The 72,089-nt window shown below is 33.7% G+C and overlaps 1 protein-coding gene, 1 non-coding gene and 1 pseudogene across 3 annotated transcripts; 1 reads left to right on the top strand and 2 right to left on the bottom strand.

Moving 5' to 3' along the window:
* The first annotated feature begins 23,914 nt into the window (after window positions 1-23,914).
* LOC107911131 (synaptotagmin-5) lies at window positions 23,915-36,716 on the top strand. 2 transcript variants are annotated; one of them, XM_016839083.2, is made up of 13 exons: window positions 23,953-24,323; window positions 24,410-24,565; window positions 24,641-24,761; window positions 25,145-25,266; window positions 25,776-25,877; window positions 26,491-26,565; window positions 28,040-28,119; window positions 28,564-28,714; window positions 28,837-29,067; window positions 30,204-30,500; window positions 30,624-30,737; window positions 35,711-35,872; window positions 36,530-36,716. In XM_016839083.2, exons 1-12 carry the CDS (start codon window positions 24,219-24,221, stop codon window positions 35,855-35,857), a joined length of 1,701 nt encoding a protein of 566 aa, XP_016694572.1. In that variant the 5' UTR covers window positions 23,953-24,218; the 3' UTR covers window positions 35,858-35,872; window positions 36,530-36,716. The 2 variants fall into 2 exon arrangements, with proteins under 2 accessions (XP_016694526.1, XP_016694572.1); XM_016839037.2 differs by lacking the exon at window positions 36,530-36,716 and having other exon boundaries at window positions 23,915-24,323; window positions 35,711-36,164.
* LOC107911263 (translocase of chloroplast 90, chloroplastic-like) lies at window positions 36,686-38,171 on the bottom strand (annotated as a pseudogene).
* Window positions 38,172-42,726: 4,555 nt separating this feature from the next.
* LOC121205933 (small nucleolar RNA R71) lies at window positions 42,727-42,833 on the bottom strand. The gene has a single exon (XR_005901006.1). It is a non-coding gene; the product is annotated as a small nucleolar RNA R71 (small nucleolar RNA).
* Window positions 42,834-72,089: the final 29,256 nt, after the last annotated feature.

Genomic DNA, 72,089 nt, shown 5'->3' with positions numbered 1-72,089 from the left:
GGAATTCTTTTATGATTCACTAGTATTATTTATATACAAACTAATCAACCTTACAAAAATGCTTAAGGACTTACCTTATATTGGATGAAAATGATTCCCAATCGACTACTCAATTGTCTTTGCTTTGCCCTTGTTTGATTCTCCCCCTTTGATTTCTTGATCTAGAATAAATACATTTAGTAGTTTAATTACCTTGCTGGGTACTTATATGTATAATTTAATGATTTTCACGTCATTTCACAACTATCATTGTTCAAAACATTAAAACCTTAACTAATGTTTGATTAATGCTTCAAGGCCGAATGTATTACCACTACTAAGATAACTTAATCTCAGGTAATTTAATTCTAATATACAAAATCATGAATCAACTCAACCTTATAAGCGAATATTACTCCTTTAATCGATTATAGAGAGTTAAAAATAATATCACAAACATATACACCTATATGGCCGAATATACCAAATTAAATTTAACATTACCTATGTAATTACCTATAAGTTCTCATACTTCAAATTTCATACATTTAACCTTTTAATGCCTATTAATCATTTTTTTTATCTTAACCTAAAATGGCAACTCCCATACTCGATATTTCAACCGAATTATCCATATCACTAAGACTAAAATTCGCACCTTAAACTTCATACATTCTAATTATGACCTTCATAATTCATTCGGCCCTATCAAAGAACCATTTAACATACAAGGAAAATAATCATAGAGAAAGAAATTAACATTCCAATTAGACTCAATATAACCGAATGTACAAGGTGCTACTAAACTACTTATTCAAAAATCTTCATTCCATACTATCATCCCCCTTTTATTCCGTACAACATGAAAATAACCTCTAATTCTAACACTTAGATTCACGGCATGATGCCTAAACCACCATAAAAGTTTCAACTTTCTTGACATTACCAAGAGTGCATCCAATTATTAACTTAACATATTATAAAACCAAATCAACAATTCAAAACTTACCTCTTACTAGCTAAAGAAAAATTCCAAATTGCTTTGGGGTAAATTTCCCCTTATTCCTTCATCTTTGTTTCGGCTTTGAGAGAAGAAGAAGAAGATGAACACCCTCTCTCTCTTCTCTTTCTTCTATTATTCATCCCTATCATTTCTTTTTTTTTAATTCATTTTATTAGAATTATTTAAATCATTTGTTAACTTAAAAATTATATTAAATTAGAATTTGTGGAGCATCATCATTTCTTGGCCGGCCACATATATATTATGGGTAAATTGACATGCAAAACCACTCTTTTTAATACATGCACTAATAGACCATTATAAAAATTAACCTATCATATTTCTAAAGTGTTTCATATAAGTCCATTTTAATAAATTCACTTAAAAATGACCAAATAATGCTTGAAACTTTCACACATGCATTTACTCACATCATGAACATAGAATATAACTTTTAATTATTTATAAAACTCGGTTTTTGTGGTCCCAAAACCACTTTCTGACTAGGGTCTAATTAGGACTGTCACAATTATGGTGAGCTTATCTATGTTGGTTTGAATACTTCATGATATGTATGACTAACTCATTTATTGATCGAATGTATTTAGGTAAATTGTCATAATTATTGATGGAATGAATGCGTATGTACGCTTATTTGAATAATTATGACCAGTAAGTTCTCTTTCTATTACGCGAACTTACTAAGCATGAAAATGCTTACCCCGTTTTACTTTTCCTTGTTTTATAGTGCTCGTAAAACTCGCAAAGGTTCGAGGAATCGGTCGGAGCAAGATCACACTATCCACAAATCTCCTTTTGGTATAGCTAAATGATTCATTTTGGTATAATGGCATGTATAAGCTATTTGGCATAGATGAAGACTTGTAAGTAATATTTTGTGACTTAGCCACTGGAATGGCTAAGGATGTTCAAGTGGTGCATGTATGATGTTAATGTATGTCTAAATTCTTAAGTGTCAAGTATGGTTGATGATACATTTTGTAAGTGGCTATTGAAATTAGCTAACATTGGTTTAAGTTTACATGCATATGATAATGTTTTTCATGGATGTGGAAATTGCATGGTAGGAGTTAATATGTATGTAAATGATGTGTGGATCCCTTGGTTGTGGCTGAATTGGTTATATGTTTATACTTGGAATGATATTACATGTTGTTGTGTACGTTGAGCATGGAAGAGTGGCAAAAAGGCTTGGTAAATAGCCTTATTTTTGTCCACACGAGGGTGTGTCTAGGTCGTGTGTGACACACGGTTTGCCCTGTGGGCTTGTGTTCCGGCCGTGAGTCCCCTGCACTTTAATAGTTGCAAAATAGATTGCTCAATATCGAGCACATGGGCAGAGACACGGGCTTGTGTCTCAGTCGTGTGGACGACACAGCCTTGAACACAGGTTTGTGCCCTGGCCGTGTGATGTCTGCACCTAGTTTATAAAATTATGAAAATTTATTCGACCACACGGCCTAAGCACACGGGCATGTGCCTTAGCCGTGTGACTTCAATTTGTTGATGACGTCATAAACAAAGAGTTACACAGTTTAGGGACACAGGCGTGTGTGACCACACAGCCTGCCCACAGGGGCGTGTCCCAAGCCACACGGGTGTCTTACCCCGTTTTTGGTGAAAACTTTTCTAAACGTTGCAAAATTCCTAAAGTTCTCATTTTAGTCCTGAACCTCTTTCAATGTATGTTTTGAGCCTCGTAGGCTCGTTTTAAGGACAAAATGAATGTTTATGAAAAGTTTAAATTTGAGTGGAAATTCGTATCTCGGTTTTAAATGTTTGTTTGAGTTTAACTTCGATAATGCCTCGTACCCTATTCCGGCGTCGAATACGGGTAAAGGGTGTTACATGTACATATATTCCAGCTTCCATACTTAATGTATCAACTCTCACTTCACTCCTTAGTTGATTCCAATTCCTACCAGTCAATATAGATTTTATTCCTTCTTAGAACAAAGGTATTTCTTAGAAGAATATCTATACAGAGCCTGCTTTCAACAGATTCTTATTCAAACAAACATTGAATACTTTTCCTTAGGATGGGTACTCACAGATACTATTCTTAGTGGATAATTAAACTAACTGATCTTTTACAATGAACTCCATACTGAATTTACATTTGGCGAATTCTCATACTAAGTTTGTAACAGCCCGTTTTTCAGTAGTTTCGGGGCCACAAATTCAACAAGAGAGTCTGTAAATATTAAATTAATATTTACGAGTCAAGTATAAAATTACATTTAAATTTGATTTAATGATTTATTGTTAATTGAATGAATAATTAGTTTTAAATGGTACGTCCTTAGAGTCAAGTGGTTTTAGAAAATAAGGTATTGGGACCTCATTTCTAAAAATCGAGGTCGTAAATATTTTATTAAATATTTACGGAGTGTTATTAAGGTCGTATTAAAATTTGGTTCAGAAATTTTGACATTTAAATAGTTAATTAATTTAAAAGGACTAAATCATAAAAGTCACAAAAGTTGACTTTTATTAGATAAAGGTGTTAAAGGCTAAATTAACAAGGTTTCAAGTGGAAATACCACCATTTTTTTAGTGGCATGCACGATTAGTATAGTTTATGGGTGAATAAATGTGTTGATATTAATAAAATATTATAATAAGTTAAGAAAAATAAAGAAACAATAAAATAAAAACAAACATATCACTTTTATTTTTTTATGGTTCATCTTCCTCCAACCAAAACTCCATTCTTGGAGACAAAGGAAGTTCGACCAACTCTTTTCCATGCATGCTTGTGCTTTGAGCTTTGTTTTTAGTGATTTTTATGTTTTGTAACCGTATTAGCTTAATTTAGTTAGCCCGGGGGTTAGTTTGTTAAATTGTTAAAATTTTATGGATTTGCCATGAATGAATTGGGAGTATTTGTGATCCTGGTTGATAAATTAGTAAGCTTGATTGTTAAATAGAAGTAATTTGTTAAGTGATTTTTTGTAATTTTAATGTTTAGGTATTTATTTGTGGAAATAGTAAAATTCAAGGTAAATATTGTGAAATGGTGGTAAAAATGGGCTGATTATAAACCCTATGTAAATCAGGTACCATGAATTTTAATTACAAGTGGTTAAATTGCAAGTTTTGGGTTTAGGGACTAAATTGCATAAAAGGTTAAATTCAAGTTTTGGGTTTAGGGACTAATTTTGTAAATTTCCCATTGTTAAGGGATATAAGTTGAATTAGTTTTTTTTTAAGTTTTTTAGTGGTTTAATTGAATAAAATTTATTATTTAGATAAAGAAACGAGCCAAACGGATATAAATTGAGGGAAAATTTAAAGTGTCAGATTAGTCGGTGACTTCGTTTTTACAACTGTTTTTGTCGAGGTAAATTTGTGTTTCATTTTAAAATATTACATTTGAATTTATAAGATTAATTGATAGCTTTATATATATGTATGTTTATGAAATTTTTTATATGATTGATTTGAAAAAAGAAGAAAAAAAGATCGTAATTGAAATATCACCATTGTTGAAAGCCACCATGACACTACATTCGGAATTTCTGAATACTTGAAAAGGAAGTTACCCGAAAGGGATAACATATGAAAAGGTTGAAAAGGATATCAACTGAAAAGGTTGAAAAAGACGTTATTCAAAAAGGATATCAAATAAAAAGGTTGAAAAGGACATTATCCAAATAGGATATCAATGAAAAGGTTGAAAAGGATAGCAATGAAAGGTAAGTATCTCATCCTTCAACCATCCGTTATTCAGGTAACATGTTTCTGGTGAGATATGTATCATAAGTATGAATATGAGATGAATGTTTTGATTAGTGTAGTTTGATAATGAATATTAGTGACTTGGTAATTATATGTTTCATATGTCTATAAATATGTTATCCAGTTATGTTTGTGGAGAGTTTCGAGAAATAAATGGTTATATGAGTATTCTTCTGAGTACTCGATGTTATTCTATTTGGTTCAATAGGCAATGTAATGGTTAAAAACGAAAACGTATGTAAATGAAATGAACTACAATTTTTAAGTAATGATATGGAATATGATTAAATGTGCAATTGAAAGGAAAAGTTGGTTTAATGTATGTGTATGAGAGATGAATTATGTAGATTTGACTTGAAAATTAGCCCTTCAGTTTCCTTGAAATTGCATTCAAACCTCTCCACTTATCAAGCTTTTGTAGATTTTCCCCTAGCTAATTTTAGTAAGTTTGAACGCTTCAAACTTGCCACATGTGTGGCCGGCCATGGAGAGAGTTAATTGTAACACCCCCTAAATCCGTAGCCAAAACAAGGTTACGGAGTGTTACCAAACTTTTTAGATCAAATACGAACATAATACAAAATAATTAGCATACACTTCATAAAATATTCATACCGTCCCTTTTATGGGCCCACGAGACTTTAAATATGTATTTGAAATAATTCGGGACTAATTTGGGTTCTCTGAAAATTTTTCGCGAGATTTCAAAATTTTTCCTAATTGCAGGGCACACACGCCTGTGTGACCCTATGACAAGCCCATACTTCAGGCTGTGTTCTACCCCGTGTAACTCCCTAACTTACCTCGTACGGCCAAGTCACACGCCCGTGTGCTAGGCCGTGTGGTAAATTTATTTTTCGAAAATTAAGTGCAGTTTTCACATGGCCAGGGCACATGCCTGTGTACTAGGTCGTGTTTCTCACACGGCTAAGACACACGCCCGTGTCTCTACCCATGTGGTAATTCTTGAGTATTCTATTTTGAAAATTTTAAATTGTAGGGGACACACGGCCAAACCACACGCCCATGTGATAGCCGTGTGTCTCACACGGTCTGGTCACATGCCCGTGTGCCAAGCCATGTGGACTCAAAATGAGACTTAAATATCAAGTTTACCAACCCTGCAATCTTAAATAACAAGCAACTCAAAAATCAATTATTCAAACAATCCAAAACACATTCAAATACACCTAAAACATGATAAAACTATCAATTTATGAACCTAATCAATTTATTAACATCCTAGGTACATGCCATTACCAAAAAGAAATGTACTTCACCACAATGAGTTCGGGATCGGCCTTGGATGTTGATTCAATAATCTGACTTTAACCTAACCTACGCACGGAAACAAATCGTACGCTGAGTATAAACTTAGTGGTATTTCTATAATCCGAATACTTTAAATATAAAATTAATGTTATTTACACATTCAATCATACAAATACTATAATTATACAATAAAAAATTCATAGCTAAATCATTTATAACTCATTCACTTCCGATCAATTGCTACCCCAGATAGCTTTTCACAATGTCAACACATATCACTTGAACCATAATATTGGCTATTCTCATTCAATTCACAAATTCTCAATTTATATATCTCTAACCATATTTCATTTCATTATTCAATATCATTCATATTGATCAAATTTTCCAATTCATTATATACCCCTATTAACATGACTCGGACTTTGGCGAATACACGAATCCAACCAAAACACACCAGTATGGCACCCAGTGCCTCATCAGATAATTCGAAGTAATAAATTGGCACCCAATGTCTCATCGGCCATGCCAAAGTAAGTTGGTAGCCAGTACCTCATCGACTTTATCCGAAGTAATAGTTTGACACCTAGTGTCTCATCGACTTGAAGTCGAAGTATCCCTGAACTCTTCCAATCCTATGGCACGCCAACTATATCCGACTCAGCCCGATATAGTTAATAGGGTTTAATTTCACATTTCAATAACAATCAATATTTTTATAAATCACAAATCATCATAATCTCAGTTCAATATCAATATAATAACAAATAACACTCAATTCAATTCCATTCAATACCTCATTACCAATACTCACCTCAATTCCACTTACCATACATGTCAAATAATAAATACAACAAATAATTATTAGATTCGGATTATAGAAATACAAACTATAATTTCCTGAGTTACTCCTCATCAGCTTTTTCCTTTCCCTTCTTAGTCGAAGTTTCCGGCACGACGTTAGCTACGGAAATTAAAATAATTTAAAATCATTAATATAACACAATTTCACATTGAATATTTCAATTTATACTCATCTTTTACATAAATTCCAATTTAGTCCCTAAACCGAGACTAGCTTTATTTTCCCAAAACTAATTCCATATCTCATTCAATTTCCACTTTAGACTAATTTCAACTCTCTAATGTCACCATAAAACCCTAATTTCAAAATCCTTTCAATTTAGTCTCTATTACTTAAAACTTATAGTTTATTTTATAATTCAATCATTTTCTCAATTCTAACTTGAAATTCTATCAATTTAACCCCTAACACTTCAATTTATTCAACATGAACAACTTTTAAAACTCCACTAACTTCTAAAATTTCAACATAAGAAAATCAAAGTTACAAGAAAATGGATTAAATTGACTTACCAATTAAACTTCAAACTTTAAAACCCTAATTTCTCCATTTCATTTTCTTTCTTTCTTTTTCTTTCATATATTGTTTGCTTCTCTGTTTTTGTTTCAAATTTGTTCTTCTTTTTCTTTATTTTATTTATTTTATTTGTTTAATGTTTTATTTTAATTATAATGGTAATATAATATAATAATAATAGAATAGAATAATATTTTCTTAAATAATAAGTAAGTATATATATATGTATTACAAATGTATGTATGTATTTATTACACCTGTATATTACCATTACCATACAATTGTCACAATTTGGTTTATATATTTATTTAGTCCCTTAATTTTTCTCTATTCTATAATTCAACTTTTACTCTATATGCAATCTAGTCCTTTCATCTAATTAACCTTAATTCAAGCTAATTAACCTAGCCAAAACTTAATTAACCACACAACTAACTTCGTAAATATTTTTAATAAATATTTACAAATTCGGTTTACGAAAACAGAGACCCAAAAATACACTTTTCAATAACCGTAAATTTTGGATCGTTACATTAATGGCTGCTGATTTTTGCTATTTTTAGTAGGCTATCCTACCTATAAATACCCCCCTTGGCTGCTCATTTCAAACACACCTCTCACATCCTTCATTCTTCATTTCTCTTTCATTTTCTTTCTTCCAAACTTTTCCCTTCCATTCCCTTACCGATTTACCCTCTTGGAAAAGAGCCCTTTAACCACCATTGGTAGCAGCATTCAAGTGCTTGTAGAAGCCTTAGTTCAACAAGAATGAGCGGAGAAGGAGGAGTGAAGCAAACTAGTCAGACTTTAGAGAAACATGGGATTTGATTCTAGTTTCCTATCCTTTAACTTTTATTGTTGTTGTTATGAACATGTCTATGAATACTTGTTATGTTGATATTCTTAATTTTATTAATATGGTTTAAATTTAATTCGTGTTAGGTTGATTGCATTTCATTCACTTAAGTTATTAAAATTATGTTTGTGTTGTTATAAGTCTTGGTAAATTGTTTAAGAAAAACCATGATTTTGTTATTCTTGCATTACAATTATAAGGTAATTAGTGAATTAATTATTAATCTAAAATTGTAATTGATTGACACAATACTTAATCAGTGCATGTTTAATCTTCTAAGGTAGCTAAGGGTTAAATTAGTGACGGTATTAAATGGTACATTAGCCTTGCATAACTTGCAAGGTTATTGCGATTAAACTGTTTCAATGTAGGTATATATTGTTACCTCACTTAATCTTTTACTTGCTTATTTAAATTGAGTAATTGTTTGAATTGGCATAGTGATATGTTCAGGAGACTAGTTAATTTGTGCTACAGTTAACAAATTACCAAGTTGCCGTGAATTTATTCGTAACAACGTGAATATTGTTTTAGTAATATTAAGTTAAGAAATGTGATTAATCTAACACAATTATGTCATCTTGATTAAAATCATCTTTTGAAATCGTGCATTGAAACTTTTATTTTTATTTTATTTTACTTAGTTAAATTTTAGTTTTTAATCACTTCCTCAAAATTATAAATTTTTAATCACCAAAGTGTTTGGATTTCATTTCATCAATGTTTGGATTTCATTTCATCAATAATTTTTTTAAACAATCCCTGTAGGTACAATAACTTGACATTTACTTTCACTTTATTACTTGTTGCGATTCTGTACACTTGCACATTTCCATCGTTCCAGCAAGCATCACCAATATACCACATAGACGTTATAGGATTCGCCATAAAGGCAATACAGAATACGCCACTAGGGCTTAGTAGATCACCCCACATAGACGTTACAAAGAGTTACGTGTTTCCTATCCTGGCGAACTTTGTCAGAAGGTGCCATGGGTTTCTCCCTTATGGTCTTATACATATCTTTATGTCATGATCTGTCAGTCCAGTTTACATCTCACTGAAGGCATCACCATGAATAATTTCATTGCTGTACTACGCCATGGGTCTCAGCCACATAGACTTACACATCATTATGTCGTGTTCTGCTAGCTCGATTTACATATCACTGAAGGCTACACCATTAGTATATTTGTAACACCCCGAACTTGAATCTGTCGACGGGTTAGGGTAAAAAGCATTGCCAAACAATCAGAATCATTTAAAACATAAATATCATACATTACCATAATCATATCATAAGCCAATCATACGGACACATTCCGTCCCTAAATCGAGCCCTCGAGGCCTTAAACATATTATAGAAACAAATCGGGACCAAATTGAAATTATTTGAAAAGCCTAGGAAAAATTTACAAAATTTCAGAAATAGGGGTCACACGGCCATGTGCCTGTAATATCCTGATTTTGGGCCTAGTCGGAATAGTGGTTTCGTGACCATAAAATTCGAGATAGAAATAATTATTTTATGATTATTTTGAGGTCTATGATATGATCGCATGATTGTGTGAAAATTTCATGAAGAAATTTTATGCATAAAGTGCTTAAATTGAAATTAGGGACTAAATCGAATAATTTACAAAACTTGCATTCTAGAAGTTTTTAGTATGAAATTGTTTTGGAAGATTAATGAGGAGGTCTTAAATATCAATTTGACCAATTTTAAGTTCATGGACAAAATTAGGACATGGAAGGAATTTTTGGAAAGTTTAGTAGTAAGGGTATTTTGGTCATTTAGTTATTAAAATGAATTAAAAACAAAATTAAAAGCCAATTTTTGTCCATCTTCTTCATTAGGCCGAAATTTCAAGGGTTCTCCATAGCTAGGGTTTGTTTCAAGCTTCCAAGCTCCATAGTAAGTGATTCCAAGTCCCGTTTTTAATGTTCTTTACGTTTTTTGGAGTCCCGGTAGCTCGATTAAGCTTATGCTAGCAATAATTCAACCTAGGGTTCATATTTGGAAAAATACCCATAGGTGAAATTTGTGTATTTTGGTGTTTTATGATAGAATATGAGGTTTTAAATTATGTTAGACAACTTGTGCTACTCGGTTTTGAGTGAAAACGAGTAAAAGGGCTTAATCGGCAAAAATACCTAATAGTCACAAGTATATGTTAGAGAGAGAATTTGATGTTGCCATAGAAGGGAAAAGTGATCAGCATGTTATAAAACATAAGAATAAGGAATAAAGTTTAAATCCCGAGCCTAGGGGCAAAAGTGTAATTATGCAAAAGTTTAGGGGCAAAAGTGTAATTTTTCCAAAGTTCGTATTAAATGCTGTTTTGATGAATGTATGTATTAAATAAGATTAATTTGGTATTATAGATCAAGAAAAACGAGATTCAAGTCGCGATCGAGGAAAAGAAAAGATTATGGACTAAATTGCAAAATCTTTATATTTTGGTACCAAGGTAAGTTCATGTGTAAATGTAGTAACATAATTGTCATTCTAAGCAATTTAATGTTGTTTATATGATATGATGCTGATTATTATCATGAAATATTATGCTTTGTGGTTATTGTTGAATAATATGTAATTATGTGAATTACTTGATGAGTATGAACTATCACCGAAGTACCGATTTCGATATTCCATAGAAGACGAAAAAGATGTGTGATCGAGGAAAATGCCCGTTTGAACCTTAGGAATAGATTAGGATACAAGTGACATGTCACTAGGATGGTTGAGCATCCAAACTCGTTGAGTTGAGTCCGAGTTCACTTATGGATGCGAATGTCCGAACTCGTTGAGTTGAGTCCGAGTTCACTTATGGATGCGAACGCCCGAGCTCGTTGAGTTGAGTCCGAGTTCACTTAGGGGCGGGTTACATTATTTCTTGATTACATATGAGGCACTTATGTGCAAATTATCCGTGTATCCGAGTTGTATTCCGATGTGTTCAACGGGTGAAATTTCTAGTGAAATGAAAGAACACTTAAGATGCAAGCGACGTTTTGGTAAGTGTTGTGAAATGGACACTTTGGACAGGTATGTTCTTAACCCTCGGGTTGATAATAGATACAACAACGATAAGGTAGTAAGATGATGAATGATGTTTAGAAATATGATATATGTATTGGTGATACCAAGCTAAAGTTGTTTGGTATATTTGTATTGTTATGTTACTTGTTATTTACATATGAACTTACTAAGCATTTATGCTTACTCCCTCCTCTTTATTTACTGTAGTTTTGAACAAGCCAGCTCGGGAATCAGGATGGGTCGAAGGTTCGATCACACTATCCAAAGGACTTTCATCTGGGTAAATGGCTTGTAAAACTTAAGTATGGCATGTATAGCAATATATTTATTTTGTGTAAATAATTTTATGATATGGCCATGATTGGTTGAGAAAATGTTTGATATTGATAAGTCATGGTGATGGTTAAATTTAGATCATGTTTGATATCTTGGAAGTTTAATATGTTATCTAGTTCATAACAACTCATGAAAAGATGAAATTTGCCTTAAAACAGAATATTGCTGCAGCAATGACATGAATTTGAAAAATCACTAAAAATAGTATAAATGGAATTAAATGATGAGCAAGTTATGAAATTGAAGCTTAATGAGTCTATTTTCATATGGATAAAAAAAACAGGCATATAAATTATAATTTATGAGATATTTGAAACATTGTGAAACAGGGCCAGAGTGATTTCTGGATCCTCTATTCTGACTTTAAAAATTTATAATAAATTGTAAAAAAATAATTAGAAGTCATTATTTATATGTCCAGATTCCTTATTTAGTCTAGTTTTAATAGAAACAAACCTCATAGTCATTTAAATTCTGTATAGAGAGATATCTGGTTTGTAATAAACAGATGTTAGAGCAGTCGAACCCTGAAACAGGGGAGACTTTAACTAATAAACTGTACTAATTGGCCCAACCAAAAATTCTAGAAAAAAATTATTAAATAGATATATGAGTCTAGATTTAGGGAAAATTTACGGATCTTAATTTCAAGTTTCGTAACTCAAGATATTATTTTTCTTGTAACTGTGACGCTAGTAGCTAGAAAGCTGTGAATGTAGAAACAAAAGATTTGAAGTTCTTAATTTGATAAATTATGTTCGGTAACTCCTCAAGCTCGACTCCGGCGACGGTTTCGGGCGTGGGGGCGTTACAGTGCCTCACACAGCTAAGACACGCGTCCGTGTCTCAGGCCATGTAACCTTCAAACTAGGGACACACGGCCATGTCCCAGCCTGTGTCCTTACCTATGTAACTCTCTGAGTATTGTCACATGACCATGTCACACGCCCGTGTGTTAGGCCATGTAACTCTCGAAATTGCCCTACACGCTCGTGTGTCAGGCCATGTGTTAAGTCATGTAACTCACTGACTTGCATACAAAGGAACCTTCAGGAGACACACAGCCATGTTGCTAAGCTATGTGTCACACACGGCTGAGTTACACGTCCATGTCTCAGGCCGTGTGGACCTAAAATTCACCCAAAACAAGCCATTCCCAACACCAACTCATGCATAATCACTTGAACAATTTGTGCACACCTACAAGGTGTCAAACCATACCTAAACATACATATGTATATGCCATTTCAAACCCTAATTCAATTAACCAATATGCCATTCAAGGCTCCTCAAATACATTCATCAAAACTTACCTAGACTTACATATATTACCACATTTCAAACATCAATTACCAATTCAATGCTTACCAAATCATACCATAACTAGGCCATAATCCTATTCATTCAAAACATACCATATGAGCCATTGAAAACATGCAACATAGATAGTCACAATGTCACAAACTAGCAAGGCATCAAATGTTCCAACAAATTTAACTTGTACCACATATAAACATACCAAAACATCAACTAAACATTCAATTAAATACCATTACAGTTCCACCTATACATGCCATTATAACCTTGGCCAAAATATCATAAACTACCGACATATATATGCTGGATAGTGTGATAGATCTCCAACGAGCTCCCAAACTGGTCGAGCTTCCGATAATCTATAAAACATAGGAAAGAAACTACGTAAGCACATAATGCTTAGCAAGTTAATAGAAAAATGAAACATAACTTACCATTTCATTCAATAACATTAAACATAAGAATAATATCACCCAAACCAAAAGGTTGGCACAAGCCTATACGTCATCATCAATACACAAGTTAGTGCATTTATACATAACTCATTTGGATTAACCTCATGATAAATTATTTTCATATGAAAATACATCATTTGATTCGTTCATCCTTTCCATGAGCATTTGCATCATTCCATTTGGAAGCTTACCATTTCAATCCCTTTTTCTTACTCGTTGAACCATCTAGAATATCATCGGATACTCAGGAAAGCTCACACGAAGTGTGCTTAAACATATAACTATAACCTTTCCTTTATATCATTGTTCACACGAACTTGAAATGGGCCCACTCACACGAGCTGTAGGTCGAAACATAAGCTACACGATGCTACTCACACAAGCTGTGGAGTATCTATAAAAAATACAGGACCTCAGCCATCGGTAGAACATTTAATACAAACATCGAAAACATGAAATCCCTAATGACATGTCATTTGTATCCTATGAATTCCTAAGGTTCAACCAGGACTCGATAACCACATAGCATTGATTTATTTATACATCGATCAATCAACATTATAAATAACATATTAACATACAATTAAATAGCATTAATACGATAATCGTTCATATGAACTTACCTCGACGACTATGGGGCATAAAAATGAAGTCAAACTAATTTGAGGCTTTAGCTTTTCCCTGATCTAGATCCGTATGTGGTCTATCTTGATCTAAATAGACAAATTCAATCCATTTAATACCCCTAGTATTCAATTTAGTCCATATTTCATATTTATGCAAAATTACCATTTTACCCCTAACATTTTAACTTTTCACAATTTAGTCCTTAAGCTTCTAAATTGAAATCTAAGTGTTTTAATCTCCCATTAAAGCTAATTGAATCTATTAGGGACTTATATCAACCCATACAAACCATCATTTCATAAATTTAACATGAACTTTTAGTATTTTTACAAATTAATCCCTATATGTAAATTTCGTTAAAAATCACTTGACAGAACTTGTTTATTTAGCAAAAAGGATTCATAATTTACCATTTAACATCAAGAATCATACAAAAAAATTCATGGCATAACCCTCAATCTTTAATAGTTTTATAAATCGACCTTCGGGCTAGCTAGATTAAGCTAAAATGACTTCAAAAACATAAAAAACATTAAAAACGAGGCTTGAACACTTACATGCAAGGAAATAAGCTTGATCGAACTAGCTATCTTCCCTAATGGTGGAAATGGCTGGGGTTTGAAGACAATGAAAAAGATGATAGTTTTTATCATCCTTTAGTTTATTAACATTTAACCAATTTATCAATTTACTTAATTAACCTTTAAAAACCATTAAAATTTTAATAAAACCATGTCATGTATATCCGCTAACTATTTAAATGGTATAAATACCATTTAAGTCATTTAATTTAAGATTACATAGCTATTTGGCTCCTTTAGCTATTAGAATTCTACTTTTACACTTTTTACGATTTAGTCATTTTCACTTAACTAATCATGCTAACATCAAAATTTCTTAACAAAATTTTAAATTGACTTTACTAACATCCCATATACATTAAAATAATAATAAAATAATAATTTACTCGTCATATTTGTGGTCCCGAAACTACTGTTCTTATTTTATTGAAAATGGACTGTTATAATATTTGTTGTCAATGTGATCTACCTGTCCAGTTAGCAGTGTACCTACCCTATCAGAGGCATAAAAATGGATAAATTCCTCACTTAACATCAATTTCACTTTCCCAGGTTCATTCACTCGCAGACTAATTCATACACTTCCATACCTGCTTTCACATGCGTATATACCATGCATCATCTTATTCATAAAACAACTCATATGATTCATTTGTAAACACGTAGAGCTTTTCACGATGCTTCACATATACATACCTTTACCATTTATCTATGCATTCATCTACATACGATTTTCAATTATAAAATATTACTAATAAGTCAAGTCAAATACTCACTTGAAACTCACCTTTACTACAACCCAAAGTTCTAAACCCAAACGTCCTTCACGAACCAACAGCAACAACTGCTTAAAAGAACATGGATTCACCATTAAAAACCCATTTATAGATAATTTGCTATCATACCATTTATAGACAACCCTCATGCAGGGTCTCTTATTCATATCTTACTATTTATGCTTTATAACATCTTTACTATTTCAAAATCCTAACATGCAAAGATACCAGGCTTACAAGGAGGTTGAAACATCCATCGATAACCCCATAAACCTTAGCTTCTAGTTTAAAAAAGAAAAAGAGAATATTTAATCTTAAGAAAAACTTAAGCGTAGAAAAAAGGAAGAAAAACCATCTAAATGTTCCCTTCTTACCATATATATACCCAGAACCTCTTAATGGATCTTGAAAAGTGTCAAATGGATACAAAAATTGTCCCTATAATGTCCTACAAAAACTAGAGAAAAATAAAAGAAAATCCAATGTTGGTGCTATTTGACCAGTCAATCTATTCAGTTGACTCCCAATCAATCGTGTTATAGAACCCATTTTGCACATCGTTCGAGCACACTTGGCGTATCACACTTATGGCGGTAACTCATATGGCGTGGCCTTAAAGAAACTTTAGCGCTTTATAGCTTTAACATATATATAGTAGGTGTTTCATGCTCAACCAAAACTCTGAGGTGTACTTTTTGCTTGTCATACTATTTCTTCAATTGGAGAATGTGAGAATAAATTCTGAGATACCTCTACGGCAGATCCGTTACGCCAATCTTTAGTTCTCCAGAAGCCTATAAATTAGTGAACTAACTACCATAGTGCTCTAAAATAGGTAGCCTTCGCATCTATACGCCCTTTTTTCTGATCTGCCACTTTTGAGGTGTGATAACATTTCCATAAAAAATAATTCTTATTTGATGTTTTATTTTTTTTACCTATTTACAAGTGGGAAAACATTGTAACACCCTATAACTGGCTTGGTCGCCAAGCCCGAATACTGGATCTACACCACCGTCTCATGTCATACGCAACAAGTAAAAGCTCATTCCAAATGAAGTGTCTTTCATAGTATCATTCGTATAGGTTCTTGACTGAACATATTCCTAATTATTGATTACACATGTTGAACATACATCAAAAGGTCTTAAAATAATAATTAAACATGCATAAGGTCCATTTAACAAAATCTCAAAACTATCACGTAGGTATCGATACTGACACTAAGGTATTAATATTTTCATTAAGTGGTATCGATACCACCTAGAAAAACAATATCAAACTTGCATTCTGTTTCTCGATTAAAAGCCCAAACTCTTGAAAATTATCAGTATTTATCATGAAAGATCGATACATTAACCCCGAGTATCGGTGCTCAAGAAAATGTATCGATACCAAATCTCTATTCTAACTTTCTGCATATTTCAAAACACAAAGGTATCAATTTTAAAACCCGATTATCAATACCTCTACTCCAGACCTAAAAAATGCAGCATACATAAGTAATTAATCCATTCCAATTCTGTTCCTAAATATCATGCATTAGTTACTTAGACAAATAATCATTCAACAGCCTAATTAATAGTTTAATATTGCAAAATCGTGTTCGAGCAAGTAGCGACAATCCATCATCATGTTCATGAACTCAAGCATAACAATAACATGTAATCCTTATAAACTGAACAAAAAACCAACAAAATGTCTAAAAGTTAACATGTCTATAAACAAGTCTACCATACTGCCTTATACCCCAAAACGTAAATATATATAGAACACCTACGAAATAACAAATAGACTTGCTTAAATCACTTCTTGGAAACCAAACCGCTTACACGGTACACTACTGATCTGCAATGGTTTAAAAGGAGTGGGTGAACTTAACAAGCTCAGTGAATGCCTAAAACGACTACCATGCAAACAATTTATCAAGCATTAATGAAACAATTATATAGTACAACCTTAACAGTTCCAACTTTAATGTCATAATATACTTACTCATACATTATTTTCTAGTTCTTTTACGTGGTAAACATATTCACTTTTAAGCATATATCATATTACACATATAATCGCCTAACATACAAGCATATATCAGAATATTCATATAATCACATAACATTTAAGAATATGTCACAATACTCGAAAAAATCTTTATAGATAAATTGCATAATGGTCACATTTTATATAAACACATATCACAGTACACACATATTCATAATTTAAGATAATTTGCATAGCAACCACATACTTATTTAGGCTTGCATCACATTACAAGTACATACATTTTAAGATAATTTGGAACTTGAGCTCTGAAACATAAAAGTGAGCTTTATCATCACTCATCAGATACACATATCTCCTACGCACCAAACATAAACTCATAGAGTCAAACATGTCCCAAAAGTGAAGTGTAAAGTTAACACTCTCATTATTTCCCTTCACATGTCTCGATGAATGGAGCTTAACTCACATTCCCTTATCCCTCCAACATGTCTCAGTGCCTCAATGCCCAAAATCACTGTACATATAGGTGAGTACTTACAATCTTATAGCATGTCAACTATATCCAACGATTTCAAGATCACAAGGCCAAAATATCCGAGTCAAACACATATCACTTACCAATTATCCGTGCACAATCATTGCATATTTGCATCTTTATCAAAACACTATTACTAACATTTAACATATACATAACATGTAAATATTTGCACTTTCACAATAGTTATCATAACCACATATCATGTGACAGCTCGATTTAGGGCCTAAACGGAATAGTGGTTTTGAAACCACAAATTTGAGATATAACTAATTATTTTATAATTATTTTGAGGTCTATGATGTGGTTTCATGATTATGTGAAAATTTCGTGAAGAAATTTTATGCCTAAAGTGTCCAATTCGAAATTAGGGACTAAATTGAATAAGTTGCAAAACTTGCATTCTAGAAGTTTTTAGCATGAAATTGCTTTAGAATATTAATTATAAGTCCTTAAATAGAAATTTGACCAATTTCTATGATTTTGGACAAAAATAGGTTTACATGGATAAAAATTGAAAGTTTAGTAAAATGGGCATTTTGGTCATTTAGTTAATAAATGAATTAAAAAGGGAAAAATCAAGCAAAAATTTGCTCATCTTCTTCATTAGGTTGAAATTTCAAGGTTTCTCCATAGCTAGGGTTTGTTTCAAGCTTCCAAGCTCCATAGTAAGTGATTCCAAGCCCCGTTTTTAATGTTCTTTGCGTTTTTGGAGTCCCGGTAACTTGATTAAGTTTATTCTAGCAATAATTTAACCTAGGGTTTATATTTGGAAAAATACCCATAGATGAAATGTGTTTATTTTGATGTTTTATGGTAGAATATGAAGCTTTAAATTGTGTTAAACAACTTTTGCTAAGCGATTTTACGTGAAAACGAGTAAAACGACATAATCAGTAAAAATACCTAATGTTCATAAGTACATGTTAGAGTGTGAATTTGATGTTGCTATAGAAGGGAAAAATGATCAAAATGTCATAAAACATATGAAAATAGGATGAAGTTTAATTTCTGAGCCTAGGGGAAAAATCATAATTTTGTGAAACTTTAGGGGTAAAATTGTAATTTTTTCCATAGGATGTTTTTGGAGTAATTTGAGTAATGTGAGACATTAATAAGTCAAATGTGTTATTATAGATCAAGAAAGACGTGGAATCAACCTTGATCGGGGAAAAAAAAGATTTCGGACTAAATTGCAACATTTCTATATTTTGCACCGAGGTAATTTTGTACGTAAATAATTTATTGATTCTTTTTATTTTATTATATTTTATTATATTATGTTATCATATGAAATGTGGCTACCTATAGAATGATTATTTGTTGTAAATTGCAAATTGAAAAAGGACTATGAATAAATTGTAACAAGTTGGAAAGTGAGGATTTTCCTAGTTGAGCCTTCGGAATAGAAATGATACGAATGACCTATTGTGAGGTCACGTGTGTAGTACTAAGTGCAGGCTACTACGTGTACCGGATTATTGGTCACATGTGTAGTACTAAGTGCAGGATACTATGCGTACCCGATAACTTCGATCACGTTTGTAGTACTAAGTGCAGGCTACTACGTGTACCGGATAATTGGTCGCATGTGTAGTACTAAGTGCAGGCTACTATGCGTACCAGATAGCTTTGGCTACAAGTGTGAAAATATGTGCAGGCAACTGAGTATCAGTTATTATTCCGAAGAGTTCAACGGGAAAATCGATTAAGTAAAAATACATGTGAATATGATTATATGATGAATAAGTGCAAGTATATGTTTAAGAAAATTTTAAGCAATATGCTTGATATTTGAGTGAAGTTCGATAAGACAAAATGGATTAAGTGAAATTATGTAAGAGTGAATTTTAGTAGTAAAACAGTGTTAGACAGTAGCAGTTGTGTGACTTTGAAAATTCACCAAAAAATTTGTAAGTTGAATTAAATTTTAAATAAATTATGGAATTCAATATTAATGAGTCTATTTTCATATAAAAGAAACAGGGGCAGCAAAAGAGTTCTATATTATATGATATTCTAATTTTTGTGAAACAGTGTCAGAATGAATTTGAGATCCCCTATTCTTACTTAGAAAAAATTTTAAAAATTTTAGAAAAATAATTATGGGTTATAATTTATATACCTAGAATCTTTGATTAGTATACTTTTAATAGAAACAAATGGGAACATTATCCAAGTTTTGTACTATGATATATTTAATTTTTAGTAAGAAGAGGTCAGAACTATCGAACAGTGAAATAGGGGAAACTTTAATGAATAAACTGTACTAATTGGCTAAACCAAAAATTCTGAAATTTTTATGGTAAGAAATTATATGAGTCTATTTTTTGGTAAAATTAACGGATTTAAATTTTGAGTTCTGTAATTCCAGATATAAATGATTTAGTGACAGTGACTCAAGAAATTAGTTTGACCTAAACATGAGATTATGTACTATTATGATTGTTTTATTTTGAGAAATATGTTGATAAATTGTATATCACTTACGTACTTACTTACTAAGCTTTACGCTTACTCTATTTTCTTTCTCTTGTCTTATAGTGTCACTAGGCCAGCTCGGGATTCGGAGATCGTCGGAGATCCATCCTCACTATCAATACTTTTTGGTATTTTGTAAACATTATTTTGGAGTTATGGCATGTATAGATGCCTTGGTTATTTTTGTTATATGTCATAATTAAATTGGCCTAAAATGTTGGTCTTCAAAATTTAATAGTTCATTTTGTATATGTCCGTTGATGTTAACTAATATTGTTTAGGTTATAGGACATGAAAATGTATGTTTAAAAAAAAATTCTATGTCATGATTTCGTACGTTTGCATGTATTATGTTCCAGTAATGTCTCGTACCCTGTTCCGGCTTAGAACACGAATAAGGGGTGTTACATATCACATGTTACAGCATCTCATCTCAATTCACATATTCACAAACACATATGCACTTTATTCACAAGATAACATTGGTATAAGAAAGCTTAAACTCGGAATTTAGAGTAGGGGTTTTGGCTACTACTGAATTCCCAAATAACGCATTGAATTATGTCCAAAAGTAATTATTCCAAATACTTACCAATTACATTTTCGCAGAAAAGCAGAAAGCTCAAACTAGCTTTTCCTTGCCTTTATCTCTACTCATAGAAGGTTCTATCAAATGCGGAACTTCAACACAACAAATTCACACAACAATACATCCAAAAATCAGCCATAGATTCATTATAAGCATACAAAACATAAGTCTAAACTAAGTTCTCATGTAACCGAAACTTATAACATAGCAAACTTTAAATTTGAATATCTCGATCTATACTTAATATTTTTGCATAAAATCAATTCCATTCATCTTATAATTCACTTACGGATAATTCCCAACCTTTAAACTATACAAAACTACTCAATTCATGGTATCGACTTTTCAACATGTTTTATGGCTATTTTCCGAAAATTTATTAAAACTTAAGAAATATTGAACGAAACTTTAAAGTAAGTTTAGAAACCTTCTAATAATGTTAAAACAAGTTGAAAAATACTTTGAAACCAAGTGTTTCTGCAAAATCCTGAAATCCACCATTAACAACTCAATTTTTGGCTTTTATTTAAAACGTGTGATTTAATGGCTAAAAACTTAGTTTTAAAGACTAAATAACATTTAAAACTATTTAGGAGTTGAACTGTTACCTTAGACGACGAAAACTGAACGTTTGATCGAAAACCTAAAAAACCCGAAAGCTTGATAATGGAGAAAACTATGGTGTTTTTGGGTATTTTCTGGAAGTATTATAGAGGTTTAATGTTGTAAGGATGATGGAAATCAAAAGACTAAAGTTTGGAATAAAAAATCGAATGGAGAGGGTGAAGGAAAACAAATGGACGACAATAAGAATGAAAGGGAAAGAAACTAAGGTGAAATACATGTAGGTTAGGAAAGTATTAGGTTGAATTTTAAAATTTGGTTTAATTACTTCATAAAGACTCACAATTCTAACTCTTTTACGAATCAGTCCTATTTTCAAAATTAAAAGTATTTAAAACTCATTTTCAGAAATTGATTTAATTTTCTAAAAACCATAATTAAAAGTATTATTGGTATGTCATGTCACAAAATTCCGAACACTCTAAGGCTAAAATTCCTAAAATACCCCTAAAATTCTTAGGCCTAATTTTGAGGTGTTACAAACATATTGTTGGTGGTTCAATGATGCCAGAAATGACGTCTCGTATAATGCATAGGACTGCAATAGTAGCAAACACTCGTCTATATCTTGTGTATCATGTTTGTTGCCTAAAGAAGCTCAACGTACAATGTTGCTAATACTTCTGAACCTTAACTATACGAACAGACAACTTGAAAGTCCGCCTACATAGGCAAGTACATCAGGTGAACTTTATTATTACATGCATTAGGCATAAGTACCCCTTATTAGCTCCAGCATATACGGTTGAGCAGCACACATCTTCTCCCACTAAAAAATGCTACTCGATAAAGTTTTGAAATTTTACTTTAACTAGGAAAATTTCAAACTGGTACACTTACCAGTTAGAGAAACTGATAGCAAAGCGATGTAGGTTCGATTATTTTACTTGAACCCATGACTGCCCGAGTTACAATGCAACATTTTCTAAGGCGATGATGTACTCCCCACATGACAATGAAATGTGTAGGTCTTTGGGTGTCACCTTTCAACCAAGTCGAATATCAAGTTGGCCCTAAGCTCAAACGTCTTAATCAATGTCGTCGTTCCAAATCCCGCGACATCTAAACAGGGGAAAATGCGTTCGTCCGGTTGGTAGCTCGGACCATGGACACACACTCTCAAGATGCGATACTCACTTTATCCATAACAAATTACCATATTAGTTAAATATGCTAATTAAAAAAATAATGTGCAAATTTATAAAATACCCGTGAATAGCAAGTAGCAAATTTTTTTATTGGGACATTAATCATCATAGCAGTATGACCGACTTCTCTAATCAACGAACTCATTTCTATATCTACACAAACAAAATTAAATAAACATATCATTTTAAAATAATAATGTTTCCGCATAGTAATATTTGCCACAACCTATTTTCGTAAGTAATTTTTTTATTTAAATGAAAATATCCACTTAATAATATTAATCACCAACTAAAAAAAATATAAACATAAGTATCTTTATTGAAAAAAATATAAACATATAAAATATTAACAATAATAAAATCTTAAACCTTAAATTTGTCTAAGTATTAAAAATAAAATATAAACATAGAGTATACAAATTATTATTACAAACAAAAATAAAAATCATACCTTAAAACTCTTAACAATTTCTCCCTAAAACTTCAACAAATAATTTTTTTCTCCTCACAACTCTAACACAATCAATAACACACAAAATTCTCTCATTTACTTTCTTGTTTTCAATTGGGGGAGGGGAAACCGTTTATTATATATAAGAAATAAATAAAAGGATGGAGAAAAAAAAGGTTGGGGTTGAGCCGTGACCAGTTGGTCACAGTCAGGTGGCACCAGCTTGGCATCCTGCCGTCCGACGTGACCAATTGATCACAATTCATCCCGGCCCTTTATTTTATTCGTTTTTTTATTTTTTTGCCACCTTTTAAAAAATAAAACATTAATGCTGCTAATGTGTCAGGCGACACCATAAAAAAATTCACCGTGTATTTTTATTTTATATAATATTTGAAAATACATGTATTCTTTAAAAATTCATACTAATGTCGTTTATCTGTCAAACAATACCACTTAAAATATATATATATATTCAAAAACATGATTAAGTGATAATTGGAGAAACAATTAGGGTGATTCTGCATGGCAACTTAGTGACACCTTATTTTACTATAGAAAAATAGATCCATTTTTATAATTAATCTGTTATATATTTTTGTATTTAATTTTTTTATATTACTTTTGTTAAAAACCCATACATTAAAGTCTAAGCATAGAAAATCTATAGCGGACGTGGAGCAATTTGATTGGTAGAATATAGTGTAGTGAGCTAGCCTAAACGGATGGCCTTTTGTGTGCCTGTCGGCAAACGGGCAAAGACCCTTCACTTACATTCTTGCAGTGGTTGGTATCTTCAATCTCCGCCCCCCAAAATCCTTTTCTATTATTAATCCAAATCTTCTATTCTGTTAATTTCACAATTTTACCACCTAACTTTTAACATTTTGTTTTCCATGGACCACTTTCTCTATTCTTCTTCACCATCTGAAGCATAAATAAATATAAAATATAAATATTATGCTCTCACATTCCAATCCTACTATTGTCTTCGGAAAATGGGTTTCTTTGTTGGACTGCTGTTCGGTCTTTTCGCCGGCCTTGCTATTGTCGTTCTCTTTGTTCGCTCTGAGAACTCTCGATCCAATCTTCGAACTAAGCTCGTTAGTCCTTCACTAATTTCTTCTCTTTCTTTTCTTTTCCAATTTGATTTTATATTTTTTATTCTAATCTTCTTTTTGGATTGCAGGCAACCACGGTGGCTGCTTTCGCAAGAATGACAGTCGAAGATTCTAGAAAGATCTTGCCGGCAGAATTCTACCCTTCTTGGGTGGTGTTCTCTCAGCGCCAGAAGTTGACTTGGCTTAATCAGCACCTTACGAAGATCTGGCCTTACGTTGACGAGGTCAAGCTTTGTTTAGTGAATGAAACAGAGTTTTATTTTATTTTATTTTTTAATTGTTTAGATTTGGTGTTACAGGCAGCATCTGATCTGATAAAGGCGTCGGTTGAGCCGGTGCTAGAGCAATATAGGCCAGTTATACTGTCTTCTTTGAAGTTTTCCAAGTTTACTCTCGGCGCTGTTGCACCACAGTTTACTGGTTAGTTAATTTGTGTAATTTATCCTTACATTATGAAAGTTTTCAATCTTATTTTTCTTATTCGGTTATCGTTATTTTTAATTTTTGGAACTTGAATTATTAACGGGCTTTCTCAATGCTGTTCCCAATGGCCATTAATTTCCAGCAAATGACTAAAACAAAGATCAGTATGAATTTTGGGACATAACTGTTCTAGATGATAGTGTAGGGAAATAATGTATGTGGTTATCCATAAAGTTCAATACTGGTTGCCTTTTTTTATTAATCAACGCACTTTTTGTTCTCCTTCACTAAAATGAGACTTTTCTAGGCGAGTTTTGGAATGGAAGATCCAAAAATTGGTTATAATCTTGTTAATGTTATGAATCAATGTCATTCTTTAGGAGTAAGTATCCTTGAAGATGGAGCTGATAGTGTTATAATGGAGTTGGAAATGCAATGGGATGCAAATTCAAATATAGTACTTGCTATCAAGACTTATCTTGGTGTATCACTACCTGTGCAGGTATCATCTTTACAAGTTTTTGCTTATTTCTGATGGTTTCTTGCTTGGAACATTTTTCATCATTATACCTAGAATATTTTTCTACGTACTCTCTATTGAAGGGTCATAAAAGATGTTCTTTATTTCCATGTTTCAGTTGATGTGATTAAAAGTATATCTTTAATGAATAATGATTCTACAACTATGGAATTCTTGAGCATTTCTTGGGCATTTTTGGAAGAGTTTGACTACTAAAAGAAATGAAGACCAAGCATATGCAGTTTTCTAGGATCTTTTAGTATGCTGCACTCTAGCAGATATTTTATGTATGGGTTTCTCAGAAACTTCGTGCGGAAGGCTTATAGTTATTACTTATTAGATCATTTAATGCTAACTTAACTTCCTAGGCACATATTTTGTTGTTTGGGACTATTCCACCCTCCTCCCTTTTGACATTGCATGCTATGCTTACGACTCATGAATCTTGTATGCCTAACTTAGCCTTTTTTTTTTTTTTTTGGTTGACTTAGGTGAAAGATATTGGATTCACTGGAGTTTTCAGGTTGATATTTAAACCCCTGGTGAATGAGTTTCCTTGCTTTGGAGCTGTTTGTTATTCTCTGAGAAAAAAGGTGTGCCATTTGTATCCAACATTTCCAGTTAATGCATGTTGAGCACACCTATTTACCTAGGAGAAAGAGATTTAATTGTAGACATAGAAAGAAATGCAATCGAGATGCATTTAACATTTACCTAAATGCAATTTTCTGGTACCCAAAGAAGAAGAAAACAATTGATGCTTGGGGGAATTTTCTTAATGGTTTGCTGTTAATTAAATTGATTAGTTAAAGTCATAACACTGTGAAAATCAATGTAATCATGCAGATATAAGCAGGTATTAATTGCATTAGTTCCCGTTTAATACAAACTTGAGTGATTGACAGAGTCACTCTTGTTACCAGTGTCTGATGTCTTTTATTTTGGTGCTTGATTTTATAGTTAAATATGAATTGTGGCACTGCTGTGTGTAAAATTTTGGTAAGAACTGATGCATAAAATAGCTTCAGTTGAAGCTAAAATCCATGATATCCTAGTGGAGCTAATTTTCCATTAGCTAGGCCACTGAAGGTACACTATTTTGCTCTCGCATGCTCGGGTTCATTTCTTATACACTTCATGCTGGCATCACACATATATCCATGCAATTGATATAAGTTGGTAAATTGTCCATTTTTTGGCTTGCAGAAAAAGTTGGATTTCACCCTGAAAGTCATTGGTGGTGACATATCAACTATTCCTGGCCTTGCTGATGCTATTGAGGTTTGCATGCCTTTTGACACTGGATTATCATAATACTTCCAACATATGAATTTTGTACTGTATCAGACTCTTGAATTATTATTATTATGGCCTTAATTTTTGCATTATTTTACTTGTGCCCAACATCTTAATTTTGACACATTCATATATTTATGGGATATGATCCTCCAAATACGTAAAAAACTTAGAAAAAATTAGTATACTTATATCTGGCACATGCTCTATCCAACACTGATCCCCAAGTCTAGGTAACATAATTTAGTGGACAAGTTTTGAGGACATGCCACCATGATAACCAAGCAGTCGTAAACTTGAGGATTTTGTTACTGGTGGTGGTTTTATTGCTGCATATTGGCAGGGCTTATTTGTAGTTTAACCCTGAAATATAATTCATGCAAAGTGATGCATATGGTGGTTTTATGGTTTTCCGTTGGAAAGTTGTTGGCCAAGTCGCTTTCGGAATCAGTTAGATTAGTTTGCAAACATAATGTCAGTTTGATTGTTTTTGTACAAGGTCTAGAGGTTAGAAATAAATATATTGCATTGGTTCAGTTGATTCATGTATTATAAAACTCATTGGAGTCCCAATTTTTAAGATTTTTTAATATATAGTGTATTTATTTGAAAATATGGTAAAATTATATTTTGGCTTCCCATTTAAAAAAAATAAAATTATTTGGCCCCTTCAAAAGTTTTCAATTTAAACCTAGTGAAATTTGTACTTCAATGCAATAAATTTAGTAACACTTCTAATTATACATCGTTTATTACTTTTAGCTTAATTTTCTCTTCATTTTTAATTTATTTAAATGGATACATTTACATTAGTTATTTTTGTTCATATTTTTCATTTTATTCTCACATATTTAGTACAAATTGTATATATAATCTTATACTTTAATTTTATAATATTAATAGATTTATGCACATTTTAAACATTTTAATTATATTATAATTTTTTAGATATTGGAACTTTAATAATTATTAAAACTTTTAGATATGCAACTATAAACATAATTTATAATGTTTGAAAGTCGAAAATATACATTATAATAATTTTATATATGGTTGGCAATTTAAATATTATATTATATTTAAATGTGATAATTTTTTAATAAAGCTATTCATCTTTATTATTGCTTAGCCTAATTTAGCTCATCATCTTTGAATTAAAATTAAATAAAAATATTTTTAAATTAAAAAAAATCAAAGTTTATATAATATTTTTCTCAAAATATTTTGGACCTCTTCCCTTAAATGGTTAGATGTGCTCCTTGCATATAAGTTAGTAATTGATCTCTGATATCGCTATCTATGATTCCTATAGGGACACACTGTTCTAAGGGTCTTCTTTTCTTCTTCCTCTTTTTTTTTTTTTTTTTGTGTGTGTGTGTGTTTGTGTTAAACTTTGTGAGATGGAAGGTTTATTCATATGTCTAAAGATTAACTTATCCTTCTGCTGCTTCCTATGCAGAGCACGATACGGGATGCTATTGAAGATTCTATCATGTGGCCTGTCAGAAAAATTATTCCAATTTTGCCTGGAGACTACAGGTATGGCTTTTCCTTTTTGGTCATCATAGTAGATAATAATCTTGTTCAATGTAGAAATGAAGAAAGTCCTAGGGACTTTAGGCTAATTTATGGACAACATACAGAGAACCTTTTTCTCTGTCTCTCTCTCTCTTAACATCTAAGTAGGGGCAGGTCTGGTCAAAGAACTTGCGCTCTATTTGGTTTTAGGAAACAGAGGTCACTTTTGTTTCTTGGAAGTTGGAAAAAGTAAAGAAAATAAGTTTGGTTGAAAATTTTAAAAATGGTTTTTGGAAAATAAAAAATTTGTGAAAATTAGAAAACAATAAGAAGTTGTTTTCATTGTTTGTGAAATTAGAAAACTGAAAAAGTTGGAATTAAGGGTTTTTTAACTTAAATTTAATTAATGATTTTGTCCTAGTTCAAACCAATATAAATGGAGTGTTAATGTCTTTCTGTTTTCAGTGATTTGGAGTTAAAGCCGGTTGGAATGCTAGAGGTGAAGCTTATCCAGGCACGTGACTTGACAAACAAAGATATTATTGGAAAATCAGATCCCTATGCTGTATTATTTGTACGCCCTTTACCTGACAGAACAAAAAAAAGTAAAATAATTGTAAGTTCTCACTCCCCTCCTTGCTTCCTCATTGTTCATTCCTAGAGAAAGACAAATTATTTCGATAATTTTTCAAGAGTTTTTAGAAGAATCTTTCTTTTGTGTGTGTGTGTATTTTCCAGAACAATGACTTGAATCCTATTTGGAATGAACACTATGAATTTATTATTGAGGATGCAACAACTCAGCATTTGGTGGTAAGGATTTATGATGATGAGGGGGTTCAGGCATCTGAGTTCATTGGATGTGCTCAAGTACTTTTAAGTGAACTTGAACCTGGTAAAGTGAAGGATGTCTGGTTGAATCTGGTTAAAGACTTGGAGATCCAGAGAGATAGTAAGTACAGGGGGCAGGTGAGCGCATTGATTATCCTCAGTATAATAAATTAATGATTGTTTATTCGTTTGTGTGTGCATGTATTTTCACTAAATAGAACTTGTTCAAGGCAATTCTTTTCTATCTTTCAAATTGTAATGCCTGCAGCAGGTACAAGTGCTAAATGTGCTAGTGCTTGGTCTGATCTTTTGTGACTCGAACCACTGTTTTTGGCCACAGACTCAAACCACTTTAGTATAAATGTTCTTTCTCCTAATTTACACCACCATCTGCCGTTACCTTAGTGATAGCAATAGAAGGGTAATTTTAATTTTTAGCAATCATTTTTATTAGTTTATCTGCCTGTTGTGGAATAGCTTATTTTGGAAATCAATTTTTACTCTTTCTCTCACATTCATTCATTTTTCTTTTTAATATAGCTAGCATTAAATTATACTAGAAAGAATGAGAAACTTGCTATAAAGGTGCTAAGCTACCAATTCAGAGAAAAATTAATTACTTCCCAAACATCAATGCCCAATTTATCACACAAAATCCTTGATGAGGGGGTCAACTATGTTCATGGTTTCATTCAGCCTAGTTTTTATATAGACTATAGTATCATGAGCGTTTGGGTAGTTAGATCTGAATTTCCTCAGGTTCCCATCTCCAGATGGATTAGGTAAGCAGTCAAAGCCCCCCGCAGCAAGAAAGCCTTAAAAGTCTTATCCTTGTAAATTTGTAATGAGCAAGGATTCAGTCAAACTTTACCATCCAGTTACCAATCTGCTGCACAAGAAGAAACTTCTCCATAGTATCCTGCAGACGTCTTTAGAAAAGCTGTAGGTCAAGAAAATATGGTCTCTGGTTTCTTCCTCCTCGTCATAGAAAGAGATTGTAGTTTTATAAAGATTAGGGCCCGAATTCTTAATAGGAGAAAGAGTATGTAACCTATCCAAAACAACTAGCCAAGCAAAGAGCCTGTGTTTTGGGAGAGAACTGGTTCGTAACCAGATGGCCACAAGTTGTGTGCCTCGGTCACTCACTCTTTAAGTTATAAATATCTTAAATTATTTTTTCATAGGTTGTCTGTTCTTTCTAGAAATTTTGTATCTCTATGAAAATGATGATATATTTTTTTCTTTTGATTGAAATTCCTTTTGTTGGTTTTTAGGTGCACTTGGAGCTCTTGTACTGTCCGTTTGGCATGGAGAACAGTTTTACAAACCCCTGTTCCTCTGACTTTTCAATGACATCCTTGGAGAGGGTTCTTAAAAATGGAGCAAATGGAACAGACGATATTGAAAATGAGAAGGCAGTTACACATAAGAAAAGGGAGATTATTATTAGAGGAGTACTGTCTGTGACTGTGATAACTGCTGAAGATTTGCCTATTGTAGATTTAATGGGAAAGGCTGATCCCTATGTTGTACTCACAATGAAGAAATCAGAGTTGAAGAATAAAACTAGGGTAAGAATTTGATTGCCCAAAGGTGTAGTTGTCTTTTCTTGTTTTCATTTTTTCCCTTTCCTTCAAGGATTGGGTGGGGGGCATAAAGAATGTTTTGTTCCTTATAGTTATTTCCATTTTCAGGTTGTGAATGACAGCTTGAATCCTGTATGGAATCAAACTTTTGACTTTGTTGTTGAGGACGGATTACATGATATGCTAATCCTTGAAGTCTGGGATCATGACACTTTTGGGAAGGTAAATTATTTGGTTATAAGTCATATAGATTCTGTTTTGTTTCTAAATTAGACTGTAGTTGAAAGATTTCAAGAGAGCTTTGAATAAAATTGTACTTCTCTTATTAACTAAAGAATTGAACTTAAATAGAGAAAAAAAAGATCTAATCCTAATTGGGAAAATAGTTCCCTTATTCTAATAAACTTACTAAAACATAAAAAGAAAATAGTTTCCTTATTCTAGTAAACTACTAAAAGATAAAAATATTTCTAGAATATGAATAAAACTTATCTATCCAAATAAGATTTATTTACCTAGTTAAATTTAAAATATATACATATTTCAACACCCTCCCTCAAGTTGGTGCATATATATCAATCATGCCTAACTTGCTTACAAGAAAATCAAAGCTTGTCTTAGAGAGTCCTTTGGTGAGTATGTCAGCAATCTGTTGTTTTGAAGGAACAAACGGCATGCACACTTGGCCTTCGTCAATCTTTTCCCTGATAAAGTGTCTATCAATCTCAACATGTTTAGTTCTGTTATGTTGGACTGGGTTGTGAGCAATGCTAATGGCAGCTTTGCTATCACAATACAACTTCATTGGTGAAGTTATTGGTTTCCTCAGCTCTTCCATAATTCTTTTTAACCAAACCATTTCACAAATTCCTTGAGCCATTGATCTAAACTCAGCCTCTGCACTACTTCTTGCTACAATAGTTTGTTTTTTGCTTCGCCAAGTCACAAGGTTTCCCCAAACAAATGTACAGTATCCTGATGTAGATCTTCTGTCTGTTATTGAGCCTGCCCAATCTGCATCTGTATAAGTTTCAATTCCTCTTTGTTCGGATTTCTTGAAGAATAAGCCCTTTCCTAGTGAACTCTTCAAGTATCTTAGAATTCGAAACACTGCTTCTTCATGTTCCTCTATTGGGGAGTGCATAAATTGACTCATTAAGCTTACTGCAAAAGCTATGTCTGGCCTTGTATGTGATAAGTAAATTAACTTACCAACTAATCTTTGGTATTGCCCTTTATCAACTAATCGACCTTCTTTATTTTCAAATTTTACATTTGGATCAATTGGTGTGTCAGCTGGGCGGCAACCACTCATCCCAGCCTCTTTTAAAAGATCAATCACATATTTTTTCTGAGAGACCACAAGACCCTTCTTCGATCGAGCAACTTCCATTCCAAGAAAGTATTTCAAAGGACTCAAGTCTTTGATCTCAAACTCAAATGCTAGATGCTTCTTGGACGTCTTATTTCATCCACATCATCTCCTGTGAGAATGATATCATCGACATAAACTATAATAACAGCTATTCTATCTTTTTGTGAATGTCGATAGAACATTGTGTGATCAGCTTGCCCTTGTGAGTAACCTTGTTTTTTAACAACTTGAGTGAATCGTTCAAACCAAGCTCGAGGAGACTGCTTCAGACCGTATAAAGATTTCTTGAGTTTACATACTCGAGTTTCAAATTTTTCTTCAAAACTTGGAGGAGGATCCATGTAAACTTCTTCTTCAAGTTTTCCATTTAGGAAAGCATTCTTCACATCTAGTTACAGCCCACTGTTTTTTTCCCTACAGGTAATTCCATTGTTTCCCATGTACCTGTTTTTTCAAGAGCACGCATCTCCTCTAAAATAGCCTCATTCCACTCAGGAACCTGTAAAGCATCTTTTACATTTTTGGGTATTTGGATAGTATCGAGACACGAAACAAAGGTTGAGAATGTCAAAGATAAGGCTTTATAGGATACAAAGTTAGACATGGGATATTTGACAATATTTCTAACACCTTTTCTTTTGGCAATTGGAATATCTAAATCAGAAAATTCATTGGCTGGATTATGAGCTTTACCTGGGCTTTTGACAAGATCTTGCGGGTCGGATTCTTGGTGATGAATCTGGTGGATTCCACTTTCTTGATTTCGATTTCTTCTCGAGTAAACAATTAACTCTTTTGTTTGTTCTTTATTTTCATGATCAGACTCTACACCTTCATCCTCCTTTTCATTAACATTAACATCATTAATTTTTGTGTTAATTATAAATTCGCCTTCCCCATTATTAGAATTCCTATGTTGTATATTCCTAGTATCTTCTTGATCAATTATAGAATCTTCTTTAGTATAATTCCCTCCCTGAAGATTAGAATGAAAATAAGATTTTGTTTCAACAAATGTGATATCCATGGTAACTATAATCTTCCTATTAATTGGATCATAACATTTGTAACCCTTTTTATTAGAAGCATAACCAACAAAGACACATTTTTTTGCTCTAGGATCTAGTTTACCTTGGTTGTGAAGATGAACAAAAACACTACACCCAAAAACTCGGAGGGATAAATTTGTAATCAATTTAGAGTTAGGAAAGTTATCTTTAAAGAGACTAAAAGGAGTTCTATAATTTAGAATTTTACTGGGCATTCTATTAATAAGATATGTAGCTGTTAACAAGGCTTCGCCCTAAAGATAACGTGGTACTTGACTAGTGAACATCAAGGCTCTAGTTACTTCCAAAAGATGTCGGTTTTTTCTTTCTGCAATCCCATTTTGTTGTGGTGTATTTGTACAAGAACTTTGGTGGACTATTCCATGTTTAGTTAAGAAAATACCTAATTGGTCGCTAAAAAATTCCCCACCATTGTCAGTTCAAAATACTTCTATTTTCACACCAAATTGTGTTTCACCATAGCATAAAAAGACTGAAACACATTTTTAACTTCGGACTTATCTTTTAATAAAAACACCCAACAAAGTCGAGTATGATCATCAATAAATGTGACAAACCAACGTTTTCTTAAAAAAGTCGAGACTCTTGAAGGTCCCCAAACATCACTATGAATTAACGAAAAAGGTTTGGAGGCTTTATATTTTTGAGGTGGAAAGAATGACCGATGATATTTAGCCAATTCACAAAATTCACAATGATATGAAGAATGACTTTTATTTTTAAATAGATTAGGTAACAAATATCTTAAATAATAAAAATTAGGATGTCCAAGCCTATAATGCCAAATCATAACCTTATCAAAATCAGAAACAGAATTTAAACATAAAGTAGTTGTTGGTTGACTTAGATGGTCGTCTTCAAAAAAGTAAATTCCATCAAATTTTTTAGCATTGCCAATCATCCTCCCCGAGACCATGTCCTGAAACTTATACATAGAGGAGTTAAATATAACATGACAATTTGAGGACTGGGATAATTTACTGACCGATATGAGATTACAAGCTAGATTTGGCACATGTAAAACCAAGGAAGATGAAATTTTAACAGTGCCTTTCCCGGCTATTGCCGAGAAGGACCCATCTGCTACTTTGATCTTTTTGTTTCCTGCGCAAGGTGTATAAGTTGAAAAAAGAAAATGATTGCTAGTTATGTGATCATTAGCTCCAGAATCAACGATCCATGTGTTTGTTTTACAAGGCTTGACACTGAAAAAAACAGAAAAATCAATACCTGATTGGGCAAAAGAGGAAGAAGGATTATTGGATGAGCTAGGAATAGAAGAATTCATCCGAAATTGTGGTGATTGAAAAAACTTGTGTAGATGCTCTAATTGTTCCTTAGTGAATGGAGACCCTTCCAGAGAACTTTGGCCCTCATAATTTCCATTAGTTGTTTGGAAAGCTCTGCTATCCCCTGATTGTGAACCACGACCATTGCCATTCTTTTTCCTTCCATTTGTCGGTTTCCCATGGAGCTTTCAACACGTTTCACTAGTGTGCCAATATTTTTTGCAGTGATCGCACCAAGGTTTTTTCTTTTTTTTACTATCATCATTATTTTTAATAGTTACAAGAACAGAATTATCATCATTAGCTTCAAACCCTGGCTTTTACATTCCTTTTCTCCTTGTCTCCTCTCTTCTAACCTCAGAAAAAATCTCACGAAGTTTTGGAAGCGATTTTTTCCCTAGGATCCGAGATCTCACTTCATCAAATTCTTTATTTAAACCAGCTAGAAACAAATAAGCTCTTTCATTCTCTTCTTTTTTCATAGCTTTTACACCATTTCCGGGACACTCCCATTCATCATTATAACACTGATCCAGTTCTTGCCAAAGAGACATCATCTCATTATAATAAAGAGTAACTTCTTTTTCCCCTTGCCTAGCTTTCCACATTTTTATTTTTAACTCAAAAATCTGTGAAGCGTTTTCTAAATCTGAATAGGTGTCTTTCACAGCGTCCCAAACATCTTTAGCAGTTGGGAGAAAAATAAAAGGTTTACCTATGGAAGCTTCCATGGAATTAATAAGCCACGCAATTACCATAGAATTTTCTGACCTCTACTTGCTCATCTTTGGATCACCCACCTGTGGTTGCTCAACTTCTCCATTTAAATGACCTAGCTTGCCGCGCCCATCAATTGCTAATTTTATGAACTGCGACCATTCCAGATAATTCTTGCCATTCAACTTGTGAGATGTCAGTTGAAAAGAAAGGTGAGACGCCTCTGTCCCTTGAGTCATTGTACTCTCGGTAGTTGTTTCAACTGTAGAACTTTTTTCCTCTGTTTGATTGCTGGATCTCTTATCTCCAGTGAAGGCTGTTTTAACCATGATGTTACTAGAAATTTTAACCTAACTCAGATGCCATGAAAGATTTCAAGAGAGCTTTGAATAAAATTGTACTTCTCTTATTAACTAAAGAATTGAACTTAAATAGAGAAAAAAAAGTCCTAATCCTAATTGGGAAAATAGTTCCCTTATTCTAATAAATTTACTAAAACATAAAAAGAAAATAGTTCCCTTATTCTAGAATATGAATAAAACTTATCTATCCAAATAAGATTTATCTACCTAATTAAATTTAAAATATATACATATTTCAACAGTAGTATTAAGTTTTAAGCTACTAATCTAGATTGCGGAATTTTCATCACTTAATTGTTTATATATATTTATGATTTCTGGTTTCTGTGATAGTTATACTGAAAACTGAGTTCCTCTCTGTTCCCTTTTCTTACTCAAACAGGATTACATGGGAAGGTGCATTTTGACATTGACAAGGGTTATATTGGAAGGGGAATACAAAGATTGCATGCCGCTAGAGGGAGCTAAATCTGGAAAACTGAATATAAACCTTAAGTGGATGCCACAGCCGATATTTCGTGATTCCTAAGTGATCCAAAAACAGGTAGGTTGTGAGTTGTAAGCCAGGTCTTCTTTGCAAGTCAAGTAGATGGCAATGCCACCTTATTCCAATTCCTGGTGTTCACTAAACCATAGCTCTCAGAGGATACCCTCATGTAGGAGCTAATACTTGAAACTGTGCATATGATTTTCTTCTTTTTTTTTTCTTCTTTTAGCGGCTATAGACTGTGTAAAGTTGAGAGTTATGGATACCAATTGGAAGACATCAGAAATTGGGATTTGCACAAAGGCCTTAGCATGCTCTATTTTCTATCAAATTTAACGTTTTCTTTTAATATCTTATATTAAAATATTTTTTCCAGCTTGTTTTGGTGTATGAGTTAGCAACAAATTAACTTATATTTCTTAGTTGTTCACATTACTTGTTTTTGAAAAAGAGTGAAAAACTTTTACTTAGAAGAGATTTCATTTTTTACAAAAGTTTTCGCTAAATCTTCTAATTTCAAGTTTAAACTAGTATCAATTACTTTTTATGGTATGTTTAACAATTGTAATACCTAGGTATTAAATAAGTTTTTTCCTCGTATTCTTACACTAGTAATCTAATAAGACATTATTGTTGGTGCTATCTGAATCCACCTAGTTTATTGAGATGTTTCAAAATTCCTTCCCAGTTCAGTAAGAAAATCTGGCTTTGCAGGAATGGGGCAGATCGGAAATTTAAAGAAGTAAACTGATGGCAGAAAAAAAGGAAAAAGTTGGTTAATTATTGAAGGTATACACTACATTTTACCCCAACAAAGTATAGCTCAACAATATTTAACCCATTAGACCCAAAATTAAAAGTAAAAAGTGGTCAAATAAAGAGTGTTTTGTATTCTAGTTCATCAAGGTGTGCTCCCCTTTTTTTTTTTTCTTTTTTGTGATTTAGTCAATTTTTTAAATTTTGACTTGGTCAATTGAAGGCAATTGATCATACTCCACTTCTACTGAGAGCAAAATTTCATCAAAACTATTTTCTGGTTCGGTTGGATCTGATACTAACCGATGATGTAAAAAAGAAGGCAGAGAAGGCAATCGATTGCTCGTTAAAGGTCCTAGTTCAATGCCGTTGTGTAATTTCAAGAGGTTGTTGGCGTCACCAAGAACTTTGGTACATATGCATAATAACAAGAATTGCGATTTCCAAACCTATCCATTAGGAAGTATATTTCTTTTACACTGAGGGTTGTTCTCTACTAAAAGTATAGTGACTTCAATGCTTGAGTCAGACACTACTTGGTGTATATATTGCTGCAATAAATCAACACAATGGTTTACATAAGATTCATAATTGACAGGATGCCGGGCAAAGTTGGAGAAGAATGTGTCATGACAAAGATGGTGTTAAATCATATGGCACTAGCAAAAATTTGAGTCATAAGCTTCAAAAAAGGGAAGGCACTACAATCCATGTTAATAATGTGAAGCCGTTCAAAATATAAGACAACATCTGAAGGGGTTTTTCTAATTTATTTCTTCACAGATAACACAATCTTCCTATTTCTTCTCACATAGGGTAGGAAACTAGGGGTATCAATGAATGTTACTTTAATCCCATTAATAGTTCCCACAACCTCTTTAATTCAACCAGTGGCAAGCTGAAATGCGTCGGCCTCAGTTTTTAGTTGATCGAAGATAGGATTTATGGTTGCATTCTAGCCAACCTCAATTGGGCCTAATACAAGTATTTTAAAAGAGAAATCTAATTTAGGTAGCCTAGATGCTCTTGCTATTGATTCGACTCTCTTATTGTTTAAGTTCACTCTTTTCAAATATGGTTCCCCTACTTGTATCAAAGTTGCTAAGTACATTCCATATAAAACTTTTGCCACTAGAAGACTGTCTTGAGTTTGCCCCAACCGTTAGAGAAGATGTAGGAACTTAATCTGAAGATTCTCAATCATTTCCTATTGATCCATCCTTTTTATAATAAAAATATTATTTGATAGATCATAATCTTCAATAAGGATTTGCTACTGGGAAGTATAGGGATCATTATCGTGAATACAACTAGAATCAGGAGGCATCGACAACGTTACCAACCTGTTGGCGTGAGATGAACCTAACGAAAGAAAGGTAAATGCCTTATTGGTTATAGAATTTACACAATCTACTGAGTAACATTTAGTCAACATCGACTAATAAGTGATAAAAGTAACATATTTTAATCCTATTCTTAATGCATTTTTGGGTGATTATTTATGCAAATTGGTGAATTTTATGCTCCTAATTATTTAAATTCATATTTCTATACTTAGAGAACATTTGGGAGCACAAGGAGCGAAAAATGATTGAAAATCAGACATTTACAGTAGATTTTAAGATACGAGGCATTACCAGACTTAATCACAAGCAACATAAAAAACTGGGCCATAAAATTTTGTTTCAATTAAATCCATTCATACATATGCAAATTGTCCCTTATATGGGCCTATGAGGCCCAAAACATACATCAGGTATAGTTCTGGAGTAAACCAAGAACTTTAGAAAACTTTGGGAAAACTTAGAAAATTTTCATAAAACAGGGTCACACACCTGTGCGGTTAGGCCATGTGGTCACACACGCCGTGTGGCTTGGGACACGTCCGTGTCCTTGGCTTGTGTAACTCTCTGTTTATGACGTCATCAACACAATTAGGGTCACACGCCCGTGTGCTTAGGCCGTGTGGCAAATTAAATTCCAACAATTAAGTGCAGACTTCACATGGCGTGTGTCCTGTGGCCGTGTCCTTCACACGGCTGAGGCACACGGCCGTGTCTCTGCCCATGTATTTACTACAGAGCATTCTGTTTTACCTAATTAGGGTGCAGGGGACACAGGGTCGGATCACATGCCCATGGGGCAGACTGTGTATCACACACGGCCAAGACACACGCATGTGTGTCTATCCGTGTGGACAACTTGAAGGCTATTTTCCAAGCCAATTGCCACCCTTATTTACACAAACATATACATGACTTCAAAGGCAATTAAACATGGCATAACTGAGCACTTAAACTTACATAAACAAGACATGATCATGATCATTTCATCTTTACTAAAACATGCATATGACTTCATACTTGGTTAAGCCAAATTTTATAAATTTGCATGCACTAAGAGATGTAGACTACTTTCATTTAACATACTCATGCCTTAGTTGTCATCATGCCATTCACTCACAATTCCATCAACAAACAATCATAGCCACAACACATCTCATCACACACTCAAAACAACCAACCACATCACAATTTCATAGGCACATGCATGCATATATGAATAGGTTTACAACCCAATAATCAATATGAGCCACATCTCATGACCTTATACAAAATGAATCAATATCAACATAAGCCAACACATTTGGCTAAACCAATATGACATATAACAAAAAGACCAAGTCCCTATACATGCCATACTCAAAATACTTGAATCCACTATACCCAAAAGATTAGTTTGATAGTGTGAATTGAACTCTGAAATCCTTCGATCCCTGAGCTAGTTTGGTGACACTATAAGAAAATGGGAAAGAAAGGGAAGTAAGCATAAAGCTTAGTAAGTTTGCATGTAAATAATTAACAACATTAACCATATATTATTATACACATAACATAATAATATTTATCATAATGTCATCAGGTATCATAGTTACATTTTAAGTCATGTCATTTGCATAATGTACAATAAGACTCATGATCATAATTCATTCATTCATTCATATCTTATTGAGGTCTCATCGATTCATAATCTCAATATTTATGAGCTTTGTGTACGTACCTGTACCCTTTCAACATGATCATACTTTGTCATCTCTTTGACATAATCTTTGGATTAGGGAATTCTCATAAACATAGTAGGATGCCAATGCCGTATCCCGGATATGGTTTTACATGGGATCACATATCAATGTCAATGCCATGTCCCAGACATGATTTTATATGGGATCTCATATTGATGCTGATAGCCCAGCTATGGTCTTACATGAAATTACATATTGATGCCAAAGCCATGTCCCAGACATGGTCTTACATGGGATCGTACATAACCCTAATGTCATGACATTTGTATCCTAACTATTCCTAAGGTTCAACCGGGGTTTCGAGATATCAAACTTCGTCGAATTGTCACCGGGTCATCATTAATTAAATCCACAAAGACAATTACACAGTTCATGCAATATTAAAGCATTAAAACATAATAATGTAATGTTGCATTATTTACACACGAACTTACCTAGGTACCCAAAATATGACTTCTATTTGATTTACTCCACAATCTTGTTCTTTCCTCGGTTTAGGTCCGGACTCCGTTTTTCTTGATCTATAATAGAAAATTTTACTTATTTAATTATCACATTGTTTAAAATAGTCCAATTTAATGATCACATTGTTTAAAATAGTCCATAAATCATACTTTGGAAAATTACAATTTTTCCCTTAAACTTTCACATAACTACAACTTAGCCCCTAGGCTCGTAAAATGAAATGTGTTCGTTTTCTTTGATACCCAAGCCTAGCCGAACTTATATCAGCCCAAATTTTCTTTCAAATTAGATTTTTAACCACCTATTTTACAACTTTTACAAAAAGGTCCTTTTTAGGCGTTTTCATGAAAAACCACTTAGTAAAAGATGTTTATCATGCATCAAACTTTCATATTCCTCTATTAAACACCAAAATACATGCATGTCACACATGGGTAAGTTTTTGAATATGAACCCTAGCTCAAAATAATGGTAGAAATAGCTAGATCATGCTTCAAAGATCTCAAAAATATAAAGAACATTAAAAACGGGGCTAGGGTGTACCTACAATCGAACTTGAAAGGATGAATAAAACCCTAGCTATGGCTCGTTGAGAATTTCAGCTAAGGAGGAGGAAGATGGATACAATTTTTGAATTATTTTTCCCTTTTTATTCTTTTATTAACCAAATGACAAAAATACCTTTAAGGCCTTTCTTTCAAAAAATTTCTATTCATGCCCATTTTTGTCCATAAAAATAGAAATTGGGCAAATTTCTATTTAAAGACCTCTAATTAACAATCCATGGCAATTTCATGCTTAAAGCTTCTAGAACTCACACTTTGCCAATTTAGTCCTAAATGCCAAATTGGACATTTTTTCCATAAAATTTCTTCATCAAATTTTCACATAAGCATGCAATTATATCATAGACATCATAATAATCATAAATTAATTATTTATACTTTGAATTTATGGTATCGAAACCTCTATCTTGACTAGACCCTAATTTGGGATGTTAGAGGTTGGGCACACAGCCATGTACTAGACCATGTCGATGTCGCGACTCACATCACAAATACGTGAAAAACACAATTTTTAGGCTTTCTAGGCATTCTATAGCCTATAAATACCAAATAGAAGAAGAGAATAGGCAGCCATCAGAGAGTATTGAAGAAAACAACTTGAAGAACACCATTGAAGGCAACTCTGAAGTAGACTTCCATTAAGATTGAAGACCTGCTTTTAATTTCTTTGAAGTTATTATGAGTTTATTTATTTCTTGTGGTTAATCTGTCTTAAAAATGTTTTTATTTACAATTATGAACTAATTCTCTAGATACCTAAAGAAGATGAACCCTATGTTGAATTCTATTATTTAATTTCTATTTAACGCGATAAATATTTGATTCTTGTTCTCAGTTATGTGTGCATATCTCTTGTTTTAATATTTCCTGAGTACTATTTCATGTTTAATGTGTTTAAATCAAAGGAGGAAAAGTCCCTATTTAAGAGTAGATCTAACATAATTGAGTGGAGTTGCATGCAACCCTAGAAATAGGACAATATAAATCTACCGGATTAGAGTCAAATCTAATAGGGGAACCATAGATCGAGCTAATGAGACAATAGGGGTTTTAATTAGAAAGAAATTTCAATTAATTAACCTAGAGTTAGTTGCTCTTACTCTTGAAAGAGATTTAGCATAATTTAGGGATTTCTACGGATCAAGATACCAAGTGAATAAAACATTTAATTCATATTCATAATGATAGATGAAGTTTAGGTGGATTCTTTCCTGGGTACTGTTTAGTTTCTTGGTTATTATTCAATTATTTTCCTGATTTATTCTCTGACGAGTTCTTTATTTGATTAATTTAGTAGATTTTAGCTTAAACCAATCACTCCAATTTGTTGGTTAAATAATAGGAAAACGATAATTACTAGTAGTTTTAGTCTCCGTAGATATGATATCTCTACTCACCGTAGCTATACTATTTATCGATAGGGACACTTACCTTTGTCGTATTTTTAGTTAGTTTTGTGACTATCAAGTTTTTTGGCGTCGTTGACGAGGACTGAAATATTAGGAAAACTTTATTTCTATTAATTTAGCCATTTTTATTTTATTTTTATATTTTTGTTTTAATTTAATTTCTACATTTTAATTTTTCTTTTGTTTGCTTCTAGTAGATTCTTTTGGTTTATGATTAGAAGATACCCGTCGAGACCATTGCTTTTTGACAATGAGATTGAAAGTACTGCTCGTAAAAATCGTAAAGAGGCTAGAGAAGCAAGTCAAAGTCAATAGAATATAGTAGACGAACAAGAGGACAACAATATTATCGAGTTGAAGCTGAACACAATTCAGATGGTGCAATAGTATGTTCAGTTCGATGCTTTGCAAGATGAAGATCCAAGCACTCATTTGGCCAATTTCTTAGAGATTTGTGACACTTTCAAGATTAATGGTGCCACTAATGATGCCATTCACTTACGATTGTTCCCTTTCTCATTGAGGAACAAGGTAAAATAGTGGTTAAATTCTTTACCACGAGGTTCTATCACTACTTGGGCTCAAATGACAGAGAAGTTTCTCTTGAAGTACTTCTTACCAGCTAAAACAACTAAGTTGAGGAATGACATTTCTTCCTTTGCCTAAATTGATTTAGAGACATTATATGATGTATGGAAGAGATTCAAGGACTTATTGAGAAGGTGCCCTCATTATGGGTTACCTTTGTGGTTACAAGTTTAAACATTCTACAATGGTTTGAATCCCTCTACTAGGCAGTTAATTGATACAGCAGCTGGTGGAACAATGAATAATAAAACACCTGAGGCAGCTTATGAGTTTATTGAAGAGATGACACTAAATAATTATTATTGGCAAGTTATGAGAACAAAGCCGATGAAAGTAGTGGGTGTTTTTAATCTGTATGCAGTCACCATGTTATCAAACCAAGTGGAAACACTGAACAAGAAAATTGATTGTTTATATTTTTCTACGCAGGTGAATCCAGTGATGCAATGCGATGCAAATGGAGTGGGGAATAATTCAGAATGTTTACCTTTCCGTCCTAGCACAGATTATGAGCAAGTTAATTATATGGGTAACAATTTTAGACCTCAAAATAACCTTTATAGTAATAACTATAATGTAGATTGGAGTAACCATCCCAACTTTTCTTGGGGTGGTCAAGGAAATCAAAGAACACAACCCCCTCCGGGCTTTCAACAACCTTATTAGCAAGAGAAGAAGTCGATCCTTGAGGAGATGTTGGCAAAATTTATCTCGGTGTCAGAAACTCGTTCTTAAAACACCAAGGCAGCACTAAAAAATCAGTAAACATCAATTCAAGGACTTGAAAATCAAATAGGACAACTTGCTAAATTAGTTTCGGAATGACCATAAGGTAGCTAGCCTAGTTAAACAGAAACTAACCCAAGGGAGCAGCTTCATGCAGTTACTGTTCGAGACATGGAAAGGTTTGTTGAACCTGAATAGAAACTAAGACAAGAAGTTGTGGTGAATAATGATGAGGTTGAGGAAGATAAGAAAGAGCAAAAGTCAATTATCAGAGAATACAAACCTCGAGTTCCAATATCCAAATGTGTTGAAGATAGACCACACAAACGAACAATATGGTAAATTTCTTAAGCTCTTACAAAAATTGCACATTAAATTACCGTTTGTTGAAGCTCTTTCACAGATGCCAAATTACGTCAAATTCTTAAATGAGCTATTAACAAACAAGATGAAGATAGATGAATCGCTGACTGTGGAGCTCAATGCAGTTTGCTCGGCTATTGTACAAAACGAACTACCAAATTAAGTTAAAGATCCAAGGAGTTTTACTATTCCTTATCTCATTGGTAGTTTAAATATTGAAAATGCTTTGGCTGATTTAGGGGCTAGTATAAATGTTATGCCTTATAAAATGTTTAAAAAACTTGGTCTTGGAAAACCCAAACATACTAGGATGAGTATTCAATTAGCGGATAGAACAATTAGATATCCCAGGGTTATTATTGAGGATGTACTTGTGAAAAATTAATAAAATTATATTCCCTGTTGATTTTGTTGTATTAGACATGGACGAGGATAGTGAGGTACTTTTGATCTTAGGTCAACCCTTTTTAGCCACTACTAGAACTATTCTCGATGTTGGTACAAGTGAACTTGTGCTTTGCATAGGTGACGAAAAGATTACTCTTTAAGCTTGTGATTCTGTAAGAGTCTCTAGTGAGCGAGATGATACTAAATGTCCTGCTAATGTTAGTAATCATGTAGCTCAGCGTTCTTTGCAAAACATCCCTCGTGAAAACATGTTGGAGCCATGTCTTGAAGTTGATAGAAATGGAACAACATATGAAGAGCGAATGGTGCAACTAGATGAACTAGATGAATGGTGAATGCATTTTGAAGAGAAACCAAGAAAACACGACGAAGACACAGAGCGATGCCATGATATGCATGTGATGAGAAAGAACCAATTCAAGGTTAGGGACGAAGTATTGTTAGACAAATCAGATCCATGAATTTTCCCTTCAGAGCTTGAGTCGAGCGGATCAAATCCATTTGTGGTGCTAAATGTTTTTCCATACGGTACAGTTGAGGTAACATATTCTGAGTTCGACATTTTTAAGGTAAATAGTACTCGACTCAAACCTTATTTTGGTGTTAAAATAGTTAACAAGAAAGAGGAGCTTTGGCTCCAAGAACCATCGTAACTGTGCGCATACAAGTTAAAGTCAAGCTTAGACTCTAAATAAGAGCTTCTCGGGAGGTAACCCAAGTGTTTAGATTTTTTTAATTCTTTTAATTTTATTTTATGTTAATTTTAATTTTCAAAAAAATTTAAAAATATTTTGACCCACACTGTCGGGACACACGGGCGTGTCCCAGGATATGTGTATATTCTAGCAAATGATAGAGAGTTACATGGTTTGAAGACATAGTCGTGTAGGTCACACGACCTGAACACACAAGCATGTACTGGGCTGTATGAGTCCTAGGACTTAATTTTTTTGATTTTGATTATTACACAGCCTAAGGTGATCCACATGGCCTGGTGACACAACCGTGTGTATAGTAGAGTGAATTTTCTAATTTAATTACGAAACCGTGAGTTACATGGGCTAGAGACATAGCCATGTGAGAGACACGGCCTGTCACACAAGCGTGTGTGAGATCATGTACCCCGCAGACCTTGCACACAGGCATGGGAGAAGCGAAGGATGTTCACACACTGCCTGACACACGGGCGTGCCCAAGGCCGTGTGACCACTAGCTTAATTTTTAAGCGACATACGAGATAAGTAATTTCCACACAGAAATGTGACACAACCGTATGGCCCAACATGGGCCTTTACACGATCGTGTCCCCATTTTTAACCTTAGCCCTCATCTGTTTTTGTCTTATACCTCCCCCAACCCTTTCCCAAAATCCCTAGCCGCCGCCAATCTTTTACTCCCTTCTCTAGTCCGTTCACACCCTTGCACCCTCCATTCTCCATCATCCTCTCACCCATTCGACCCTCTCCCTTCTCCTCTTCTCCCTCGTTGAGAAAACCCCTCCCCTCTCTTATCGAAGCCGTAACCCATCCTCCTCAATGTTCCCCTTTTCACCATCGTCAAACAACCCCCCACCTTTGACCTTCTCCTTTCCCCTTTCCCCTTTTGCCCTATTCGTTCTTCGCGTCGATCGCCATATGCACAGCCCCTGCGCCATCAACCCTCACGGTTTTCCCCTTTCCTTCTTTTCTTTATTTTATTTTATTTATTACCTATTTCCTTTACTTATATCTCTTATTATTTGTTTTATTATTATTAGTTTTTTCTTGTTATTTATCTTAGTACTTTATACTTCTTTTTGGGTTGATTATTTTCTTTTGGTTGTTTTTCATATTATTCTTATTTTCATTCATTTTATCTATATTTTCTTCTGATTATTATTTTATCATATTTTTGTGATTATTTGTTTTGAGTGTTTCATTATTAATTGGTATTTTGATTACCAGGCTCTAGTTGTTTTTATTTTATTACAATTTTCTTATTCTGTTAGTACTATTTTTATCATGTTGGTATATAGTTATATTTAAACTTGGATTCAATATATGTCATGCAATTTAATAGATTGGAATAATTGTTTTATTTGATGTACCGATTTGTCTCTTTTTTTGCTTTTTTACTATCTACCCTGATTCTTCTGATATTTGATTTTATTCTAGGTACATAATGACGAACAGAAGAGGAAAATCTAAATCGCAGTTCCCGCTTTGAAAAAACGGAAGACTCCAGGTGCAGCCTCATCATCAGGCCCTACCTCTAATGCACACCATCCATTTCTACGATTTTCATAGGGTCCTTAAGAGGACTTATGTCAGCATCTCTGAAAACGACTGTTGGTATTGGGCCTTTGTATTGATTGGATGGCCTTAGAACAAATTCATTTAGCTGATAGAGTGCGTGCACTAATTGTTATAGATCTATGGAACCGTTTCTTCTCTATCATTGAGCCTACCTACTCAGTGTTAACACTAGATTTTTTCTCGACATTCATTCTGCAACACGTGATGTCAAGCCACAACAAGCTGTGCACTATTTCTTTCAGACTCAGCGGTACGACGTGTCATTTGAGCGTCCCAAACTTTGGAGTTGCCCTTGGACTCTATACTGAGTAGTTCATGCATGTCCAGAATTTCTGTTCCTTATACCAGCACATCTGTTATTCACTGTCTCTAAGCTGGACAGAGTTTACTGCTAGTACGATGCCCTATAACCTGAGTTGGTCGAAGGCGACTTCACTATCGACGCTTATTTTTTATGGAACATGGCGATGGGGTGCACCTTCGACTTGCTTATTCCATCACCCTTGCTTGCCGCCACCAGACAGAGCGTAGTAGGAAGGGTCTTATCTGTATGGGCCGTTATGTGACTCAACTAGCATAATATTTTGGTCTCCTCGACACTCTAGAGCAGTCCTCCTCCTTTACATTGGTTGGACAGATGGCCCTATAAGGGCTATCCATTATGAGTCATATGACGATGATTGAGCGACAGCGTGGAGTGGGTCCTCCTTGATACCAACTCTCTCATTCTGATCCTCAGGATGAGCATGAGGACTTTTCTGATGATGTACCTTTTCACCATGAGGATCCACATCATTCTCCACCTCTGAGTCACCCTACTGTTGCTGCTACCCTCGCAGATCTCTTCGAGCGATTCACCCGTTTTAAGCAGTATTGTTTGAGCGGTTTGACAGTATTGATACTACTTTGCAGCAGATCTGTCAGCATCTCCACATTTCTTCTATTGAGCCTACACCTCACGATCCCGATGCCTCTCACGATGAAGATCATTGATCTGTTTTCTTTATTTTCTTTTAACTTTTCCATAAATTCTAATTTCATCCCTAGGCTCAGAAAATGAAACTTGTGCAGTTTACTCCCTATTTCAAGCCTAACCAAAATCCCATTACAAAATTTACAGACATGCATTGATAAAAATTTGGAATTTTTTTATCAAATTTCACAATTTTACATTTTAATCCCTAAATCATGTTTTTATTAAAAATCACTTTGTAAAAGTTGTTTATCTATCAACAACCTTTCATTTTCTACCATAAATTTCTACTTTTCAGCATATTCATCCATGACCCAAATTTCATACCTTGATAACTTTTCAAATTAATCCCCCAAATAAATAAATTAGACTATCCCGATTCCAAAAATATAAAAATTACTAAAACCGGGACTTGATTTCATATCTTTTTAAGCTTGGAAAGTTTTCTACCTCTCTTCTAGGGCTTCTGTAGAAATTTTGGGGAAGAAAACATGAAAATAAGATTATAATTTCCTTTTAATTAATTATCATCTTTTAATTTTTGTGATTTCCAGTTTAGTCCCTACTCTTTTCTAATTTTTCCAAGGATGAGTCATCAAAAATCTACATACTTTTCTTTAATGGTCTAATTACCATATAAGGACCACTAGTTTTGAATTCCATAGTTATTTAATCCTTATTGTAACACCCCCAACTCGACCTAGACGTTATGGCCAAATTTGGTGCGTCACATCAAACCATTTTTCAAATTTGATATTTCCGGTGAAAATCCATTACTGAATCTAAATTTATTAAACCACAGTTCCCATCAAAACATTTACCAATCTTTTTGCCTTTGGTATATTACCTCATTTAAACTCGCGGAAGCATTTTGAAAACTTTGTTGTTGGAAGCTCGTATTCCTTAGAAAAATCATGCCATTTTGAAATCTCGAGTTTTCCTAGACTAGCAGTTTAGTATAAGAAATCACAATCCAAATTAAAACTTAAAACCCACCAATGGCCTTATTACATAAAAAATCCAAACCGAAATCTAATTGCAATTAAAAGAAACAGAAACAGTAGTGTGGCCATCTCCGAGCCCCTCGCAGCTCCTATCTATCTAAGGCTGGAAATTACCTGAAAGGTTAATAAATAGGGTGAGTTATGAAAACTCAGTGTGTAATCCCAATAACAAACAAACAGTGAATAACACGGTATCCGTACAATTTGGGCCAAAGCCCTATTCAGTCTCGACATATACTGGGCCAAAGCCTTTCGTTTAACGGTTATTGGGCCGAAGCCTTTTCATAAATCATATCACTGGGCCGAAGCCTTTACTGTAAACGATATGGCCCATAGGCCCATTTCACTATCACATGAAATACCAATGAATGTATGCAAGCCCATTTGGGGAGACTACTCAACCCACCCTCTGCTACTCTCCACCCGTACCAACCAAGCTCTCTATGTGGGGAATAACTCAACCCACCCAACCAAACTCTCCACTGGCAGCATAGCTGCTTTATCATATAACTGGAGGCCTAGCCTCTTTTAATAACTGGGGCAAAGCCCTTTTTGATAAATTGGGGCAAAACCCTTTTCGGTAAACTGGGGCAAAGCCCTTTTAGCACTTCCTCCATTTTTATAAAACCCAACCCATGCAACATGTCATGTATGCAGAATGTAATGCCCATGTTTGAATCAAACAATCACAGTCAAGTCATTCATATCACCAACATATATTCACAATCAAATCCGTCAACCACATAGTCCAAGTCAGTCACTTGCCCACAAGGGCAAAACAATCATTTAACACCCTAGGGGCAAAATGGTAATTTTACCCCACAAGGGTATCTCGGTAATTCTACCCTACAGGGGTGTTTCAGTAATTCTACCCTACAAGGGTATTTCGGTAATTCTACCCTACAGGGGTATTTCAGTAATTCTACCCTACAGGGGTATTTCGGTAATTCTACCCTACAAGGGTTTTTCAATAGTTTTGTAAATCGAGGATAAAACGGTAATTTTGTAAATTCGAGGTATTTTGGTAATTTTTACAAGTTGAGGGTATTTCAGTAATTTTACAAATCGAGAGTATTTCAGTAATTTTGAAAACTGAAGGTATTTCGTTAATTTCACAAATTAGGGGTATTTTGGTAATTTTACAAACCAGGGGTATTTTGGTAATTTTGTAAACCAAGGGTATTTTGGTAATTTTGCAAGTCGAGGGTATTTTAGTAATTTCACAAATCAGGGGTATTTTGGTAATTTTACAAGTCGAGGGTATTTCAGTAATTTCACAAATTAGGGGTATTTTGGTAATTTCACAAACTAGGGGTATTTTGGTAATTTTACAAACCAGGGGTATTTTGGTAATTTTACAGACCAGGGACATTTTAGTAATTTTACAAATTGAGGGCATTTTAGTAATTTAGTAAACTAAAGTATTCTAAACAGGGATAACAATACGAATGGGCCTAAAGCCTATTCTCGGACCAAATGGGCCCACACGCTCGTGTGGCCCTTTTAGCCCAAATCTAGCCACAGATATGAGGTTCACTTAGCCAAGTCCAATATTTACTACACAATCAAACAACTTATCCAATTGGGCCCGTAGGCCCATTTGGCCCACATGACCCCTTTCGGCCCATCGCGGGCCGAAGTAGCCATCCTACAGCTAGAGTAGCGAGAAAATACACACCTGATAGGAGACTGGAGTTAATCCGCACTCCGAGCACTCTTAGCCGACGCCCAACCCAAACGAGCACGCCATAAAACGAAAGGGATCAGCCAAGAAAGGTACCTTTACTCTCCTCATAGTTCTCTCTATTTAAAGCCAGCTTCGCATCAACTCTTATGTTAGTTTCCCGATGTGGGATCCCTCCATCATCAGAGTTTAAATTCAACACCAACTCTTGCCGCCCCCTGTTAGCAAAATAAATGCTCTTTGCTTGCCATGGGTTTCAAACCCTGGACCTCCTTACCAACTCTCTGACGCCACCCTCCTGCCTCTTATGTGGCGCTACTTTGCCACTAGACCGCAGGGCTTTTTATGGCACAATTTCTCCAACAATATTCTTAAGGCCTACCTACTACACCCAGGGTTTGATTCACCTTAAACCAAAATTTTTGCTAGAGTCCAAGTTTGAACCCAGGACTTCTCCAACACTTCTCAGCACGCTTAACCACTAAAACAAGCCTTCATTAACGAAATTTACAAGCACAACAAAATATTATAAGCTTCCTTCAACCGCTCCCATGCTCAAGGCCCAAACTTCTAGGCCCAAATTCAGGGTGTTACACTTATAGTACTAGAATTTAACTTTCGCATTTTATGCGATTTAGTCCTTCTCTTAATTAAACATTTAATCGATAAAATTTTCATATCAAAATTTTCACACGACATGTCTATCATAATACAGACCATATAATAAAATAAAAATAAACTTTATTTTCAGATTGGATTTGTGGTCGCGAAACTGCTATTCCGATTTCCCTGAAAAATGGGCTATTACAAGCCATCCCAAAGTAACTCGTCATAAGATTTTATAGGGAGGAAATGCCAAGGCATCCATGCTCCACATCTGCATGATCACCACCTATGCTTACTGATACTGCTCTAAGATCTTATAGTAATTTTGAACAGAAAGTGATTGATGCACTTGAGATGTTGTAACAATAATTTTGCATATTGGTGAAACACCAAAAAAGGCTGGACACTGATTTTGGCCGCGCTCAAGAGGAAATGGCTCTCTTTTAGGGGTATATCTGATGAAGAGATAAGGCTTTGAAGAAATCTCTTTAGAAGAACTTTACAAGAACCGTGCCTCCATTCCCTATTTTTCTTGAAAAATTATTGTTGGAGCCTGAGGAGGAGGATAACGATGACAAAGAACCTATTACGGAGAAGCAGACCACAGAAAAAGAAGGAGAAGCAGAGAAAACTAAATCTATAAATGTTGAATCTGAGAAGGAAGATGATTATGTAACTCAAGCTACTACACTTGCAAACACCACCACTACACCGACTACTGTACCTATAAGAAAGCAATAACGTGCAGTTCATCAACTGATTGATGATCTCACGAAGTTAGACATTGATGAAAAAGAAGAGGTGCCTATAAACCAGCTAAAATGAAAATGCTACAATCAAACTACTGGAAAATTCGTCCAAGATGATACTGGTGAGATAGAAAGGAATTAGCGCTACAAACGTGCTGTCAAGAAATCCACCCAACCTAAATAGAGTAACTGCAATTCTTTCCAAGCTTTTGTTTTTCTTTCATTCATTTTATACTATATGTTTCTTGCATTCATATTTAGTTGTCATGGCATTTTTATAGTTGATAGTTGTTGTTTTTACATTTTTCCATATTTCATTGTTCATGCATTGAGGACAATGTATCCCTTAGGTTAGGGGGTGTGTTGTGTTGTACATATAGTATACTATAGATAAATGCTTTAATGTTCATGCATTTTGTTATTCATTTTTCCATTACATACAAATGCCAAATTGCTAAATTATGATGAGTATATTGATATCAGTGATGTTCGATGAGGATAATAACTTTTCTACTAAATTAGAAAATTGTGGAAGTTAATTAAGCATGTTTGGCTTAGGATAGTTGTTTGAAAATTGATTCCTAAAAGTAGAACAACTTAAGTATCAATGCAATTAAGTTTGTAGTAGGATTCTTTTAATGCATTTAGAATTTCTTGATCCTAAATTCAACAATTTTGTTATAAGTGAAAAGGAATACCTTAGCAATAGTTTTATACTCCAATGTTTGAAACTGTTAAGTAAGTCAATAATGCTTTGTTTGCTCTATCGTATTATTGATCAGAAAAATTAGTTCAAGTAAGAGAGAAAAAAAATTTTTAGGTACACTCCACTATAGTAATAGGTTGATTAGCTAATGAGGTAGTTGTTTGCTCCACCCATATTTTTAGTTAAGAGCCTTATCTTTATAAGTGAAATACATTCAAATTGTGGCATGATATACTACCTGGTAATCTAGTGTATGCTCCATTGATATTGTCAAGTAAAGAAATCATGTGACAAGATGAAGTCCTTCCAGAAATTAATATTTGTGATTAAAATCTTGAAATGACTGAATAAGTGAGAATAGTGAAGTTGAGTTTAGAGGAAAGATATTTTAAATATATTAGGATAGGTCTGCTATAGTCAAAATTGCATGATTATTTAGGAACTTTTATCTTTAGGAAACATTTTCTCCACTTCATTTGCTAAACAAGCCTATAAAACTCGAACAATTTCTATTTATTTAGAAGACTGCTGAGAATAGAGGTATTAAATATACCTCACATGGTTTAACAGTGCAAATGGTAACTGTGTGTTTTGGAAAATATTCATGCATTCATGCATACTCATATATATTTTGCTTGAGGACAAGCAATAATTTAGGTTTGGAGGTGTGATAACTCTTGAAAAGAGTTATATTTCAAACCTCTAGATTGAATTAATTGTTTGTATTAAGTAAATATGTTTGCATTTTTAGATATTTTTAGAACATTACATAACAAAAGTTGGATTATGCTATACATATTATTATTTGTTACTTTTATTATTGGGGAAGAAATGTGTTGTTTGTAGTTTGTAGGAAGTGCAGGATGAAGAAGAAAAGAGAGAAAGGATATGAAAATGAAGGAAGTGAAATATTGCTATGAAAAAATGTTTGTTAGATTGCCAATACAAACCATGGCAATTCCAGGAAGTTGATGCAGCACTCAGTCCACGTCACTCTCAGCTAGCTGTACTTGTGCCAGATAAACCACCCTAAAAAAGAGGAAGCAAAAGGTGTGCTGAGAGGGAGGGACCTACCCCATCAAAGAAGGAAAGAGAAAAGAGAAAGGAGAGGATCGAAGAGAGAGAAAAAGAGAAAAATAGTTTTTATCTCTCTAAATCAGGTTCTCGTGAATTCTCAAAAAGAGTGGAAAGGGTAGTAGCTTACAGAGCAGAAGAATTACAAATGCAAGGAAGGGGAAGAGAAATCTACCTTGGGTTTTGCATCAAATCTCATTATTAGAGTTAAAGCTGGAGTATCGAAAGCTTCTTATGGTTCTACCTTTATTTCTTGATTTGAAATTGTGATTCGTTAATTTAGAGAATGATGTTGAATGATTTTATTATGGATTTGAATGTTCAACCCATGAGGTTATTTTCTTTAGGTTGGAATTATTTTGGGTGAACATTTACTCTTTGTAATGACCATGGTTTGATTTTTAGTTGAATATTGTTTCATTCAATTTGTGATTGTTTTTAATGCATGCATGCAAGCTCTAGACATAAATGACTGTGTAGCATGTTATTAGGTCTAATTTAATTCTGAAAAAATTAATTAAGTTGGATTATAATTGGATGATACAAGAAAGTATTCGAAAGAATATTTGTAGCAATCTAGACATAGAAGTCTCGATCTATACAGGGAAAGGGAGAAAAATCTGGATATCATTCTTGAGTTTTGTAGACATACAAAAACTCATAATGATAGCTCAAAGTTTGGCTTTCGAAAGAAGCAGACTGCAATAGTGATTCCCTAAGCAGTAGAATAGTCAAGATTTTTCCATGGCATTATTATGTTATAAAAATAAACCCAAGTGATTCCAACCTTTATCATTCAACAATACAAACTCTTTCTCACTTATTCTTTGAGAATTACCATAGCATTTCAATTACCCTAGCATATTTTTAGTTATAATTGATTTTATTAATCCTTCATTACATCTATTTATCAACTAATTGCTTATTCTTCTTGTACAATTTAATTATCCAGTTTCATAGTAATTGTATAACCAATTATTTTAGTCAGATCCGATCCTTGTGGAGACGATACTCACTCATCACTTTTTTTCTTGATTCAACGTGTATACTTGCACATTCGCATTACGCATTCACATGCGGCATATATATACGCACTTAATGGGTTAGAGAATAAGCTTATTACATGGTCATTCCTATTAATTTTCCCCCATTTAAAACAAGGAAAAAGATAATTTTCATGGATCTTTCATGGTGTCGTGAGTTTTTCTTCAAGAAATTGGTAAGTCTCCATTGAATTTTGGTTTAATTGATAACATAAAATGATAAATAAGCATGAGTTTATTCATTTGGATGTTAAAATTGATAACATAAAATGATAAATAAGCATGAGGTCCATAGTTTATAATTCTAAAGTCAAAATTAAATTTGAACAAGAGGATTATGAGTTATGAGAATTTTAAACATTAGAGACTAAGTGATAAATTGGGTGTGTCCATGATTTTCAATTAGTTGAATAGTCATTAAATGGTATTTGAAGTTGAATACATATTTGATTATATAGTTCTATGTGATTTGTATGTTTGAGTAAAGAAGGAATGGATATAGGGAATCCAAACAAGGAAAAGAGAGGGATTTCAAAGTAAAGACAAAAATTTAATTAATTTATAAACATATATAAATTCACAGAATAAATATTCACTTGGGCCATAATCCAGGTTTATGGGGCCCTAAAATTAGTTTGAAAGTAATTAGGGATAAAAATGTAAGCCACTAGAAGCTCGCGAATCGTAGAGAACCATCACCACACTATCAAACTTAATTTTGGTACCTTTTGAAAATGTATATATCAAAGTATGGCATGTATAGGCTAGGACTATTGTGGTATGTTTTGAGATGGGTATATCATGCCATGAGATATGGCTTGATTATGGATGAACTCATGGTTTGATTTCGATATATAATATGTGATGCCAAAACGGTCTTTTTGGTAAGGTTGTTACAATTTTGAAATGGTTATAAGAGTGATATGAATCATATGTTTTTGATACAAAGTTATTACTTTGAATTAGTATGTTTGAGTTGGATTTGTATATGGGAATGATTGATGATATCATGGGTCAATTTGTGCATGATTTAGTATGTTTTTGGTTGCCTTTGGGACATGAAATTTGCTTGGTCTTATGCTTGTAGGGATGACCCAAAAAGGGTGGCAATTTGGCTTTTCAAATGGCCTATTTTTGTCCACATGGGTAGAGACACGGGCGTGTGTGTCAACCGTGTGCGAGACACGATCATATTACACGGTCGTGTGTCCCCTGGGGTAGTCCTACAATTTGAAGTCAATTTTGACCACTGCCAAGGCACACGGGCATGTCTCCAGCCGTGTAGTTTAAGTTAGTATGTATTTTTGCCATGGTTTAGACACACGGGCATGTCTAAAGCTGTGTGAGGGACACGGCCTTCTCACATAGGTGTGTGACCATTGTAACTTAGAAAAAAGTTGTTAAGTTTAGGAAAAATTTTGTATGTGTTCGGTTTAGTCCCAACCTCTTTCTAATGCATGTTTAAGGTCTCGTTGACCTAAGAAAGGGACTTTTTGTTGATATTTTACTATGATTTGACAATGTAAGACTTTTGATAGTGAAATGATTGCGAATTGTTCTGATATGTTCAGTAATGCCTTTTAACCCTAGTCCGGTTATGGATACAGATTAGGGGTGTTACATTTGAGCTTGATGTTGTATAAAATAAGTGATTCAAGTTGCTTCATGTGGAAATTGTATTGAATTGTTGCCAAACCTAGAACAAATCCATGTGTGTTTGATAAGGGTATTAAACAAATGCTATCATTTTATTTGTTGTCTAGAATAGCCCAAGTGCGTATGGAGGTGAAAGTATGCTTATTAAATATTACTAGGTGCCAGTGACATGTAGTCAAAGAAAAAAATGATTGAATGTTTACTAGTATAAGTATAATGATATGTTTATATAATTAGAATTGAAATGGGAAGAATTGTTTTTAGTCTTGTGCACCTAACATGTTCAGGTAGAATATGTATAGTGTAGTAACTTCATGAACTAAGTACACAATAGATAAATATATATATGTTTATTTACATTTTTACTCAGGATATAAATTGATTTCTCTAATATTACATACTTAAGTTATGGAAATACCATTGGGTACTTTTCTCAGCATGTGGTTTGTTTCTCTGTACACAGGTTAGATGTATTTCTAGATTTTCTAAGCATCGACCTGAACATCCATCCACAATCTCGGTCTCAGAATTGTTCAGTTTTTCCATCCTTATTTATAATTGGCATGTACCTAGTAGGCTAGATTCTGCGGTATTAAAGAATATTACAAATAGACTTTGATCTTCATAGTCCACTTCTAATAAATATGTATAAATATACTGTTGATCAGTGGTATGTTATTAGTTGCATAAATAGGAAAAACTCATATTTACTTAAGTTTGTTTAAGGAATGCATATATTCACTTGATTTTAGTCTCATTAATTGTGAATAGATCGTGTTTGCTTTGGCAACAAATGTGACACACTATAGCTTAGACCCGACAATTGGGTCCAGTTTAGGGTGTTACAATATATATTATTGAAAACAAAGTTAAAATGGTACCATGCCTGTAACACCCCTATCCCGTAACCGTCGCCAGAATAGGTAAGGGGCATTACCGGACTTGTAACTCACGTCAGAACAGTAAAATTTTAAACTTTTTCTTCAAATAAAGATCATTCATTTAAATAAGTACTAAGCACAGCCAGAGATAAAATTTAAACTTCACTAAGTAAACATTCAAAAGATGCCATTTTCGCATGGCTTATATACATTAACCAAAAATATTCTTCTGCCACTAGTCTATTTTATACATGCCATAAAATAGTTCTAAACATAACAGTAACAAGCAGTGGATAGTGATAGTGTGACTAGTTGCTAATGATCCCCGAGCCTGTAGCTTCGCAATGAGATCTATAAAACAGAGAAAACAAAGTAAACGGAGTAAGCATTACAATGCTTAGTAAGTTTTAAGCAGTGTCATCAGATAAGAATCAAATTAGAACATAGTTGTTCGTATTTTTATTTCACTCTTCCTTCGGGCATACCATCCCTTTACCGAATATGCACATCTCATCATATACAATAGGTAGATAAACTTTCACATAAAAGTGAGCTAATGTGACATAGATATATTGTATGATTTCACATAACCTCTCACACTGATCCGATGTCACATTATCATAGGAATCGTCTCATAGATTGCTCTCGTATGCATCACATAACTACCTTATGATTTAGTTCAAATCAAGCTCACATATAAACTTGGAGTACATACCTGTTTAACCTTTCGCATTGAATATATTTATAAGCAATTCTTATCATGAAGTCTTATAGCTTTAACCTCTACTCGGATTATCGGTGAGACCTTTAGCTCAGACAAAATTCCACACGAAGTTATCGGGTCTTACCCGAAAAAAAATCTCCACACGTAGTCATCGGGTCATACCCGGACATAATCTTCACACGTAGTCATCGGGTCTTACCCGGACATAATCTCCACACGTAGTCATCGGGTCTTACCCGGAATATATTTCCAAGTTTCATGTACATTTAATCACATGTTACAACATTCACATCGACTGTCATATTTGTAATTCATTTGCCTCATCAAATATCTAATAATACACACCTTTCACATTTGGTCGTTCGGCCACAATATACGCACATCGCCTACATATTTCACACTATCCATTCGGCTTTACCACATATACATATCTCATACACATATTTCACATTAGCCATTCGGCTTTACCACATATATGCATGTTCATATTCATCACATTGGCCATTCGGCCTTATCACACATATGCATGCTCATATTCATCACATTGGCCATTCGGCCTTATCACATATATGCATGCTCACATTCATCACATTGGCCATTCGGCCTTATCACATATATGCATGTTCACATTCATCACATTGGCCATTCGGCCTTATCATATATATGCACATTCACATCACAATTATCCAAATATACTTCACATACCACATATACTATCATGTATACACTTTGTCTTGGCCGAATCTACATTAATCATTTTCCAATGAATAATTCAATTTCACGCCATAATATCATTTCATATTCGAATACTCATAAACTTACAATTTCATAAATTTTAATATCAAAGATCCATCTAACACTCATATATCGTTTTACAATATCACGATTTAGAATTCACGTATGGGTTTAATCAATAGCTTATGAGTAACTAAAACAAGTTTTATCCATGTTTACAACAAAATCACATATTCACTACGAGCTGTTTTCCTGAGCAGTAGTCACTAAATTATTTATAACTAGAGCTACAAAACTCCAAATCACTTGCCGTTAATTTTACCTGAATATAGACTCGTATATCTTCCATTCATAGAATTTCCAGAATTTTAGGTTTGGCCAATCAATATCAGATTTTTCTTAAAGTTTCCCCTGTTTCACTGTTTGACTAATCTGACCACTCTTCACTACGAATCAAATTTTTCATTGTACAGAATTCAAAATGTGTTCTATTTGATTTAATTTAAAACTAGACTCATTAAGGAGTCTAAGCATATAAATTTTATCTTATAACCATTTTTGTACAAATTATAATGATTTTCTAAAAACAGAACAGGGGATTTCGGAGTCATTCTGACACTGTCCCACACAACTTTAAATATCTCTTTATAGGGAATTTCTTTGCTTACACGGTCTCTTTTATAAGAAATTAGACTAACTAAGATTTGATTACATATTTTATTCAGCCTATAATTCCACACCAACAATTTATAGTGATTTTCTAAATCACGTTACTGCTGCTGTCCAAAGCAAATTATTACAATTTGCTCTTAAATTTCCAAGTCCAAACACTTATGAACTTACCATTTGAGTTTAAGACATATCATGGCCACATCATATCTTATTAAATCAACTCATTATGTCCTATTATGATTGAATTTACTCAACGTTTAATCACTTAAAACTTACCTCGGAAGCGGTCGACGACTAGATATCCACGGCTATTCGTTTACTTTCTCTTTTCCCCTATCCGACTTTGATCCTCTTTGCTCTTGGGCTTAATTTAAACGAATGAATTTGTTTAATCATTTCGAACATTAAAAGCTCTTTTAAAGCACTTAACCCTTATACTCAATAATGAACCAAACCATATAGCTAATTATTTTATCACATCACCTCAAGCACATATATTAACTATCATACACCCAATTCACATGCCAAGTTGCAATAAAAAAATGCATACACACCAATAATTTAATTACTCATTTCAACCTTATAGGGTAACTTCAATGCATTATGTATATACCATTTGCCATACACGTACCACATTTTTAACAAGCCGAAATTACTCCTACATATTATCCATTATAATTATTTCATAGATATAAAACATAGCTGAAAAATCTTTAGCCTAAATGCGTATAATAACACCCAAATCATCAACTATTTTAACGAACATGACACAAAAGATTAACTAAAACTCCATTCAATTTTAAGGTATTAACCCTACTAAACTCATACCATGACCATATCTAATCGAATTCAAGTAGAGGATTAATTACAACCATGTACACCAATATATAATTATAACATGTTTTGATATCTTATATATCCCATTCGGCCCTAACCACACAACTTAGCTTTTATAATATATCTTAACCGAATGTACATATATATATATACTCAAAATATCATTCGATTTCAAAGGCATATTAACACCATATAACCGAATGTTCATAGACTAATATACATATACTCATAAATCCAACTTTAAAAACTCATACTTATACATAGCATATAACCGAAAATACTTCATGAATCCACCTACATTTACATTATTATCATATATAGAATTTGCATTTACTATCAAATAACAACTTAACTTACTTTCAATTAGGTAATCAAATACCTCATACCCAATCATTTAACAACTAAAATAATAAACCACAACATTTAAATTCATCTTATTCTTCTCCCATTTGACCGAATGAACATTTGTCTATTGATGCATGAAATTAAACCATGGGTTAAATAAGCTACGCACTTATCAATCTAATCTCATAGTCAATTAAAAAGAAAATCACAATGCATACCTTAAACTAGGATAGCCATGGCCGAATACCTTGGTTTTTCCTCTTCAATCTTCCCTTTCCCAAATTCGGCAACCAAGAAGAAAGATGAGCATGTAAATTTTTTTTTCTTTTGTTATCTTTCTTCAACTCACGGCAATGGAGGGGGGGAACATGGATGAGACATTTTTGTTTTCATCACCCCTCCCTTTTCATTTCTTTATTACTAACCTTTTATTTTATTCTTTCTCCCATAAAACACTAACACCAAATGTTTTTAATAGGCTTTAACTTATAGCATGGCCGGCCACCTTCTTGTTCTTTGGTTAATTTGACATGCAAATACAATTATTTTGCAACATGCATAAATAGGCCACTTACATTTGCCTAGCACATTTCTAAATTTTCCCACATAAGTCCTATTTAATAAAATTCACTTACAATTAACAAAATTCAAACATGAAATTTTCACACATGCATATGTACATATAATAAGCATCAAATATGACAGCTAATTATTTTTATGACTCGGTTTTGTGGTCCCGAAACCACTTTTCGACTAGGTTCAAATTAGGGGTGTCACAATGCCACTTTAAAACAATTAAAGATACAAGTAAATAGCCATTGACTTCTTCTTAGGAAAGTATCCAATAGTTTGTACAAAAATTTCCTTTTGAGTTTCTACTTGACTTATAGTTCAAAGCTCTACACAATTTGATCTAATAATGGCATAAAGCACAATTGATAATAAGCCAACAAGGCCACCAAGAAACATTTAAGTACAAAATATCATTTCAAAATACAGTTTGATGATTTTTAAATAGTGATGTCTAACATCGTCCTATTACCCCCAGCAAATACATGTCACAAACGAAAATAAGGAAGGCCCAAAAATGGGTCTGTAAGACCCTAACCTGTATCCATCACCGAATTAGGGTTAAAGGCATTACCAGACAAATCAGAACACTTTACGAACAATTCATATACATCATTCTCAAATCATAATCAAACATCAACAATAAGTCCCTTACTTAGGTCATCGAGACCTTAAACAAGCATTAGAAAGAGGTCGGGACTAAACTGAGCTCATACAAATTTTTTCAAAACTGAAACATTTTTCGAAGTTTCAAAAGTCACATGCCTATCTGAACAGGCCGTGTGCCTCACACGGTATTAGACATGCCCGTGTGTCTAGGCCATGGCAAAACAGGGCATACATACTGACTTAACCACACGGCCAATAGACATGCTCGTGTGCCTTGGCCGTGGTCGAAATTGACTTCGGTCACACGGTCAAATACACACCCATGTGTCCAACCTGTGCACTCTTCGAAATGGCCACACAGGCCCATGTGCCAAGGCTGTGTGCCTTACACGGCTACCAGACACGCCCGTGTGTCTAGGCTGTGCTTGAGACTGACTTGTAAAACTAAGTTATAGCAGGTACACGGTCAAGACACACGCCCATGTGCTCAACCGTGTGGTGTGAAATTAGGCTTGGTTTAAACCATATTTCCCACTTATCTCAAGCACTCCAAAATCACAACACTTTAGCATTATTTGCATACATTCATAGGCAACCAAATCAACCATTTTGTATATATTTCATGCCATTCAAATACCATCCAATTCACTACTCAATTTCACAACCAAAACATACCAAATCAATGTACCAAAATCATCACAACTTACATAAGTTCCAAATACATAAACTCATCATTTTATCACATAATTCATAGCACAAAACTTACCAATTCAACATTCCATATTCAAACCATCACATGAACATTATATACATCATATAACTTGTCTATCAAACACATCATTTAGGCCAATTTAAAATGCCATAAATACCAATATTTAAAAGCCAAGTGTCATGGCTATAATCACAACACAAAACATACCAAAATAACTCTAGCTTATACATGCCATATACCATATATACAACTCTTAAAAATGGTACAAAAATAGATGTTCGATAGTGTGATTTATGTCGCTGATGATCCCCCAGATCTGAGCTAGCAAGCAAAATTAAGAATTCAATCCGATATCCAATCAAAGAAGAAAATAAATCCCAATCAAATGAAGATTGGCTTTCATAAAGAACATGAGAGAACCTGGATAAAGGATCAGAATTCTTCAATCTCCAACAATTTATTTATTCAGTTCAACTGTTTTAAATCCTAAAGCAAAACAATCTATTCTCCATTTTTATTTTTATGAAGTTGAGTTCTATAAAGGCATAAGTTTCCATGTGAATCCACTAATCATAAATCAATTATAATTCAATCAACTAATCAACAATAAATAAAGCTCATCACATTACTCATTCTTATTCAAGATTATATCTTACTTTCATACCACATATTTAAGCTTATAATTAGCATTCATAATGCTATTCAATCCAACTCATTTCATCTACTTCATACCTAATATCATCAACCACATAGGTTTTGTACATACCTGATTCATCACGTTCTTATCTATCATATTTATCACTTCAATACTCGATGCACTAAGCCATTCGATCATGCTTTCACATTCAAAGAACTCGCACACTTAGTGCCAATTAACTAGCTGAAGCTATAATAATTTTGCACATTTAGTGACGTTATATTAAAGTGAATTTATATCGGTATTGCACACATAGTGCCACTTACTCAGCCAACGCTGTCATAATATCACACACTTAGTGCCATTTTAGTAGCCGTAGCTATTTCATTATCCATACACTTAGTGCCTCATATAATCAATTCACATTTCACATACTCAAGCTTCACCATCTTATTTCCATATATTCCATCATATATAAACATTTTTTAAACCAAATGTACACGAACTTACCTCGGACATAAAAACGATGATATTAGTTGATCAATCGAGCACTTTGTTTTTGCCTCGATCTAGGTTCGAATTTCTCCTTTCTTGATCTATATGTATTCAAAATTAACTCATTTAATGACTAACACATTCAATTTAATACACAACACATCTTTGGGCAGATTTTTGCACTTTAGCCCCTAAAGTTACACATTTTGACATTTTAGTCCTTTTTACAAAAAACACCAAATATACAAATTTCATCAAAACCATGCCTTATTCAAATTTTCCTATAGTCCCTATCAGCCCATATTTATCATTTGTTTTACATTTCAACCCCTCAATTTCTCATGTTCACAAATTGGTCCCTAATATGCATTTTTACTCAAAATCACTTTACAAAACATGTATATCAAGCACTAAGCTTTCATATTTCATCATTTAATATCACAAAACTCATGAATTCATCAATGCCCATCAAATTATCAACAATTTCATGAATTTAAGCATGTGCTAGGTACGATCACAAAGACGTAGAAATCATCAAAAACCAAGTAAAACTCATACCTTAATCATAAATTCTCCCAGTCGAAACCCTAAAAATCTTTTTTATTTCTTTTCTTCTTCAATTTTCAGCAACCATGGATGATAATGGCTTAATCTTGACGTTTTTTTAATTAATAAACACTAATAAGCCATTTACATATTTAGCCTTATTATTTTCATTATAATTCCACTATCTCATGCCCATTAATGTCCATGCATTAATTCAATGGTATAATTGCATCATAAGGACCTCACATATATAAAAGCGTAAAAATTTGACACTTTAGCCATTAGAACACATCTTTTGCATTTTTTGCGATTAGGTCTTTTTTGTAAATTAAACACACGAACGAGAAAATTTCCTCATGAAACTTGAACACATATCAATTCACATATTATAAACACCAAGAATAATAATAAAATAATTTTCTGACATCAGATTTGTGGTCCCAAAACCACTGTTTTGACTAGGGTCTAAACCGAGCTGTTACAATTCTCCCCCTTAGGGATTTTCATCCACGAAAATCTTACCATTGAATAGATTCTGATATTGCTATCTCATAGCATCTTCGGAATCCCACATAGCCTCTTCAATATCATGTCGATGCCATAATACTTTTACTAATGAAATTTTCTTGTTTCGCAGTTCTTTAACCTCGCGAGCCAAAATACGGATCGATTCTTCTTCATAAGTCATATTGGACTGGATCTCAATTTCAAATGTAGGAATCACATGCGAGGGATCGGATCTGTATCGTCGAAGCATCGAGGTGTGAAACACATTATGAATCTTTTCTAGCTCTGGTGGTAACAGCAATCTTTAAGCAACCAGCTCTATATGCTCTATAATCTCATACAGCCCGATGAACCTCGGACTCAATTTGCCTTTTCTACCAAATCAGAGTACTTTCTTCCACGGTGAGACTTTCAAAAACACTTTATTACCGATCTCAAATTCAATATCTTTATATTTCAAATCTGCATAAGATTTCTGACGATCGGAAGCTGCTTTCAGACTATCTCTAATCTCTTTTACTTTATGTTCAGTCTCTTTTATCAAATCAACCTCATGTATCTTATTCTCACTAAGCTCTGACCAATACAATGGTGTACGACATTTGCGATTGTACAAAGCCTTATAAGGAGCCATTCTAATACTCAATTGAAAACTATTATTATATGCAAATTCAATAATGACAAGTATCGTTCCTACGTACCTTCAAACTCAAGAATACAACATCTCAACATATCCTCGAGTATCTGAATAATCCACTAAGATTGACCATCCGTCTGTGGATGAAAAGTAGGGTTAAAATATAGTTTTCGTACCTAATGCATCTTGCAGTTTCTTCCAAAATCATGATGTAAACCTCAGATCTATATCTGAAACAATAGAAATAGGTATTCTGTGCAATCTCACAATCTAATAAATGTACAACTCAACAAGTTTATCAAGTGAATAATCTGTGCGAACTGGAATGAAATGAGCCGATTTAGTCAATCTATCCACAACAAACCAGATTGTATCTTTCTTACTTCGTGATAGAGGTAAACTCGATATAACATCCATTGTGATTCTGTCTCATTTCCACTCTGGAATCATAATCGGTTGAAGTAACCGAGACGAAACCTGATGCTCAACTATAACTTGCTGACAAATTAAGCATTTCGAAACAAATTCTAACATATCTCGTTTCATACCATGCCACCAATAAAGCTGTTTCAGATCATTATACATTTTAGTACTACCTAGATGAATAGATAACTGACTGCTATGAGCTTTATTTAAAATCACCTGAATCAACTCTGAATTTCTGGGAACACATATTCGACCTCTGAATCTCAAACAACCTTCAGCATCAACTCAAAATCCTAAATCAAGGTTTCAATCACATTGAGTTCGTTTTGCTATAATCTCATTATCAACTTTCTGAGCATCAATAATCTGTTGTAAAAACATCAGTGTCACCTTCAATTCAGCTAATACTGAACCATTATCAGATAGAATCAAATGAGCATTCATCGGACACAATGTAAATAGTGATTTTTGACTAAATGCATCAGCAACAACATTGGCCTTTCCTGGATGATAATCAATAACAAGCTCGTAGTCTTTTAACAATTCTAGCCATCTTCTCTGTCGCAGATTCAAATCTTTCTGAGTCATCAAGTATTTCAAACTCTTATGATCAGAATATACATGACCTTTTCACCAAATAGATAGTGGCGCCAAATTTTCAATGCATATACAATCGCAGCCAGCTCAAGGTCATGGGTTGGATAATTCTTTTCATGCGGCTTTAGTTGTCTCGCGGCATAAGCTATGACTTTGCCTTCCTGCATGAAAACACAGCCTAGACCATTCAAAGATCCATCACTATAGATCACAAATTCTTTACCCAATTCTAGCTGAACTAACACCGGAGCTTCAGTCAATAGGGCTGTCAACTGATCAAAGCTTTTTTGACATTTTTCAGACCAATCAAATTTCACATCTTTCTGAAGTAATTTCATCAACGGAGTTGCAATCATAGGAAAGCCTTTTACGAACCGGTGATAATAATCAGCAAGTCCCAAAAAATTGTGGACTTTAGAAATATTTCTCTGAGGCTTCCAATCCAAAAAGCCTAAAATCTTTCTTGAATCAACTTTGATACCAGATGCCGACACAACATTTTCACATTTGCTAAACTTCGCATATAACTGCTTATCTTGCAAAGTCTATAGCACTATTCTCAAATATTTAGTATGCTGAGTTTCATAACATGAATAAATTAAAATATCATCAATGAATACAACAACAAATCGATCTAAATATAGTCTGAAAATTCTGTTCATCAAATCCATAAAAACAACAGGTGCATTCGTTAATCCGAAAGGCATAACTAGAAGCTCATAGTGTCCGTACCTCATTCTGAATGTAGTTTTCGAAATGTTTGAATCTTTTACTCGCAACTGATAGTAACCTGATCTCAAATCTATCTTTGAAAACACAATAGCTCCTTTCAGCTGATCAAACAAATCGTCAATTCGAGGCAAAGGATATTTTTTCTTGATAGCCACTTTGTTAACTGACGATAATCAATGCACATTCTCATCTTGCTGTCATTCTTTGTTACAAACAGAACAGGTGCACCCCAAGGTAAGAAACTTGGTCTTGCGAATCCTCTATCTGTCAACTCTTGAACTGAGCTTTCAACTCTTTTAACTCGGTCAGAGCCATTCTATACAGAGCTATCAAAATTGGAGTAGTTCCCAACACTAACTCAATGCCAAATTCAACTTCTCTAATAGGAGGTAATCTCGGAAATTCTTCAGGAAACACATCAGGGAATTCAGAGACAACTGGCACTGATTCTATTTTCTTTTCTGTCATCTTCAAATCAATCACATATTCAAAATAGGCTTCACAACCCTTTCTCACAAAATTCAGAGCTTTCATCAAAGATATCATAGCCGACAACCCATTCAAATCACTAGATTCAATTCGGACTATTTCATTATTCTTGCATCTCAAATCAATAGTTTTTCATTTGCAATTCACAATGGCATCATGCAAAATTAACCAATCCATACCCAACATTATATCAAACTCATCAAAAGGCTAAAAAATCAAATGTCTCGAAACATTAACGGACAATTCTTGCACACTTTGTCAACTAAGACACTTTTACCTGGGAGTTCGATACTCTAATCACGAGTTTAGTAAACTCTAAAGGAAAAGTCTTACTGTTCATCAAGTTCATGCATATATAAGAATGCGTTAATCTAGGATCTATCAATGTAGTCACAGAAGTATTATAAAGTGTGAAAGTACCAATAATAACATCCGGAGATGACACTTCTTCTCGGGCACGAATGGCATAGGCTCTAGCAAGTGCTCTAGCCTCGGATCAAACAGCAGTGTCTTTAGTTCCTTTTTGACTACCACTCATATTTCCCGTATTTTCAGGAGGTCTAACTGTAGCTGCAGTGTTACTTGGCCTCGTGTTCTGAGCATTATCTTTTTCAGCTAACTCTAGGCAATCTTTTATAAAGTGATCTCTTGAACCACAACTATAACAAGCTCTGTTATAGCTTTTCCCCTAGCAATCACCAAAATGTCATCTTCCATATTGTTGACACTCAGGCTTAACATATTTTATGTTACTAACGCTCAATACCAAAGTGGTTTGAGCTTTAGGATTAGTGTATTGCTTCCCTTGATCTCTACTCTGATATCCCATTGAAACTGTCGATCGATTAAAGTAATCTCTTGATTTCTTCGACGAAGAATGATAAGATTTATTCATCAATCGATTCCTTGAATCTCTAGCTTCTGAATCAGCTTTTATCTTTTCTTTACTGAGATCTTCAGCATTACAGGCCCTCTCAACTAGTACTACGAATTCTTTCAGTTCAAGTATCCCAACTAACAGTTTTATGTCTTCATTCAATATATTAACAAATCTTTTACACATGATCTCTTCAGTAGACACGTATTCTCGAGCATACTTGCTCAAATGTACAAATTCTCTTTCGTATGTTTTTACAGTCATTCGACCCTATTTTAACTCCAGAAACTCTTTATTTTTCTAATCGAGGAATCTTTGACTTATACACTTCTTCTGGAACTCAGTTTGAAAGAATTCCAAGGTAACTCGTTCTCTAGGAACAACCGATGTCAACGTTTTCCACCAGTGATATGCATTATCACTAAGCAAAGATACTACGCATTTGATACATTCATCTGGAGTGTAGGACAATTCATCGAATACTTAGATAGTATTCTCAAGCTAGAACTCAGCCCTCTCCGCGTCATCATCAACTGTAGTCTGAAACTCATTTGCCCCGTGTCTATGAATCTTATCAACAGGTGGCTTACTCAGTTGAATGAGATCTATTACTTGTGGCAAAATCGGGACTTGTTGAGGAACAGGCGAGGTTGTAAGTTGTTGAGCAGCTGGATTCGTTCGTACGAATTCCGTGAACCACATAGTCATCATTTGGAAGAAGGCTTGCTTAGATTGTAACACCCCGAACCCGAGGCCGTCGCCGGAGTCGAACACGAGGTGTTAACAGACTTCAAACCACTTACAAAAAAATTTCCCAGACAAGCTGCCAATCTGCGTACTAGTCGCTTTAAAATCATATCTTGAGTTCTGAAACTCGAAATCCAGTTCCATAAATTTTCCCTGAAACTAGACTCATATGTCCATCTACATATTTTTTTCTAGAATTTTTGGTCGGGCCAATTAGTACAGTTTATTAGTCAAAGTCTCCCATGTTACAGGGATCGACTACACTGACCTTTGCGCATTACGACTTGGATATCTCCCTGCACAGAGCTTCAATACTGATGCCGTTTGTTTCTATAGAAGCTAGACTCAGAGAGGAATCTATACATATATGGCATGACTCCTAATTATCTCTGGTTAATTTATAATGAATTTACGAATTCGGAACAGGGAATCCAGAAACCGTTCTGGCCCTGTCTCACGAGAACCTGAATATCTCTTAACATACTGTCCATATGATCGTTTTGTTACTTTCCTATGAAAATAGATTCATCAAGGTTCGTTTACATAATTTATTAATTATTTAATTCCAATCATACTATTTTTAGTGATTTTCCCAAATCTACATCACTGCTGCTGCCAGCATCTGCCTTTAAGGTAGACTTTACCTATTTCATAGTTTCCATGATTCAACTAGCCCTTTTTGCATAAATAGCACAAATTATGATAGTGATTAACCATTCCATACCAAATGATTATAACATTATGCTCAAACATATATAAGCCATTTTCGCATGGCTATATACATTAACCAAAATATTCTTCCGCCACTAGTCTATTTTATACATGCCATAAGATAATCCAAAACATAGCAGTACCAAACAGTGGATAGTGATAGTGTGACTAGTTGCTGACGATCCCCGAGCCTGTAGCTTCGCAATGAGATCTATAAAACAGAGGAAACAGAGTAAACGGAGTAAGCATTACAATGCTTAGTAAGTTTTAAGCAGTGTCAACAGATAACAATCAAATTATAACATAGTTGTTCGTATTTTTATTTCACTCTTGCTTCGGGCATACCATCCCTTTACCGAATATGCACATCTCATCATATACAATAGGCAGATAAACTTTCACATAAAAGTGAGCTCATGTGACATAGATATATCGTATGATTTCACATCACCTCTCACACTGATCCGATGTCACATAATCATAGGAATAGTCTCATAGATTGCTCTCGTATGCATCACATAACTACCTTATGATTTAGTGCAAATCAAGCTCACATATAAACTTGGAGTACATACCTGTTTAACCTTTCGCATTGAATATATTTATAAGCAATTCTTATTACGAAGTCTTACCCGGACATAATCTCCACACGAAGTTATCGGGTCTTACCCGGACAAAATTCCCACACGTAGTCATCGGGTCTTTAGAGCTCGGATATAGTACGAGCACGAAGCTTACGGACATTAATCAGTGAGAATATTCTTGCATAAAGCCTGCGGGGTTTTAACCCTGATATAGTACTGACACAAATGCCCTTCGGGACTTATCACATTTATGCACTTTCACATCCATCACGTTGGCCACTCGGCCCTGTCACATATATACACTTTCACATTCACACATCGGCCATTAGGCCTTATCACATATATACACTTTCACATTCATCACATCAGCCATTAGGCCTTATTACATATATACACTTTCACATTCATCACATCGGCTATTAGGCCTTATCACATATATACACTTTCACATTCATCACATCGGCTATTAGGCCTTATCACACATATACACTTTCACATTCATCACATCGGCTATTAGGCCTTATCACACATATACACTTTCACATTCATCACATCGGCTATTAGGCCTTATCACATATATACACTTTCACATTCATCACATCGGCCATTAGGCCTTATTATCATTTCATATTCGAATACTCATAAACTTACAATATCACGATTTAGAATTCAAGTATGGGTTTAATCAATAGCTTATGAGCAACTAAAACAAGTTTATCAAGGTTCACAACATAATCTCAAATTCAGCACAAGCTATTTTTCCTGAGCAATAGTCACTAAATTATTCATAACTGGAGCTACAAAACTCCAAATCACTTTCCGTTAATTTTTCCTGAATATAGACTCGTATATCTTCTATCCATAAAATTTCCAGAATTTTAGGTTTTGCCAATCAATACCAGATTTTTCTTAAAGTTTCCCCTGTTTCACTGTTTGACTAATCTGACCACTCTTCACTACGAATCAAATTTCTCATTTTACTGAATTCAAAATGTGTTGTATTTGATTTAATTTGAAACTAGACTCATTAAGGAGTCTAAGCATATAAATTTTATCTTATAACCAATTTTTTACAATTTATAATGATTTTCTAAAAACAGAACAGAGGATTACAGTGTCATTCTGCGCTGTCTCACACAACTTTAAGTATCTCATTATCGGAAATTCCTTTGCTTACACGGTTTCTTTTATAAGAAACTAGACTCATTAAGCTTTAATTTCATGTCTCATTCAGCCTCTAATTCAAATCCATAAATTTATGGTGATTTTCTAAAGTCACGTTACTGCTGCTGTCCTAAGCAGACTATTTCAAATTACCCTTAAATTCCCAAGCTCAAACACTTAAGAACTTACCATTTGAACTTAGAACATATCATGGCCACATCATATCTTATTAAATCAACTCATCATGTCCTATTATAATTGAATTTACTCGACGTTTAATCACTTAAAACTTACCTTGGAAGTGGTCGACGACTAGATATCCACGGCTATTCGTTTACTTTCTCTTTTCCCCTATCTGACTTTGATCCTCTTTGCTCTTAAGCTTAAGTAAAACAATAGATTTGCTTAAGTACTTAACTAATATTATTCACTTAACAATCACATTTGGCAATCACATATCATTTAATCTACATCTAAAACAATAGATTTCAATATGTATCATATTTAATAAAACATGCCATGATTCGATTTCATGCTTATTTAATTTATATCTAATTCACATTCTAAATAAAAGTTTATCAAGCTTCCATCTTCATTTAACTATGTACCATTTAGAACTATCAATACTTTACACCCTTTAACAAATTATAATCAATTGCCAAATGCATCTTTGACAATTTAAACCACACAACTCAAATTCTTACAATTTAAGCTTAGAAATTTCTATTCATGTAAATTTTAGCAACATGGAGTCCATTAAACACTCCAAAATTCCATTTGAACAACAATTGTTCAACCTTCTAGCATAATTTCAATCTGGACAGCAAGCATTATTTAACAACCATTGTTTTCTTTTATTTCAAACATGCAGCAGACCAATTCCTCCAC

This window comes from Gossypium hirsutum, chromosome A08 (genome assembly GCF_007990345.1).
Source record: "Gossypium hirsutum isolate 1008001.06 chromosome A08, Gossypium_hirsutum_v2.1, whole genome shotgun sequence".
Taxonomy (NCBI): Eukaryota; Viridiplantae; Streptophyta; class Magnoliopsida; order Malvales; family Malvaceae; genus Gossypium; species Gossypium hirsutum.
This window is presented reverse-complemented; position numbering and strand designations above follow the sequence as displayed.

What these genes read in the sequence shown, in the direction of transcription:
- LOC107911131 (XM_016839083.2), top strand. Translation starts at nt 24,219, where the DNA reads ATGGGTTTCTTTGTTGGACTGCTGTTCGGTCTTTTCGCCGGCCTTGCT. An exon ending in TGTTGCACCACAGTTTACTG is followed by an intron (nt 24,762 to 25,144) that starts GTTAGTTAATTT and finishes GTCATTCTTTAG; the next exon opens with GAGTAAGTATCCTTGAAGAT. An exon ending in GTTATTCTCTGAGAAAAAAG is followed by an intron (nt 25,878 to 26,490) that starts GTGTGCCATTTG and finishes TTTGGCTTGCAG; the next exon opens with AAAAAGTTGGATTTCACCCT.